Source organism: Alnus glutinosa, chromosome 3 (genome assembly GCF_958979055.1).
Source record: "Alnus glutinosa chromosome 3, dhAlnGlut1.1, whole genome shotgun sequence".
NCBI lineage: Eukaryota > Viridiplantae > Streptophyta > Magnoliopsida > Fagales > Betulaceae > Alnus > Alnus glutinosa.
In genome coordinates, this window is record NC_084888.1 from 386,156 (window position 1) to 439,972 (window position 53,817).

General features: G+C 36.2%; 6 protein-coding genes across 7 annotated transcripts; 4 read left to right on the forward strand and 2 right to left on the reverse strand.

Annotated features, from left to right (window-relative positions):
• Positions 1–298: 298 nt before the first annotated feature.
• LOC133864912 (light-inducible protein CPRF2-like) lies at positions 299–1,262 on the reverse strand. The gene has a single exon (XM_062301353.1). The coding sequence runs from the start codon at positions 1,205–1,207 to the stop codon at positions 560–562; it is 648 nt and encodes a 215-aa protein (XP_062157337.1). The 5' UTR covers positions 1,208–1,262; the 3' UTR covers positions 299–559.
• A 12,901-nt stretch (positions 1,263–14,163) lies between these two features.
• LOC133864601 (phytosulfokines 3-like) lies at positions 14,164–15,129 on the forward strand. The gene is made up of 2 exons (XM_062300985.1): positions 14,164–14,555; positions 14,675–15,129. Exons 1-2 carry the CDS (start codon positions 14,439–14,441, stop codon positions 14,816–14,818), a joined length of 261 nt encoding a protein of 86 aa, XP_062156969.1. The 5' UTR covers positions 14,164–14,438; the 3' UTR covers positions 14,819–15,129.
• Positions 15,130–24,912: 9,783 nt separating this feature from the next.
• On the forward strand, positions 24,913–25,821 carry LOC133862526 (uncharacterized). The gene has a single exon (XM_062298358.1). The coding sequence runs from the start codon at positions 24,913–24,915 to the stop codon at positions 25,819–25,821; it is 909 nt and encodes a 302-aa protein (XP_062154342.1).
• Positions 25,822–28,676: 2,855 nt separating this feature from the next.
• Positions 28,677–35,563, forward strand: LOC133865045 (oleoyl-acyl carrier protein thioesterase 1, chloroplastic). Its single transcript, XM_062301514.1, has 7 exons — positions 28,677–29,135; positions 30,012–30,145; positions 30,230–30,343; positions 32,419–32,514; positions 34,229–34,316; positions 34,390–34,458; positions 34,907–35,563. Exons 1-7 carry the CDS (start codon positions 28,800–28,802, stop codon positions 35,183–35,185), a joined length of 1,116 nt encoding a protein of 371 aa, XP_062157498.1. The 5' UTR covers positions 28,677–28,799; the 3' UTR covers positions 35,186–35,563.
• A 2,133-nt stretch (positions 35,564–37,696) lies between these two features.
• LOC133862527 (FAM10 family protein At4g22670-like) lies at positions 37,697–38,059 on the forward strand. Its single transcript, XM_062298359.1, has one exon. The coding sequence runs from the start codon at positions 37,697–37,699 to the stop codon at positions 38,057–38,059; it is 363 nt and encodes a 120-aa protein (XP_062154343.1).
• A 6,231-nt stretch (positions 38,060–44,290) lies between these two features.
• On the reverse strand, positions 44,291–49,917 carry LOC133864456 (uncharacterized). Of its 2 annotated transcripts, none has more exons than XM_062300798.1 (6): positions 49,755–49,917; positions 48,015–48,273; positions 47,857–47,911; positions 46,725–46,840; positions 45,288–45,533; positions 44,291–44,733 (listed from the first exon to the last, which is right to left on the reverse strand). In XM_062300798.1, the coding sequence occupies exons 2-5, from the start codon at positions 48,252–48,254 to the stop codon at positions 45,312–45,314; spliced, it is 633 nt and encodes a 210-aa protein (XP_062156782.1). In that variant the 5' UTR covers positions 48,255–48,273; positions 49,755–49,917; the 3' UTR covers positions 44,291–44,733; positions 45,288–45,311. The 2 variants fall into 2 exon arrangements, with proteins under 2 accessions (XP_062156782.1, XP_062156781.1); XM_062300797.1 differs by having other exon boundaries at positions 44,291–44,736; positions 49,755–49,915.
• Between the last annotated feature and the right edge of the window lie 3,900 nt (positions 49,918–53,817).

The window sequence follows — 53,817 nt, forward strand, 5'->3', positions numbered from 1 at the left end:
GACCATTGGTTTTGGAATGTTCAACTTATATATATATATATATATATATATATATATATATATATATATATATAGAGGATTTTATTGCTTTCGTGATTACCTTATTATAAATAAACTTCTCAAATCACATATCATGGCACCGAACTTAATTTTGGCAGCGTTTTTTTTATTATTATTATTTTATATATATATATATATGTGGTTTGATGGGTGAGTGTGCACTATATGTGGCCCAGATCGCAATTGGCATTAATGAGATTGAAGCTTTTAGTATACGATATTTTAACACTAGAGAACAGAAAAACAATAAAATATATGCTTTAATTAATACACCAAACACTAACTAAAGTTTTTACATAATAACCCTAGTTTCGTAGAAGACTGACATTTTCTCCAAACCATTCTTTCCCAAAAATCACTGACTACCCCACCATTTTCTTTAGCAGCTATTTCTTGATATACAGAGAGAGAGAGAGAGAGAGAGAGAGAGAGAGAGAGAGAGAGGACTATTTGTTCTCGTTTTAGCTAGGTTCAAGTGAAGCCGTTATTATAGTTAAGATCATGCAATTAATGGTGGGATTGGTTCGGACATAGCAGTGTTGCATGGCCATGCAGTTGTGGGTTGTTGCAGTCGCCGGAAGACCATAATTCGTTTTATCTCCAACAGTCTGTGTCGGAGCATGTCGGATTCGGACCGGAGCTGATTGTTCTCTGTTTGTACGCGGTGACAGTGATACAAAAAGAAGCGCAAGCGGTTCGAAAGATCTCGGTTTTCGATCCTAAACCGGTTCGCCTGGTTCCTTAGGTTTTCTAAGTGCTTCTGTTTACGCATGCGTGACCTTCTGGCCGATTCCCGGTTCGATATCATCCGCCTCCGTTTCCGCTCGTCCACCGGAGACACCTCTCCCCTAGGTTTCGGTTCGTCCGAACCGGAATTGGAATTCAAATGATTCGGGTTTCGGCCTTGGTCCGGATCATCCGAACCGGAACTCGAAATGACCGGTTTGGGAGAATGAAAAGCATCCGGTTCCCATGCCGGGGACGGGATCAAAGCCTCAGAACCGGAGTTAGAAAAGACGGGTTCAGGGGATTGGATGGATGGGAAGAATTCGGGGCAGTCCCACGGCGTAAAGCCGGCATCGAAAGCCGAAAATGGGTTTCCGAACATGGTATCGACCGGCAAGGGAACCCGATATGCGGACAACATGGGCTCAGAATGTTGCTAAAACAGAAAGGGGGAGGGAGGAAGGAGGGAGAAAGGGAAGAAATGAGGCATAGGGGGCTCCTATTTATGGGCAAAATAAAAGAGAGGGGGTATTTTGGTCCAATAACGCATGTTTAGGAGTAAGCGAGTAAACAGTGTGCTGTGTGCGTGCGGGAATAGCTTTTGAGTCAGGTGGCACTATGACTCTCACTTTTTTTAAAATTGGGTGGGTGACATATAAGCCCCCGTGGGTCCCTGAAAAAGATTGGGGTTTAAGCTTACTCACGAAGAAACAAACTTGCGGGGGACCCACTTCCGCCACAGGTACGAGGAGTAGGACCTTAATAGTTTCTAAAAGGGTATAAGGGGATTTGATTCATACACAGCACCATCACAATAATCACACAACAACCCTTCACATGAGGGTGGGTTCCAGTATGTGAGGTCCACCATCATGTGAGAGGTTGTTGTGTGATTATTTTGTTGGTGTTGTAAATTTAACATTTTTCTTCTAAAAGTTGCTGACGTTGGACCCACTCCGCTCCGGCTAGCCGAGCCCCATTAGCCTTAGGTTTTGAGTGTCAAGTGTCAACAATGGATGATTGGATGGGCATGGCTGATGGCTATCAGTGAGCGCCAAGCCGGTTTCTGTTGAGCTATGGACTCGCTCGTGACTCGTGAATAATTTCTCCGTGTCCCAATTGCAGTTTTTTTTTTTTTTTTTTTATAAGGATAACTGTTTTACGAATGAATTTTTTTTTGACATCTTTGAATTATGGAAGATTTGTTGCAGGTCACTGATCACGCCACATGTCATGGGGTAATTAATTTAGTGTTAAGGATATATAGTGACATCCTCGGTTAATTATTACCACTTACGTATGCAGTTTTTTTTTTTTTTTTAAATAATAATAATAATAATAATTTTTTGTTTGAAAATTTGTCATCTGACGACACGATTAATGCTGCCAAAAATCGCAATGGAAGATCTAGAACCATATAGATAATAGTAACATATTTGTCCTCGATCGAAGACCAGGTTAATTATTTTCGATCGAAGACCTGGTTAATTATTTTCGAACTCCTCCTCTTCCTTCTCTTCTTCTTCTTCTTCTTCTTCTTCTTTCTCTCTCTCTCTCTCTCTCTCTTAAAAAAAAAATTTAAAATTTATTTTTTATTTCGATCGGCTAGCTTTTGGATGGCGGGAAGGTATATATACGTGGGTTACGAGACAGAATGGTTATAATTATAAAAGTGAGGTAGGCAAAAGGATTTGAAGCTGGGATCGAGTTGATAGGAAATAATATCGATCATCATTGATCATTCATGCATGTGGAGGAGATTCAGCGTGAAAATAAACATCTGTGTAGGGCTCAAAGTTTCCGGAGTAGGCCAGGAATCTATAGCTTCCTAGAACCATATTTGTGGTTGGAAATTAAAGGAAGTTATGAAACAAAAGAAACAAAGCGAATTAAGCGCATGGGGTTGTTGCATGACCAATGGTTAGCACGAGGCCGACACCTAAAAGTTCTGCTCTAATCACAAATCATGGGCGGGCAAAAGGATGCTTTCCTGTTTTGCTTTGTTTTTTTTTTTTTTAAACAAAAAAAAAATCCTCTTAATTTGTTTTTTAATAATTAATCCACATTAATTATTCTTTACATCAACAAGCTAGCCAGGGATTACACTATATAAATATATATTACTAGTTTGATTCTCAAGGACGACAGACACGTCACACTAATTAGCTCGACTTTGTGAATTTTGTTATGCAGTACACTACTCCATTAATTCATATATGCATGTTACAACGTACGACCCTTAATTAGTAGGAGTAATGAAATGGGGGAATATTCTGGTGGTATATTTTTTAATGGGAAAGCTGAGAGTGCCTTATATTATAGAGAGAAGGATCCAAAATTAATAAAGAGACCATGTGGCCGTTTGGTATTGTCCAAACAGTTTGAAGTTTTGAGAGTATCATAATGGCGATCGATATTCGGTAAGAGTTGATGAACATGCATCCCAATCGTGTAGATCGAGGAAGAGGATAAAGGAAAAGCACCGACACATATATATTTCAGAGAACATTAGCAAAAAGGACATCATTTCAAGGTGGTTGCTTTTCCTTTTGCATGCATAGTACTCTTTGTAAACTATATATATATATATATATCCATCACATGGTAAATATTCAAAGAAATTAGGCATATATATATATATGGGTCGGCTTTACGAATTCACTTACCCCTCAAAAGTGCTGGGTCGGCTTTACGAATTCACTTACCCCTCAAAAGTGCTATATATGCCCCCCATGCCGCCTGCCGATCGAGCTAGCTAGGTATATATATGGACCATCAGCTACAGTCTTCACGTACGTTCCCAATTTTGCTGTTCAATTAAAGCTGGCAGTGGACCGTACGTGAAATCACATGGAAAAAATTTTTTTTTTTTTTTTTTTTTTTTTTTTTTTTTTTTTTTAATTTCCCAGTATATACGGATCATCTCATATTTTCCTAATTAACATCCTTCTTCCAACTTTGAAGTATATATATCACACGTACATGATTAATTGTTGCATGCCCGTGGGATCGATCAGAGTGTGTTTAATTAGACCCCCTTTTTTTTTTTAATAGATAATATGAGTCACCATATATTACTGAAGAATGGCCGAAGGTAATTATAGAGAATTGAGGTACAAGACCCCATAAACCCTAAGCCAGAAAAATATGGCTTAAAACAACTATCTAAACAACACACAAACATTATATGAACAATAATTGAGCTGCTCTTTACGTTTAAGCACAATCTAAGCAAAGAAAAATATGGATAATCTAGCTACTAAGCCAACAAATAGTCCAGTAACAATTGAGCATTATAAAGGCAGACTTTGAACAAAAAACTCAAACAGAAACTAAACAAAACCAGCGTTGGGAAAAAGCTGTCATCGGCACCAGCGCGTGTAAACACATGCCTTCACTAGGGACCTCCCTCTGCAGAAGACGACCGCCGAAACCATCGATCTCCAACGATCTCCACCATAGAGAGGCGCATGTTATGAAGGACCCAGCCGAAGAACACAGATCTGACTCTAAAGAAGACATAAAAAAAACACAGCCAGAAAAACTCGCCGGAGACACACCAGAAAAGCCGCTTCCTAACACAGACGTCCTATGTAGCCTTCTGCCAAGAAAATCAACAGAAAAAAGCACAAAGAAAAACTAAAAAACAACCTCCATAGCCCTGGAATGACTAGGAGAACATCAACCACCACCAGATCTAGATCGGGGGAACTCCGATCCCTAGAAGCGATAGAAGGTAAACCAAAGCAAAGAAAAAAAAAAAAAAAAAAGGCGCATAAAGGAAAGGAGAGAGGAGAGGAGGGAAGAAAAGATACCCTTCTCTCCTCCCCCACCGACCGCACGAAGAAGGAAGATACCAGGAGACAGGAGAGGTTTTGAGAGGGGCGGCCGCTAGGGATCGTCAAAACTGTTTTATTAATTAGACCCCTTTTTGCATCAACTTGAATGTTCATAAACTTAATTATTCTTGTATCATGGAGTAGCTAGTCCAGCAATTTCGTTCCTTAATTTAGTCGGGCTAAAGTTAGGAATATTTTAGTGGTACTCTTCCGTACGTACGTGCATCAGGTTCGGAGTTTCTTAGTTATCCTCATCACCTAGGTTGAAGAAATTTTCCTCCTGATCTGTTTCAGACGCCACGTAGAATCAAGCATATATTCCCATGGAAGCATAGAAATGAGTCCTGTACTGGCCGGACAAGAAAATTAGGAATTGTGCATGATGAAAAGAAAATGGATGCATGTTGAATCATACACTAGCTATAGTCTATAGATAAATTGAATGGATCGGAGTGACTTTAATTAACTCGTAGTGCATTCCAGATCGACGTGCGTATCTTTTCAGACAACGACTCCAATAAAAATGAAATCTAGAGAGTACTGTGTTTTATACCCATCTAGCAACAACATTTTCTTTTCTAAGGTGGAAAACGATTTACTGAAAATAGCTCGATCTTCACTGTTTTTTAGACTGTAATTCCAACGTCCGCAACATATATAATTGCCTAGCTTGTTCTTTACTGTGATCGATCGTCGTCTGTATATCAAATTGATCGATCGATCGATCTGCTTAATTGCTAGCTTGCGGAACCAAAAGCTAAATTCAACTCCATGCTTTGACAACTCTGGCCATATATATATAGCAATATATATATATAAAGCTTAATTCTTCTAGCTAATTGGATCCATCCATCATTGTGGCTTGAAACTATATAATATATATATATATATATAGCATCAATTTTGATGATGGGTGTAATATTGGGTGCCAGAATTCTTCCATGCATGGGAATATATATATATATGCTTAATTCTTACACGATCGAGGATGTATATATGGCAAGTCTCCGAACAAAATGATGTCTCAATTGTCCCCTCGGAAATTGGACTTTAATTTTGAAGAATAGTATTTACTATGTCAATAAAAAATTTGATGAAAAAAATTATTAATTAGAAATGTTGCCAAAGTACGCAGCACGCACTTTCGAAGAGATTACTCTCGAAACACTTGTTTCCACCTCAGCCATTGTAATTCTGGAAATCTGCAACTATTTCAAAGCGATGTGACTAGAAATATCTTATCCATCTTAATTCATATGAAAACTCAAGTCAGCTATATATATATATATATATATATATATAGGCGGCAACACAATTTTTCTCTCCCAATTATTTCACACAAGAAACCTAGGGATTGTCTTTTTAAAAAAAAAAATTGAAAGATATATTTCCATTGACTCTACATATTAGACAAATTTATTCTCGGAAGAACCAACCAAAAGGGTAGCACCCCAAATCATATATAGTGGACTTACCAATTTTTTTTACTTACCCCCCAAAAAGAAAGATCATATCATTAGTGGCTTTAAACTAGCGTATCTGATCCCAGAGCCATCAATTTCGTACGTTTGCCCACTTACAGACATTCACCTTATTTTTGGGCAAATATATATACACATCTCCTGTACATGGAAGGAAGGAAGTCGATCATAAAAATAAATAAATAAATGAAAAAGGTTATTTCCATAATAACAAATATCCTTTACAATAGATTATACTAGCCAACCAGTCAATTCACTTTATTTTTACTTAATTACCTAAGGCAATAATAATAATCATATGTGTAAGATTGTAAGTGATGAAATTTACAATGCATGGTAAGCATTTTACCAAATGAAGCATTCACGTAATTAATTAATATTTACTTGATCACTTCCATCTTGTTCTTAATATATATTTGCCCGGCCCGGATTTCCAACCCACTGTCCTCGATCCTCGAGCGGGGCCGTCATTTTTCGCAAATCAGTGAAGAGTAATCAGAATCATCAGGCCCGTCTTTAGTGCCAATATGAAAGCATGAGCACCACTGGAGAGAGGTGAAAAAGGCCGTCGCAATACTTTGAAAGAGCAATGCAGGCACACCATCAATCTTTCTGCATTGACGGCTCGAAAATGTGTTGGCCCTCGGCTGATCAATCAGGCTTGCTTTACAATAGCACAAGTTGGTGCAGCTCATGCAGGTGGAAATATCAGCCATTGGATTGGACAGAAGAAGATAGATGTCTCTAGCCACACCTAGAGTGGTGGGATAGGATTTTGGGGGTCTTTATTAACAATTCCCAGTAGCAGTATTTTAATGCTTTTGGCTTGCTTGGGTTGGAGGAGTATCCATGCATAGGAGAAAACGATGGCGGCTGGGAAAGGGACTATATATATATATATATATATTTCTCTCTATGAATGCATGTATTAATTAGTACGTGTGCGGGCAAGCTAGGATCACCTATCTCTCTGTTTATAGGATTTCCCAACGTAAGTGTGCTATGGCACGACGTGAAAGGGAAACATTTTGTTTCTATTGGATTGATTGGCATCGTTGTATTTTACATGACAATATTGCAGCATACATTTCAATCGATCGTTAGTACATGATCTATTTCTATTAAAAAATTATACAATCATCATGATGATAACTGCTACTAGATCCTCTAGAATTTTAATTGGTTTTCTTTAATTCTTTTATATATATATATATATATATATAATGAGGAAATTTCCAACTCTTTAATTTAATTAAAGGGTCATGATCGATGCACTACCCCACCAGCAAATGAAAGCCCTGCGTATAGAGGATGAATCGATCGATGGTAATTAGGGAATCATGTCAAATCATTTTCTATGGAGAATTGGATTTCATGCGTGCGCGAGTGATCAAGTGTAAAGAATCAAGAAAAGGATTTACGCTATCTAGAATCTAGCTAGCTAGCTAGCTAACACCATAAATTTGGCAAAGGAAATTAAGATTGGTATATATGAAGTAATTATACCTTGCCCACAAAGTGATTTAAGAATCCAAGAGCGCAGCACAGACGTGTTAGCTAGTACTGCAACTATTGAAGTGATTACAAAAGCTAGCTAGGATCGACCTCCTTTTTGTAAGGTGTCAAAGGGTCATTAAAGGAGATTATATTATCGTGGTGATTTTTGGAATCCTTTCATAAATCATAATCTTAATTAAAGATAATGGAGGCCAGGGACCAGGTGCGCGCATAATTGATCGATGTGGAACAAAGGAATTGGACCACGTGGATCAGTTAATTCGAGCACAGAAATGTTTAGAGAGGATCTCATTTTAATGGTGCATAAAAGCATGCATGCTCTTTAGTGATCTTTACCATTCAAACAGATGCGGCCGGAGGATATAAAGGTAATTAGGACTTTCCTTATTAATTTTGTGAGGATTATATATATATAGCTGCATGTTTTTCCCTGGGTAGTTTCATCTTAAATCTTAATATGTCCATTAGAAATGGGGAGTAGTACTACTTGATCTTTATTCATAATAATTAAGAATATATCACTGTCCATCAAGAATATATAATAGGTGATCAATTTTATTTTATTTTTTTTTTATCTTGTCAATTAATTAGAATTTAATTCCTTTAAGATTTCCTAGTAAATCTTAGGGGATTAAGAATTAATTGATCTAGGATAGATATACAAAAAGGATGTTTCGATAGGACTTCTTAATTAGTACTATCAATCAATCATTACTCATGCATGTTTCAATAATTTGTTTTTGGGTGGATTATATATATAGATTTCTTTGAAGTAATTATGATTACTAAATACTTGTTCATACTCCTTCTGTTGCATCAATAATTATGCGTTTAGTTTGATGCTCTGTAATTTGTATTGTATAATGTATAGGTAGGTTATATTTTAAAATTAATCTTCAGTGAATTGCATTATTGCAATGTCACTTTCAGGACTCAGTCGATTTATTCCCAGTTAACTGGTTAATTGAAGAAAACTCCCAAGAATCGACAAATTAAAGAATGAACAGGCAATTGGTTGGACTTGGGGGCCATATTGAACAGTAGATGGAGTTGGGAGAGAATGAAAAAAGTCAGGAATCTCTAGATTTCTAGTATCTTCTTCTATTATTTCTTTTAGTTTACAAAGCACAATGCAACAAAATAACTAACCTCAGCACCCGCGTGACATGGTAGCTTCGGCCCTACTTGTTTGGACTGCCCTCGATCTCCTTCTTCCTTTGGTTAGAGCCTAGAGGGCAGTCCAAACAAGTAGCTAGGCATGGCTGCCCAGTTGGGCTCGAAATGCATGTTCGGAACCAACCTCTATCTTCCGGCTACCCCGAGAATTGTCAAATATAAGCCCAAGGTTGTGATGGACTAATCTTCGTCCAGCACAATGCTAAGTATTTTAAGACACCCACTGGACCAATAAACCACTCAATGATCGTTGGTTATGAAGGCACAACACCCAATTAAGCTCCTACGAACCTCTCTTTCCCTTAAGAAAAAAAAAAGTCTCCGGTGACCATTTGATTAAGTTTGATAATTTTTTTACACGAATTACAAATTTGACATAAACTCAATATGAAATTAGCGAGTTAGAGTTAAAAATTTTAACTTATTTAATTAAATAAGTCAAATTAAAATTAACCTATATAATTTTATATGCATCATTTAATAGGACCTCAACATAATATGTAAACAAGAAGTACTACCACTTACAAAAGAGAGGAAAAACATTAAAAGAAACAAAATCAAGTGTCCAGTCTTTGTAATAGGTAGTCACCCTGTGTGAAGGGATTCTTTTTACTTTTTCCGTAGGGCAACAGAAGAAAGTGATCATGAGATGTGCGCATACGTGTCATCTCACCAGGCATGGTGTTGATTAATATTTGATCAGTAATTGGACCAGCAAGGAGCAAGGACGAAGGTGGTGATTCCTTGGACACGAATAAAAATATGCCATATATATATAGTCTAAGGCTAATAGGCAAACCCTCCTTCATCATTTTCCCACTTCCCTTCAAACTCAGATGCTCGGTTGCCAGGGCGCCTTTACTCTCTGACTGTGCGTATAAGCCATGCTCCTCTTTTTCAGATTATGCTTGGCGGTGTCTGGGTTCTACGGCGTCGGATCTACTGCTGGATGCGTCCAGATGCGGCTTGTGTCCTACACGCGCCGTCACTCCGGTGAAGCTGCTTCCTTGTCAACTGCCAACGACTTTTTAAGGTTTTCTACCTTTGTGTTGTGTATTCTCATGTTTTTATGTACAGTTTACCTATGTGTGGCTCAAATTTTATTGAAATTTTTATTGTAAGGAGGTTTATTTGTAATTCTAGTGAGATTTGAGATTTTGTTTAGGTAGCTATTTTTAAGTCAGATCATTCTGGCTTAGAGTGTGAGGAGGTTGTTTCTCATTTCTCATCTTGTATGCCTTCGAGTTTTTTAGTATCAATGTTTAGCGCAGGCTTAGCCATTAAAAAAAAAAAAAAAAAAAAAAAATACTCGGTTGATTAATATGGCTGGTGGGACACGAGCGACCAAGTTCATGTCAATTTTTTCGCCTTTATTAATTGCCGTCTGCAACTTTACATCAAATACCGTAGCTTAATCTGACAAGTGACAATGTGACATTGTGACAAGCTAACTTTCTTTTTATTTTTTTTTTAAAAAAAATAACAATTTGTTAATTGTATTCACACCAGAGACCACAAACTCATTTATGATCTCTTTGACTTTCTTTTGCCAAGTTTTACATCAATCCCACTTTCGAAACCTCAATCATTCAATACTCCCCAAATTATTGCACATGCAGCTTCCTAGCTAGCTGTTCGTTCGGTAATTGGCCTTTCTTTTTTTGGTTTCTTCTAAACTGTGGTTCTAATTGTTTGATTGCAACTCTACATCCATTGCAAATTCGACAAGAAAAATCGACCGTCTTTCCACCGACAATTGCAGGCCGGGAGGACATGTGCATGGTGATGGAACACCATTATTCTGTATAGATCCACGCTGTTCAGCAAAGAGTCGTAGCTCTCGGAAGTGACAATAATTGGAAGTAGAACATAAACTTTATTCTCAAACATATTAGATAAGCATATTTAACATGTTTTGAATTCGTGAGCGATGATTAATTTACATACACTGTAAAGATGGAGGCCTAGCTTGCATGCCTTCGTTTATATATATATATATATATATATATATATATATATGGCTAATGTCTCATGTATAATAATAATTGTGCAATTATTATGTAAGAGATAAGAAATATAGAGTGAGTTTTATGTGAAATTCATGTGGTAAGACCTATCAAATAAAACCTATTTATGTCACTTTATTCTTATACAATAATTACATAACTATTATGCAAAGAATCATGCCTCCCTACATCAAATCATCTTTTTCGTTTGATGAATATGGAATTCTGTGGGAAAAAGCAGGTTGTACCATATATGCATGAATTATTTGTCCATGAATTTTCTTTTATGGACCCCACGTACTCCCGTACAGTCTGAAAGAATGTGAAAACTTTGTCGTTTTAGTTTTATATATATATATATATATATATATATATATATATATATATATATATATATATATATATATATATATATATATATATATATATATATATATCTGTGTGTGTGTTTTTTTTTACTTACTGGCAGCCATTGCCAGGTAACATCATAAAGAAGAAGACGCTAGGTATCCGTGAAACTTTTTCAAAATTTCATACAATAAAGCAGTCCAATAAAGTCTGAACAATAGATCATGGATTCTCACCATGAAGGCCCGTATTGTCAATCATCTCTGCATGGCTAAAGGATAAAGATTGATCATGATATATAGTTTGTGTCATCGATTTTATTAATTTTTTAAGTAATATATATATATGGAGCCCAAACGACAATAGTAATTCTAGCTATATATCTGATCGATCAGAATGTTATTTGAATTAAAAGCAACGTACTCCAATTTTGAGTCTAATCTAATAATTGAGGACAGAGAATATCTATAATATAAGATTACTTTCATGTCATTCTTAATTTGTGAACATGAATCGAGTTAATTAAAGGCTAGCTTCAAGCCTCAAGACGTTTACATCCATCTATTTTCAACATATAGGATATGAAAATTGTCATTGGTAGATCGAGATGATTTTATTGCTTAATTAGCGGCCTCATGGCTGACCATGCATAATTTGATATTTTTAATGAATAATTGCGCCAATAGGTGGACATTAATGATGACATAGTTTCTAATGTTAGAAATTCGAGTATTTAAACTAGTATATATTCTTCTACTAGTCTATGCCACTTGATTAGCCTAAGTTTTATAAGCTTTTTATAAAGTAAGCCTATGTTGGAGACACTTTAATTTTCAAATTAAAATTCTTTATCACCTTAATTCCATCCTTCCATCAAACAATATATATAGTTTTAATCGACAACCGCTACATACATATATATATATATATATATATATATATATATATTAATTAGGACGTACTCTAATAAATTAAAATCGGTATTATTTGTATCTACGTTGTATATATTAAGTAGCTATTTTTATTATCACTCCAAATAGTTATTAAATTAAAATAAAACTCGTATTGCATGCATGCTGACCAATTATGGATATATATACTTGCACGCAAAGGATCGATGGAGCCTGGAGGGATCGAAAGAGATTGACACAATCATATATATATATATATATATATATATCTGAACGTATAATATAGACCAATTAGTAATCTCACTTTACCTACCGAAAGAATTTGATCAGCTGGCCGGCAAATCTTTTTGACTCGTTCAAGCTTCGGCTTTCGGTTTCACATAAATTCCTTTACAAGAACATGCCTCATTCTTTCTTTTTATGCCTTAATTCCCAGCCCGCTGCGTTTTTCTAGCATGCTCTTTTTCCTTTTTGAAAGAGGCGCCATTGTTTTTAGTCAACCTCCGATCCGGCCGTGATCGAACAATATCTTTTGCCTCCAATAATTTCTTCGATCTGTACCAGCGTGGCTCCAATGTATATATATTATATATAATCTAATTTTTTTCCTTCTTTTTCTTTTTTGGTCGGATGAGTATGATATATATAATCTTTGTTTAAAATATACAACCAACCAACTTGTACTTGCTGTGAACTAAGCCCTGGCCTTGTGTTAATTAAAGCAGTGCGGCTTGTAGTAAGTCATCGGCAAAAACGATTAATTTATATATACACATATTGATTTTAGGGTCTGTTTAAATTTGCGATTTTAAAAATTACGATTTTAAAATAACGATTTGAATAAGCACTTTTCTGCGTTTTCAAATCGCAATTTTTTAAAAACGCAGTTTCTAAACGGTTCATTTTCTGCGATTTGGTTTAAAATCACACTTTTTCGCTACGAAATCACAATCACAAACGCACCCTTAGTATCCTTAATTTGCGTGATACGCGCGGTTCTTTTTGTTATATTGAATGCACCAAAGGAACATATTAACATTCTCCCCTCACGTGGAGATCGATTTTGACACGTACGTACATTAAAAAAGTCTTATTATAATCAAAAGAAAGCTCAACGCTGCTTCTTTGGTCAAATTAATGTTTCATTTAAAATTGTCTTCTTCTCTCCGGCCTCTCTCTCTCTCTTTGCCACCGCCAGCCTATCGCCCAAATTTCACAGCTTATCACAGCATGCAATTGCGGAGGAACCCTCGATATGAGTATGTACACCTTCTAGTGCGCGTGCTGGCTAATTTTACTGCTAATTAACATTTAAGAAAATATATAAAAGTAGTAAATTTTCTTTAATTTGTGAGCCGAGGAAGAAAATGAAGTCGGTCAATAGCCATGCCGGCCAATATAGTTAGTAAAATAATTTTGAGATATTGATCCATGTGTCATCATATTAGTACATTAAGTGTCCATAAAAAAATGAGGTGACTTTTAAAATTATCATTGAGCGTATGATTGATCAAATGGTAATTTTAAAAGCTACCTCATTTTTTAATGGACACTTGATGAACACTTAATATACTAATAGAATTACTCGTCATAATATATAACATTACTCTTTTAACGACTAGTGTCTTTTATTTTACGGTGTACAAAATGTTTGATAAAGTGCGTACCTTGGGTGTCTAATACTTAAGGACTATATATGTAAGGTTATGTCCGAATTTCTTTGACATCATAATTGTCTAAATGCTTAGGCTATGGCCTTTTGCGCATTTATTATTGACCAACGACCCTCTCTCTGTCTCTCACTTCTACATGATCTCTCATCTAAAGCAAAGTCGATCGGTATTTTTGGAGTAGTCAAAAAAGCTATTATATATATATTATTTTAGCTATTCATATTTTTTATACACACTTTAAGAAATAGTAAATAAGCAGAAGCTGTTTATTCTAGAAGAAAAATATTAATTAAAATAGCTAACAGAAAAATAGTTCATAATAGTCACGTTTGTTGTTCTATTGGAAATGATCATTCGATTCATTCTATAAATAGCACGCAGAGAATCCCACAGCAACATCAACCTGCAGGATTTCAAGCCCTTTTCCTTAATTTGTCTATCCGGCCGTTAAATTCCTGCGGTCACCCTTAATTTCCAGCTTTTCTCCCTTCAAATATATATATATAATTTAATCTCGTTTTTGGCACACTAATCAGATCGATTCCGATATAGTAAAAGGCCTCCTTAATTCCTCCTCGAGTTCACACACCCATTTGTCTTATCCTTATCATATCTCTTCTATAAATTCATTATACTCTGCCCTCTCTCTGCCTCACAATCTTATCCTAGCTATATACCGTTGTATTAAAAAAAATCAAAGATGGCCAAGATCGCCACCCTGTTGATGGTCGCCCTCATCCTCTGCTCCACGCTGACCTACGCTGCCCGTCCAAACTCAGCTTTTTCTGGGGCAATTCTAGCGGAAACCCAGCATGGGGTTGGTTGAAATTAAACATTACATGTTTTTCAAATTGTTAAGACTTACGTATAGAAATTCGGTCATTGGTTTTTCTGAGTTTGATTTATCGTTGGTTTGCTGTTTGCTTTTTCTAATAGGGCGGTAAGGGAGCAGATCATGGTGATGATCATGAGCTGGAAAATATTGAGAGCTGTAAAGGAATTGGGGCGGAGGAATGCTTGGCGAGGAGGACGTTGGCTGCTCACATCGACTATATCTACACCCAGAACAAGGGACATTAACCATGAAATTATCTACTTATAAAAAATAATAAAAAGTAATAATATTAATGCTTGTTGCTGGTAATTAATATGATATTTCATGTTTCCTATATATTTGTTTTATTTTTCTTTTCCTATGACACCCCTGCTCATCGGCTCATGAGCAAAAGTTTCTTTTTTGTATGAAATGGGATGTCATTTGATTGCAACATTTGACCCATTCATGAAGATAATCTCTGTCTGCGTTCATGATAAATGAATTGCCGGTTTGCAGTTTTGGTGTCTGTATAGACTGTATATATATATATCTAAATATATTTTGTTTTTCATCAGTTCCTTTAATTTGCTAGCTTTTTCAGTTAATTTCTCGGGTAAAAGAAAGTATAAGCCATAATTTGAAATTATCTTTTGTTTAGAGCAAGCGCGGGAGATCGAAGTCCTTATAATCTTAATTAGTATATAAATGTTTCAGGGGATCGGAGTTTAATTAATTAGTTTTAGAGTGTATCGGTTTAAACAATGACGAACTGACAATCGTAATTATGATCCCCTGGCCATACATGCAGGCCGTGTAGTTAATTACTTAAATATTCCCACTTCTTGACTCTAGCTAGCTACCACGCGTACCAGCTCCAATTCCGTTAATCAGAAACGTACGTATTCAGATGGCATGGTATTTTTAAGTCCTTTTCTTACAAATTAATCATTCAATTTGGGTGGTTGCGAGTGTCACAAATCTAATGAAAAATTTGTAAGAGGAAGATGGGGGCCGGGAAGGCCAATGAGAATGAAAATAATCTGTTCTTTTCTCTATTTTTAACTGTTTATTTTAAATGAACGGTCTACATCGTGCAAGCAACGCATTAAAAAAAAAAAAGCATATTTGATGAATGGTTTGGTCGTCCTAAGAAACTAATTCCATAGTCCAAACACATTTGATAATTTTACGCTCCAAAGTTCAAAAAAGAACGTGCTTGAAATAACTACATTAAAGAAAAGCTCTACGGCCCTGGGCAGCTCCAAATATTTTTTGAATATGCTTGTTGGTAGTTAAATTAAACCAGAAAATAAAGGAAGAAAAGGAAATAATTATAAATGGATGTGGCTAGATATGATGAAATTTCGACCTTGTATCGATGATGTGCATGAATATTGTGATAAGGCACCACACACATGCACATCCATTCAAGCCGAAGATCATATTTCAACTACTAGGATGCTTTATTTATATATATATGCAAATATAAATGACAAAAGAAGTAAATGAAGGAAGAAGTAGTAGTGAGTTTGGTGGAACTGTTTGAGTGTTTAATGGTGACCCATATATGGCTGATCACCCGGCCCTATTATAGATCTACAGGCCTCCTCCTAGCTTCTCCACTTCTTCTATTCAGAATTCAATGTAAACAATATAATTGTGAGTTCGGTTGGGAAGCTTAGAAATAACTCAAATGTACGTACATGTCGTTGAAATTAGTTGACAGTTGAGAATTACATAAATTTGATTGCAACCTTCCAAGATTGTCGATCTGTGAGGCACGAAAATAAAAGGGTAATTAAGGCCTTGGAAAAACCTGCTCCTATATTATAATATAAGCGATTAATTAAGCGTGAGTTCGATCTACTTATATTATATGTATGCATGCATGTTTCGCTTTCCGGCCTGCATTTCTCTGCTTATTTATTTATTGATTATATATATATATATATATGGTCATGCATGAATATATGGTTCTCGATCTCCATCCTTCCTATATATCCTTTCTAGTTTCTAGAAAAGTAGAGCAGGATGGAGGCTTTGGACCTCATTCTAGATTCAAACCGGCCGGCCCCCTTAGCTTTTGACTATCTTCAATTAGCGCACTCAATTTTTTGCTGTCCTTGATTTCATCCGTTGAGCTTTAACACTAGTACTCAAGTGCATGGCCGGGAATTATAACATTCTAGCGAAACCAAAATGATTTATTTCATGCTGCATATTATATATTATTATTATTATTTGCATCGATCAAATCATTTAATTATACGGTGTTATATAATTTACAATCTTTTAAATAATGTGACAGCATATAAATTAAAGAATTATGGTGAGACGGTCATGCCAATTTGAATGAAGTAAAGATCTAACAGTAACACAAATAAATTTATTTAACCCTATAAAATTTAATTTAATTTGAATCATAAAACGGGTCCTCTCCAATAATCATATTCTTCATATCGGGGGCAATAAACCTTTTTTTTTTATGGTGCAACTTTGAATGTAACGTTGTGTTATTATTAATGCAACATGAAGAGGCCAGCCAGCATATACCGACCATGCATGTTTGTAAAATCCTGTGTGCATGCACCCGCCACATCCCCATCCCCATACCTACCTTTTGTGCAAATTGAAATTACAATCGTCAATATATAATAGAGTTCTAGCCTTTAGCTGAGGAATTGTTAATGCATATCTTTCCTTTATTAATACGTACGCGTTATTCGGAAGTACGTTGCTGAATTCAGTGAAAGTGACCAATTAATTAGAATATGGGTATCATGTGCTTCTCACTTTTTGTTGGACTTTCTAACATTAATTGCATCAAAGCTTCATGTTTCACTGCATGCTTCTTCTTAATTAAGCACCCTACCCTGCCCCAATAGAATAATTTTTATTTTTTTTTACATGTTCACACAATATAGGGAGAGAGAGATTTGAACTAGTAATATTTGTTTCATAAGACGTAGTTCCTAGCCGATTGAGTTACCCCTTGAAAACTCTCAATAGAATAACTTCATCTTGTGCCATTTTTATATCACTCTAAAAATAAAGTGGTTTTTAAAATCATAATTTGTCTTAAACAATTACGAGTAATTTTAGACGTCATGCATATGTCTTTTCTGTGTCATTCCAAAATTGAAGATATAGCTTTTAAAATTATTATTTAATCAAAATTTAATAATAATTTATTTTATTCAAATGGTAATTTTATAAGACACAACACTTTTTCTTTTTTCTTTTTTAAAAAAAACAATGAATTACTACAACGTATTCTCATTTGATGGTAATACACGTGCTCATGAAGAATCAAGAACTTCAGCCTAAAAGACTGGTCTTGATCAGGACCCAATGGGCCGTGCTAACTCTCTTTAACTTCCAGCTCTGGCGGCTAATGTACTTAATAGGCTTTTAGCCCCATACTTCCATGTTTCCTGGGTCCAAAATTGGTAATCGATCCAACACCCTACGCTTGACAACCCACATAACAAAAGCACACAAAATCAAAGAGAAGAAAACGAAAAGCACCCAAATGGGCCAAATCGCAAAGAAAATTGCATTCCAATTTCCATCGTTGGTGCTTCCATGGCGGCACAGCACTAAAATATAATTGGGTCAAACTGGCTGACTTGATTAGAAACTATTAATAACATTCGGCACTTTAGGTTAACTCACTTAACTGCTGAGTGATCCACATAACTCCTATAAATTAAAAAAAAAAAAAAAAAATTCCTTGTTTTAACCATTAATAACTTAGAACTCTAAATTTTAAGACAAAAAATTATTCAGGAGAAAAAAGGGCATTAACTTTAGGAGAGAGAGAGACTCCCAGCTCTTCTAGAGAGAGAAAGCCTTCGTTTTCAGTTTTGCTTGTCGGGGGAGGGAGGCTCCATGCCTTCCTCCTCCCGGTCCTTGGTCCTCCTAATCTCTAGGAGGTTTTTATTCCTCCATGGCTAGTTCCATTGGAGGCTAGGTTTCTCCCTGCCGTTAGGGCAAGAAGTTTGTTCCTCCCGGACATGTTCCGGTGGAGGTTTTGTTCTCTTAACCTTTATGGGTTGAGGAGTTTGTGTTGTTGTTTCTTTTTTCTTTTTTTCTGACTGAAAAGTCTTCATGCAATGTTGGTTTGGTGGATTGGCCGTTCTCCATTGTGTCTCTGGTAGATCTCTAGCTGTGCTTCAACAGATCGTTCATCTGTGTGCTAGATCTGTAATTCTCTACTGGGTTTCTCAGGACACATGCTTCCCAGCCGTGTTCACCGTTGTCAACTACTACGGCCGTCTCAAGCTGGTGCTCTTGCCGCTCGTTCTTGTCGGTGCGTGGTCTACACGTGAAGGGAATCTCTCTCCTTGGACAAGCACGTGTGGGTCACACCATATTTTTCAGGCCATAGCTGGTGGTGGTTGGTAGTTGGCGGTGGATGTTTGCTGTTTGGGGAGCCTCACGGGACAGCGTGTGTTCTGCACGTGCCACCTCAGTTGGCGATGGTCTTCTCCTTTGATGCTGGCAATGTTGGTTTTTTTGGTTGTTTGTTTATTCTCTTGTATCTTTGTGTTTCACAGTGTGTCTTTGTAATGCACAAATTTTACTAGACTATTTGTTGGCTGTGGTAGCTAGATCAACCCTCTTTCTTTTTGAGAGTGTGCTTAATTGTAAAGAGATGCTCAAAATGGTGTCCTTGTAATTTTTGTGTATTATTTAGGCAGCCGCTTAAAGTCAGACTTTGTTATGGCTTATGATGTAGGGGTCTCTTTGTACCTCTTGTCTATCTCTGTAATGCCTTATGGCTTTGTTTAGCTAAATAGATGTATCACATGCAACATGTTCAAAAAAAAAAAAGACAGAAGAGAGAAAATTACTCATAGTGTCATCCCTAGTTGTAAAAATATAACTTCAATATTGTTATTCACTCTCATGTACGTTCAATAATTGGAAACAATGTGCCAATATCTTTGTATAAAATGACATTTTCATGCTCAATAATTGAAACTTTTGTTAAGTAGGGTGGGGTCAACACGTCATGTTTGTTAAATGGGTTGTTTGGGTCATGTCGAGTTGGTCCACCTACATATTTAAATGGGTCGTAACAACATAGTTGAGAGGACTAACCCATTTAATTAAAGGAGTTTGGTTCGAACGGACCCATAAAGAGTACTCGCAAGTGCACGAATCGTTTTGCAATATAGTGTTATGCAAGTGCGAGGTCGATCCCACAGGGAAATGGTCAACTATTAGTGTCTTGCTTGATCAACCCCATTTTAACCTAGTTCCAAAGGTTTGAGAAGTGTTTCAAGAACAAAAGACTAAAGGAAAGAGATAGAATGAAATATGTAAATTAAAAGGAACTAAGGTCAAGGAATCCACCAAACCAAATCCTACAACTCACACTCTTGGTTTCCACTTGAACACCCAAAGAACATTAAGCTTAGGGTGTTATTCAAGTTTCTTAACCATAAACCCAAGAACCATTAAATGAATCCAACTCATTGACAAATCACAAAGAGTACCGATTGAAATCAAAACATCCAATGTATCATTCAATCACAATGGATATCATCATTCAAACCGATAAAACAATGTATTAGTTGGTTGAAACACATAAAATGTCCTCTATCCACCACTAACCACATTCATTGCAAAAGATAAAGCTTTAAATGAATGGAACTTGAACAACTAAAATGATATATCATTAAATGTGCAAGTGGTATAACAAGATTGTGAGTGTCATCAATGGAAAGGTTTCATCCTCAACCCTAGTTGAGGTTACTAGCCTTCTATGACTAAGAATACCACAAGAAAATGATGAACAACCATGGAAATGAAAGAAAGGCTCTACAAAGAGAAAGTATCTGAAAATAAACTACTGAATTACACTACAAGAAGCACGAAATTAAACCTATCTACAGAGTTTCTGCTCTATTCTTTCCTCTCCTACTCTCTCTACTACTCTTCCAACAAGGGGCATGGCTTGGCTTTTATAGAAGAGAGCTAGGGCAAGAAATGACTCTTCTACCCTCCTCTAGGGTTCCTCTGCAGCTAGAGACAACCACAAACACGAAACCAGCGTGTTCTGCAGCGAAAATCAGAGGGAGGACTGCTTTTTGGCTTCTGATTGGGCGTTCTGGCGCGCTCTGCAAAAGCAGTTTCTGGGAAATTTTGATCGATCGACTTCGGGCAAATTTTCGATTGATCGAATTTTAAGTTCGATGGATCGACTTGTCAGGGTCTCCGAATTTCCAGTTATCTCCTTATGAAATTTGTCATTCCTCTCTTATTGTCCTACAGAAACAGAAAACACAAAAACTAACCAAAACATTAGAAAATAACAAGGCCAAAGATCTAACTAGTGCAAATCAAGGGGTCCAAATACACAATATTTGGCACTCATCAGTGGGGTCAACACGTCATGTTTGTTAAATGGGTTGTTTGGGTCATGTCGAGTTGGTCCACCTACATATTTAAATGGGTCGTAACAACATAGTTGAGAGGACTAACCCATTTAATTAAAAGAGTTTGGTTCGAACGGACCCATATAGTCTTCTTTTGATCTCATCTCAAATCAACCTGAACCCAACAAGCGAATCCAAATTTTCACCACACTAATTGTACTCAACTATTATAAAATTAAATTAAATTGCGACGATGATGTCTCACCAAAGTCTAGAGAAGTCTCACCTCTAACTCTAGGAAAATTGAATATAATATAATACAAACTCTTCATGTTATTCCTGATTCAAGTTACCACGACTAATAAAAGATGACTTGGTTATTTGATGAGCTAGAAACAAACATGCAAACATTAAAGTAAATAGCTAAGGTCATCTCCAACAGACTTGCTATTTTAACCAAAATGGTTAAATTTAACTATTATTAGCTTTTTCTCTCTTCCAGCAGAATAGCCACTCTAGCTGGTTTTCTTAACATATAAACAGTAAATAGCAAACACTGGCTATTAACTGTTCATTAGCTACATAATAAAATAATAATTTCTCTCCCATCATCAGAATAAACTAATCAAACGTAGAGATAGAATCTAGACGATACATTCCCGAATGAAAATGCTTGAGCTTCACAGGGAGAGAGCGGAGCGAGAGAGCTTGGAGACGGGGCTGAGCGACGGGCTAAGCGAGAGAGAGCGACGCCGCTTTGAGAGCGACGGAGCTGAGCGGTAGGCTGAGCGAGAGGGGCGGCGGGCTAAGCGTGAGAGAGCGACGGAGCAGACGAGACAGATTGAACGACGAGGCGACGAAGCTGAGCGGCGGGTAAACGCATTGTTCCATGTTTTGTTTAGTTTGCCATTTTTGGGTTGTTTTGTACGCAATCCACCCGTGTTAATAGCAGATTGTGTATTGCGATTGTAGTTTGTTTTTTCCTGTTTGCTGTTGTGGTATTTTGCAGATTGTGTAATCTACTCTTTTGGGTATTCTTTTCGGGGGGGTTTTGTCCCTGTCTAGAATGTGGAATCCAGTCTTTTCTGGATGTATTGACTCTTTGTTTGTGTTATAAAGGCTTTAATTCATCCAAAAAAATAAAAAATAATAGCTTCGGGATGCATGTGTACGTGTTGCATTGTGATATTGGGTTGGATTTCGATTAAGTTGAGTGTTTTGAGTGATAATTATATGTTCAATCAACCTTCGATTAAGTTCCCTGATTTGTTTAGTTTGGTATTATTTTGGTTGTCTTGAAAGCAATCCACCAAAGCCCAACTTTTGATTATGCACAGCATTGTTCCTTGTTTAGGGACCTTTACATCCAATTTTAAATTGGAGAGAGTTGTAAAATGTTGTATTTGTTCTATAAAGATTTGATTCATCTTTAAAAAAAAAAAAAAAAAAAAAAAAAAAAAAAAAAAAAAAAAAAAATCGATTAGAATGCAAATGAGAAATTTCATTTTTGGGAATTGGCATTCTTCGAGTATAATATATGCTAGATTGTATGCTGGAATGGATTAACTCCCCTTCTAATGTATTAACTATAAAACCTTGTTGATTGGGAAGGTTTTGTTGAATGGATTCTCAAGGGCAAAGAAACACATCTTTCATCAACCTCTTAAATCAAGATTATGATGAATCCATGGGATCTCCATATCTAAGTGTTGAAATTGATAAACCAGAATCTGAGATTGCAACCAATCTTAAGAAACCCAAAAGTGGCAACTTTAGCATTGAAGAAGATGTTCTACTTGTAGAATCATGGATAAATACTAGTGTTGATCCGGTGAATGGGAATGACCAATCAAAGAAGAAATATTGGTGGAGAATTTGGGAGAAGTACCATGAACATAAGACCTTCAATACTAGTCGGAATGAGACATCTCTACTTAATAGATGGGGAGTAATTCATAAGAACGTAAATAAGTTTTGTGGATGCTTAGCTCAGGTTGAGTCAGCACATCAAAGTGGGATCACTCAGCAAGACAAGGTATAATTTATATTGATTATTGTGTCAACGCATCAATCCACCAATTTTTATTAAGGGTATAATTATATTCCTATTTCTTAATTTTGCAGATTACTGGGGCAAAGGAGTTATACCGGAGTTTGGTTGGCGTTCCATTTGCTTATGAACATTGCTAGAATTTATTGAAGAATTGTCCAAAATGGAGTACTAACAATGATAAAACAAGAAAAAGATTATTCGGAAATGCATCTTCGCCTTTTACTGAAAGTCCGATAAATCTAGGGGAAGATAATGTCTCTACTAGTAACTTTGTAGATTTGGAGAGACCTGAAGGCAGGAAGGCCGCAAAAGAGCGATTGAATAAAAAAATAGCAATGATAACAATGATGATATTGTTGTGGGGTTACTAACTCAGATGAACGAAAGAGCAATGATAGCAACTAAGAGGAAACTACAACTTATGAAAAAAAAACGAGTGTTCAGGAGGATACTAGGATTCAATTTGAGGGAGAGAAAATTCGAGTTGAGCAAGCTAAGTTACGAGTAGATGAGGACAAAATCATGCTCACAGATACAAGTGGCTTGTTTGAATCCCAAAGAGAATATATTCGTATTCGACAAATGGAAATCCTTGAAAGTCGAAGGATGAAGTAAAGCATGCTTGAGTTATGACTGGAAATCAGGAGCTTTTTCACTTACTGTTTGCTAGAACTTCTGGTTAATAGTTTTTGTTGGTGTAAAAGTTTTTATGTTGATGGTGATTGTGGATTGTTTATGTTTTAAATGATGGTTTCTTTTTGTTCTCTTTTGTTCCTGGATCTCGTGTACTGAATTTCTTGTACTGAATCTCATTAAATTGCTGGAAATTCTGCTATATATTGAAGAATACTGCTATAAATTGCTATATTAAATTGCTAGAAATTCTGCTGAAATTGCTTGAAATTCTGCTGAACATTGCTTGCTAGAAAATCTGCACTTGTAAACAGGAAATTCAGAATGTAAGATACGAAACCATACTGGAAAATCTACACTAGCTATAGAGTTAGGCCAACAAGCTTGATTTCTGGAAAATCTGCACTTGGTAACATTGATTGCTAAATTTATTAAAATCTGCACTTGAGTGGTTGTGAATTCATTAAATTGCTGGAAATTCTGCTGAACATTGCTTGCTGGAAAATCTACACTTGTAAACAGGAGTGGTAAAATCTGCACTTGAGTGGTTGTGAATTCATTAAATTGCTGGAAATTCAGAATGTAAGATACGAAACTAGACTGGAAAATCTGCACTAGCTATAGAGTTAGGCCAGCAAGCTTGCTTGCTAGAAAATCTGCACTTGTAAACATTGATTGCTGAATTTATTAAAATCTGTACTTGAGTGGATTATTAACATTCAGTATCTTGCTGCACTTAAATACATTTTAAATAGAAAAAAAAAAATACACTTCAATAAATTCACTCGCGGCACTTGCTGCACTTAAATACACCATAGACATGCGGATTATTAACATTCAGTAGCTTTTTTAGTTTTATGCTACCATTTCAATATACAAATACACTTCATCTACAACACAATGTCTATCAATTCTATGAGAAAAATGCTCCTGGAAGACTCTGACTCTGAGAATGAGTTGGAACTACTTTCTGCAATTGTTCTGGCACGTAGATATTTCAAAAGAAAGGGAGGATCTAGTTTACGTCGTGGTGGTTCTGTTCCAAGACGTATGTTCATCGATCGTAATTCTTTGCAAGGCCACCAAAGGCTTTTTTTTGGATTATTTTGCTGATTCACCAGTATATCCTCCAAAAATATTTCGCAGGAGGTTTCGGATGCATCGTCATCTTTTTTGTCGTATTTTGTCTAAGGTAGAAGAGTACGATCCGTACTTTGTCCAAAGAAAAAATTGTGCTGGAACAATCGGTTTGTCTTCCCTTCAAAAAGTAACTACCGCATTTAATATGCTCGCTTATGGAGTACCAGCTGAATATGTTGATGAGTATGTGCGAATTGGAGAAACTACTGCAGTAGAATCTCTTCAAAGGTTTGTTAGTGCGGTGGTTAATATTTTTTCTAATGAATATTTAAGGTCTCCAAACAACAATGATGTTGCTAGATTGTTAGAAGTTAGCGAAACTCGTGGTTTTCCAGGGATGTTGGATAGCATTGATTGCATGCACTGGACATGGAGGAATTGCCCAGTTGCGTGGAAATGTGTGTTTATTGGCCATTGTCATGAACCAACAATGATTTTAGAAGCAGTGGCTTCACAAGATCTATGGTTATGGCATGCATTTTTTGGGTTACCGGGTTCTCACAATGACATCAATGTTCTAGAACGGTCTTCTGTGTTTTCTCATATCACAGAAGGGTGTGCTCCTCCAGCCAATTACACAATCAATGGTCGTAACTACACAATGGGATACTATATTGGTGATGGTATATATCCACAGTGGTCAACTATTGTAAAGACAATTTCATGCCCACAAGGAAATAAGGCAAAACTATTTGCTGCAGCCCAAGAGTCAGCAAGAAAGGACGTGGAACATGCGTTTGGAGTGCTTCAAGCACGATTTGCAATCGTTCGTGGACCTGCACATGGTTGGAGTCGTGAAACGCTCACTTACATTATGAAAGCGTGCATAATAATACGTAACATGATCGTTGAAGACGAACGAAATACTGACGATGCTAGTGACATTGATTATGAACAAATCGATGAAACTCCTTATATACAAATTTCTCACGAGCATACCCCTGGATTTTTGGAGTTCATTAAAAGGCATGTGAACATTAGAGATCGTCAAACTCATTCTCAGCTACAATCCGACCTTATCGAGTACCTATGGCAATTGCATGGTCAATTTTAAGAATTATTAGTCTTATTGTATGTTTGTAGTTGCTTTGTTTTCCATTTTGCATTGTTGTTTTTTTTTTTTTTTGGTTCTTAAAAAAAAAAAGTGAAAGGAAATTGTTTTATGTATTGGGTGCAATGTAGCTCAAAGAATGTGTGAAAATTCAATATCTCTTATTTCATTGAATGTTGGCAACAAAATAATAATAAAAGAATGAAAAATAATATTTAAATGCAAGTAGAGAGTTGAATAGTGAATCTGTTGGAGAGAATATAGGATAAACAGTAGTTAAAGTAGAGAGTTGGACTTTTTCAATAGCTATTATAACTTTCATTGCTGGAGATGGCCTAAGAATGCAAACCTGTATAGATATATAATGGCAACCGCGCTTGCATTATTTTGTTTCTTACCAACAAGCCAAGCAAGTGACGACTCTGCAGACAAGTAAGCCCGACCAATTCAATTGTGCATAAAGTAATTTTGGTCGATCCCATAAACAATTTACAAATTCTAGATTATGAGATATGATTAATTAACTTTCACACTTTCTTTTTCACTTTCTAGATTATGAGATATGATTAATTAAGCCTGGGTATTTCTTCCACATTTTCTTTTTCACTTTCTTTTTTTCTTTTTCACAAATTTTATCAAGAACCAAACAATAGATAAGTACGAATAAAAATAAGTGGATCAGAAAAAGAAAAGAAGAGACCGAGAGAAAGTACCTTTCACGTGGGCGTGGGCGTGGGCGTGGCCATGGAGCAGACGCAGCACGCAGGATTCGGCAGGAAATCTTGAAGAAGAAAAAGATGCGAAAGGGGGTGCGGCGCTAGAGTTTGGGAAGAAAATAAAGGAAAAAAATGTGAAGAAGGGGGGCACGGCACTGTTAGTTTGCTAGGTTTTCTTTTTCTTTTTCTTTTTAATTGTGCGGGGCGGGGCGGGTCTCCGGGGTTTTTAAAAACTCAAACCCACCCCGCTCCGCGCGGGTATATCATTTCTAGACCAGTACCCTCAAAAAATTAACTAGAACCCAAGATTTTAGGGGGGGGGGGGGGAGAGGCGGGGCATGCGGGTTTGTAGGTATTTGATCAGCCCTACGCTCACTCACTCGATCATGGTCTTCTTCCTCTTCCTCCCTTCATTCTCACTCTACACCCATGGAATTAAAGATTTTGAAATGTTATGCTGAATTATGAGATATGATTAATTAACAGGCCGGGATCTATTTTCAAATACGCTCTTCCCATGGAGAGATTTTTGCAAGTGAACTAATTAATTGCATCCAATCTTGTCCCGTAATTAACTTAAGGGTTGTTAGAGCACTAGATACAGGCTCTTTAAATCTCATTTCTAAAAAAGCCCACAGCAACAAACTTGATCTATTGTATTTTATGAAGGAAAAAAAAAATCTTTCCTTTATTTCCTCTCCTTTTTCTCAGCATTTATTTGAAATAATAGTTAAATAGTTTTTTCTTTTTTCTCTCTTATCCTAACATTTATTTGAAAAAAAAATATTTAAATGGTATAGAGAAATGATAAAAAAAATTATTGTGAAATAAAAAAAAAAAGTTTGATTCCTTAAATTTTGTTAAAATACAAATATAAAGAAAAACTTATGCTAGTCCTCATAGGGCGGCTGAAAGCTACATCGATCCCTCATAAGAGGGCAAAAGTCAATGTTACATGTGTACGTACGGGAGATGAAAAATTAATAAGAAAATAGATACAGTAGGATTTTCAAAGAATTCTAAACTTTTTATGAGCAATTAATTAAATGTGCTGTCAACTCTTACAAACACGAAGCTTAATAATATAATTGATTATTAACATATTCATATATTTTCCGTATATTCTAATAAATTCATTTTATTGACTAATGTTGCAGTATTTAAAGACACATTACAACAAGGAAAAGAGTATTCCGCAATCCGCATGAAGTGGACCTCTGACTCCGACTCTGCTAATACTAACATAATATAATTAGGGAAGTGATTCTTGCACTCACAGTGCACAACAGGTGCACAACACCAAGACACAATAGAGTGGGGCCCAATGTGTAGGTCACACTTCATTATGTCTTAATGTTGTGCACTTGTTGTGCACTTTGAGTATTTCTATCATTTTCCATATAATTAAGTCTATCTTTACTCACAAAAAAAGAAAAAAGAAAAAGAAGTCTATCTTCATATATTCAAGAAAGATAGATAGATAGATACATATATAGATAGATATTCCTACCGGTTGCTACCAATAAAACTCTAAACTAATAAGTATAACACAACCTAAGAGAAACACAAACACAACAATACTATAACAGACCTAATAAAATAACATTAATTACTGCAACCGCACCAAACTCTACCAACATCTAATATTCGTACGTAACAGAATGACCAGTTATGGAGGCTTTTAGATGGATGGTCCGTTTGGGTTTGCGATTTCAAAAAGTACGATTTAAAATAACGATTTTAAAATGTGCGATTTGAAAAAAGTGATTTTTAAAAACGCAGTTAAGCGTTTAGCAAAATCGCAGTTTAGCCTTTAAAATCGCAAATTTACATTTAAAATTCAGCGTTTTCAAAAAAGCATCATCTTGTCTGCGATTCTACTTTTTCAAATCACAATTTTTAAAAACGCAGTTCCCAAACGATTTATGTTTTATAATTTAGTTTAAAATCACATTTATTATCTACAAAATCACAATCTCAAACGCACCCAATATCATCCTACTTCACTCAATGCGGGACCAAAACCTTTAAACCACCACGTGCTCAACCCGCCTCCCCCGAATCCAACAAAAGGCTAATTTGCGCATTGCAGTGGCATCCTCGTTATTTCTCCCCAATCCGCGTCGCATTTTTACGTGTCCTCGGCCCTCGGTCCCATCGACTAAGCCAGAGTTCCCCGTACCTTCTGAAAACACAGAAATCTAAGCAAAACACACCCCCGCAGTCACAATACACGACCTGGTTTTGGAAGAGAAAGAGAGAGAGATGTTGAAGGTCTCGTGCAATGTGACCATGGACCAAATAGCCCTAGCCCAATGCGGCTTCCTGGGCCGGCCCATGCCCTTGCCCGCTTTCACTCCCCGGAGAAAAGCCGCCGTTTCGGGCCGTCCGCTGAGTAAAGCTCCGGTCCTAGCCGTCGTTTCGGACCGGGGCGGGTTGGGGCGGGCGATCGTGTCCGGGTCGGGGAGCCTGGCGGACCGCTTGAGGCTGGGGAGCTTGACGGAGGACGGGTTGTCGTATAAGGAGATGTTCGTAGTGAGGTGCTACGAGGTCGGGATCAACAAGACCGCTACAGTCGAAACCATTGCTAATCTCTTGCAGGTTCAAAACAGAACGAGAAAGTTCATATTTTGATTGAACTGGGTTTGGTTTAATTTCGACTATTTTGTGGTTTTATGGCGCATTTTTGGGTCTTTGGCATCTGGGTTTGTTGGTGATCTTCTCTTTCACATGCATTTGCAAGTGTTTGTTTTGAATTTTGGAGGTCATAGTTGAACTTTTGTTCGGATTGTTTCAACTGGGTATTATTGTTTGTTGGTTTTGCTCTTTTCTCTCATTTGTACAAATTTTTCTTTTAAATGTAAGAGATAGCAAATCTTGGATTCTCAGCAATTGGGATATGTTCTAAATGTCCACGTCTGTCTCTGTCCATTTCTTTTTTCATGGGAAAGTTATGTGGGTGTCAAGTCTATTGATTGTTGGCAAATTTTTTGCTTGCTTAGACCGGTCGCTCTGCTATAAAACTATCGATGTATGAACATTTTCATCTGCTTTCTATTACTCTGTCAAGTCGCTTGTTGGGCTGTAGACTCTGCCTTCATTGCATTTGCTACCATACTGGAATTGAATTATTTTTATTTGCTCTTTTTTGGATTCTATATAAACTGTGGAATGCTACAATGAGCGTGTAAATTCTCAACTACTATCAGTTAGGGAACTGCTGATAAATTTAACTTCCCAAGCTTAGTATTTGAAGTTTAGGTTCTATTCTCTTTGAAGCTTCCCATTTAGTAGAACTTAGGTTTCCCTTTCAGATTCTTTAAAAAAAAAAAAAAAAAAAATCATTTTGCAATTTTTCATTCATCTTATTGCACGGGAGGAGATTCCTTTTACCTTAAATTACACTTATCGAATTGAATGATTGGCTTTTCTCAAAGAATATCAATATAATTATTTCCTTGCAAATTTGTGATGTAGGAGGTTGGATGTAACCATGCTCAGAGTGTTGGATTTTCAACAGATGGTTTTGCAACGACCCCCACTATGAGGAAATTGCATCTCATATGGGTGACTGCTCGCATGCACATTGAAATCTACAAATACCCAGCTTGGTATTTTTGTTCTTCATATTACAATTTTGGTTTCGAATTCTTACATGATGATCTTTATTTTGATAAACATTGGTGGTGGGACAGGGGTGATGTAGTTGAAATTGAAACGTGGTGCCAAGGTGATGGAAGAATTGGAACTAGACGTGATTGGATAATCAAGGACTGTGCTACTGGTCAAGTAATTGGAAGAGCGACGAGGTGAATGTTAAGCTACTCTTTCTTTTTTACTTTCTTTGCTTTGCAAGCAAGAATTGTAAGTTTAAATATACAGAGTGACGATATATAATGAAAGCACTTTCTTAGACTTCTAAATGGGGCAAATGTATACATGCATCATTAGCTTGACCAGATTTCACCCAAACTTCCATTATCTGACATTCAAGTTCTGAGTCACTTCGTGGAGGATTATTGGGTGTACTTCTGGATGGTTTTGGGGAAACGCTATCTTTTTCCATTGCAGTGTTAACTACTCTTGAAAGCATCTTGGATATAAATCTCGTATTTTCTGTAGCTGAAAGTTTTAGTCAAACTATTACTAAGCATAGCCTTGTTTTCTTTGGGGGAGAATGTGTGCATATAGAAAGTTGTGGAACTTCTCTGCTTGTCCATGTGATTTGTATTGCAACAAAAAAAAAAAGGGTTAGATATATTTATCTTTATCACGTATGGTAAGAATCATGCATCATAGCTTATGTCAGATTGCTGCAAGATGTAGTTGTTTATGCTTTAATACGTGCAGAGACCAGTTAAGAGTACCCACTGCATTACCATGTACATTGACACAAATGTAGCACCTGTGAAGTAGAGCTTAATAGTTAAAATGGTATTATGTTGGTGCCTTGCAGATGCCTCGATAAGAATGGAAAAGAAAATTCAAACCAACCCTACAATGGCAAACATTTGATAAAGTATTGAAAGGAATTTTGGTAAAATTGAAAATTGAAAAGTGAAAATTGAGAATTATTTTGGTGGGGGTCCACAAGAAAATTTATTTGGTTAAGAAGTGTTTTTGGAAAGCAAAAAACTTACAGTTTTTTTTTTTAAAAAAATTGCGTCTGTTGGAGCTAGCCCGCACAGGTAGCTGCTGGCACCCATGTGAAGACTGCCAGACAAATTTGGCGGCCACCATGGAGCCACCAAACGTGGTGTCCGCAACCATCACAGTGGCTGCCAAACATAAATAGGCCCCCATGTAGATTGGTGGCTACCGATCTGCAGGACATAAATAGGCCACCATGTAGATCGGTGGCTGCCAAACAGATCAGCAGCCACCATGGTGGCCACTGCAATGGCTGCCAGACATAACCAGCAACCCATGGTAGTCGCCATGCAGGTCTAGTAGCCACCGTGAGGCTGTCACGCAGATCTGTCGATGGCTGCCAGATAGATTCGGTGGCCCGACATTGGCCGTCATGCACATCTGACAGTGGCCACCACGGGGCTGCTACACAAATCGGTGGCCACCTGGCAGCCTCCATCTGTAGAAGCCAGCCTCCACTTTTTTTAATTTCTTTTTCTTTTCTTTTCTTTTTTTAAAATAACAAGATCAGCCTTCAGCCTTGAAAAATGTGTGTATTTGAAAAAAAAAAAAAACAAAAAAAAAAACCTATATTAAAAGGTGTGGGAACCTTGTTAAAAAGTGTGTAATTTTTTTTTTAAAGAGTATTTTGTGTATTATGTTCTGTTTTTTGAGAAGTATTTTGCTATTTGTTTTGAAAAGTGTGTTAATGGTGAGACCACATTTGAAAAGCCATTTTAGTAACTTTTGTCTGAAAAGTCTTTTATAAATTTTGAAAATTGATAAGTGTTTTTGAAAACTTTGCCGCATATTCTACCTTGACGTTAAAATTCTACTACAACTTTCAATTCCTTACTGTAGTAGCATCTACGCAAAAAAGAAAATAAATGAAGCCACTTAGATAGGTCAAGAGTTATCCTGTTGGAACAAAATTAGTCGTTAAACCTGATGGTTCTCTTGACCATTGACATATGTTAGTCTGGCTGTGCGCTAGAATGTGCTTGCTTCAATTATCCATCTTGATCTTTTCCTTCTATGTGGGTTTTTTTTTTTTTTTTTTCCAAAAAAAAAAAACTTTTTGGTAAATAATCAATCTCGTAAAAATTTGAAGATCATCTTTGTGGAAGCTATCAAACATCTGTTGTCAGATGAAGTCAACAACATGACTCTTAGCAATGCTTGACATTATGTCTAACTTTGTCTATCTGATTTGAGACGTATTCTCTAAGTTTAACGTGTGAACCTTATGTTTCAGCAAGTGGCTCATGATGAACCAAGACACCAGACGACTTCAGAAAGTTAGCGATGACGTCCGAGAAGAGTATTTAATTTATTGTCCACGCGAACCCAGGTAGATATATTTGTTTGCTCTAGGCCTAAGATATCAGATTTTCTCATTAATAGTTGTATATAGTTTATAAAATGTAATGCATATGGAGTATTGGCTGTCATAATTGACGTTTGCAAGATGACATGGTTTTTCTTGGCATAATTTATTGTCTGATTGTTGAAACCCTTTTGCTCACTGCTTTGTCATATTGAATTGGAAGGAACTAATTTATTTACTGAGCTGTGGAGGAATAGATAGTTTCACAATACACAGGTTTGAGGTGATTCCTTTTCTGTATTTGTCTGAGATACCAAATTTCACTGCACTGTGATTTCTGTACAAAGAAATGAGAGACTGAGAGAGCATTTTGAAAATATAGATGAAGTAGTTGGAAATGCATTAGATTATAAGATGCATAACACAAGATTATGAGATTTTTTTTTTTTTTGGCCAAGTAATTGTAAGGAGATGAGGGTGAATGAGCTCCATTAGTGAACTCACAGCTCCGCCCCAAAAGGTACCTTAAAGTATGAGAAATAGTTAGTTGTCATGATAGGCTGACTAAATCATTAATGAAGTTAATGAAGAGTTGTAGATTCAAACATATCAGAAGACACTAGTGTACAGTTGGAGAAACTGTGTTTTTGTAAATTCTGTAGAGCTGGAGAAACTATATGATGGTGGGCCGGCAGAGACCAGCAAAGACACCGTAATTATTTAATGAATTTTAGTATTATTTCGTTCTTTGTTTTGATTTAGATAATTAAGGTTATTTTGGTATTTCAATAATGGGATTGTTACCCAAAAAAGCAAGTAGGGAATTGAATAAGAATATTTTCAGCAGCCGTTCTTTTTTTGAGATGAGACTTCTCAACTCAATGGTGTGACTCCGTTGTATGATTCGTTGTGTGTGAGTTCTTCTTGCTTGATATTGTTCTTTCTCACTTATCAATTCTGTTAATTGTTCGTGCGCACTAAGCCAAAGTTCTATTGTTGTTATCTGTGTCAAACCTACGCTGTGTCACTATATGGTTTTGTAAATTCAAACTTGTCTCTACAATGACAAACATTTAATCATGGAAAAGGACATTGCTTCAGAAAAGGCTCAAGAGTTACGCATTACACCTCCTACCTCAAGGAAAAAACACTATTCTCTCTCAACACTCTTCAAATCAGTGTCATTAATCATGTTTGATTGAAATAAATATTTACTGTTATTTTACTGTTATTTTACATTTTGAATTTATTCTTTTTTTTTTCTCTCTCTCTCTAAAAAAGCTCTACTGGTGATAAAAGATTTTACTAACATGAAGCAGTGCCTATTTCTGTTACTTTATCTACAACATAGGTCCTAGCACTGATTAAATTTTATGTTACTGGAAATTGTCTACATGCAATATGGACTTATGACTTCTCTTTAGGGGGGGCTTTAGATCTTTTCTGTTTTCTTTTTGTGGGGAGGTGGAGAGGTTGGGGTTTGGGAGAAGGGACCTATTTTCATGTCTCACGAACAATTTTGAAACTTCTGAAGATTGTGCTAGATATTGATACATTACAAGATATGATTGGGAAAATTCCAATGGATATAACTTCGGGGTACACAGCGTTTATAGTTCAAGTCAGTAAATTCTGCTTAACTTTAAAGCTCTAAATGTCATACTATTCTTATTCACATTATGGACTTTGAGTGGCATTTTTTTCATTTTAGTTAATTGGTCTTGTTTGGCTTTTGTAGATTGGCAATTCCAGAGGAGGACAGTAGTAGCTTGAGAAAAATACCAAAACTGGAAGATCCTGCTCATTCTTCGAAACTGGGACTTGTGGTAAGATCATTTGGTTCATCTAAATTCTTTGCACAGTTTTCCAAGTTCTCAGTATGCTTTTGGTTTTATGCAGCCCAGAAGAGCCGATTTCGATATGAACCAGCATGTTAATAATGTCAGCTACATCGGATGGGTTCTGGAGGTTGGTAGTAGTCACCTTTTATATATATTTGGGAACTCTTGTTATACAGATGCCGATGCTTCTTTTATTTTTCTTTTTCTAATCCATTTTTTAATCAAAAGTAATCCTCATATAATGGAGCAACTGATATGTTTGGGTCTCGGCATTCAAGGTTTGAATTTGCTTATGTGGAGCGTTCCCATCAAGGAGGCACTTCACTTTATGGCAATTATTCTTGCCTAATGGAGCATTTCTTTGCTTTCTTTGGATTCTTACTTCTTTGCTGATTTGTTAAATTAAAATAAGAAGCAGAAAAACAAGCATAAAAAGAAAAGCTGATAGATTAATAATCTTTTCTTCCCCACTAAACTATAAGCTTCATTCTTATAATGACTCTTGTTTGTCTTGTTGCTGATACTTCCTGTCGATCTTATAAAGCTGATAGATTAATATATTCTTTCTACGGCAGAGCATTCCTCAAGAAATCATTGACAGCCATGAACTGCAAACTATTACCTTGGATTACAGGCGGGAGTGCCAACATAATGACGTAGTCGATTCACTTACAAGTGTGGAACCAGTTGGGGATGCTGAAGCAGTTTCTAAGCTTCAAGGAACTAATGGGTCTGCCGCTGGTATGGAAAACAAAGAAGATTTACGTCGGTTTTTACATTTATTGAGATTGTCTGGTGATGGTCTAGAAATAAATCGAGGACGCACCGAGTGGAGAAAGAAACCAGCCAGATGATATAATTTAGTCGGCTCTACGTACCTTTTCTTGCTTTAACCAGTTTTCTTAGTGTTATTTCATCTAATGTCTTTTTCCTTTTTTTGCTCCAAAGTTGTTGTCATTTTTAAGAGCTTTGTATAAACTCTCATTGCATCATTGCAGACAGAGATTGCCATGGGAGACTCCAAATTTTCGGTTAGATTGAGAGAGAGAGAGGAAGATGTACTTATGATTTTTCGTTCGTACACCTTCCTCAAACTTCACGAGTCAATTTTTGTATTTTTATTTTATTTTTTTTCATGTGGTACTTGTATTTAAAAATCTTGGTAACCTACACTCCATTGATGAATTATATTAGCCTAGTTTTTCGTGAGTAAAATATGTTTGGAGTGTACAGTTTTTACTGCGATCTATCTTTCTACAAGTTAATGTGATAATTCATAATTGATAAAATGATTAAGAATAAATAGTTGACAAATGAATCACTAATTAATTAATTCGATGTCATATTTTTTGTTTAATTATGTCATCAATTATAGGTTGTGGGGTTAGTTTATAAGGCAATTTGTAATAAAAGTCATCTCTAACAGCTCCTCCTTGGCTTCTTAATACTGGTCCCAAAGGTCAAGCCGCCTGTTCGTTGTTTTCTTTTTTCTTGGGTTTAATTTTTTTTTATTACGTTTTATTCTATTCTTTGGGCCTTAGTATGCATTCTGACTCCTGGCCCGAAGAGATTTTGTGACATCAATGCCTTCATTTCCTTGACCTTTGTCCGTTGGACTGAATGAGGACAACAATGTTTTGTTTTGCTTCAAATTTTTGATAGAAAGAATTAATTATTGAATTGACATGCGATTTTAGAGCATATGATTTTAAAAATACATGTAATTTGAAGGACACATGTTAGTTTAATAGATTAATTTGTAAGAATTTCTTTCTACTCAATTTGAAGAAAAACTTAATTTATCCTTATTTCAAACTAGTGACTTGGGTTACATGAATCATTAGAGCATCCCCAATGAGCTCTCTAAAATTTCTCCAAGTTTCAGCTAAAAGAATTTACTTTTACTTTTTTAGTTAGCCATTTTTCAAACATCACACAACAAACTCTCTAAAACTATTTCTCTATTTTAACTAAATATATATATATATATATATGATTTTAGAACAACCACTTCATATGTGGGGGAGAAAGAGAGAGTGTGCAAAGGTAAATATAAAAACACAAAAAATTGGAGTAGGGAATGGATTTTGTTCTCCATATTTGGCTTGTTACGTGTCTGACAAGCTCTAAAATGGATATATATATATATAGGAAAATAAAGAGCAACCTCTTATCTTCAACTGCTCATCTTTTCATCTAGTGGTAAAAAATTTTCGCTTACAAGCAATCGGAAAATTTTTCGCATATATATAAATGTCATCATTTTCATCCATTTAATCCAAGGGGTCATGAAACCACGTACCAAAAAATTTACAAATTTCTTCTGTTGCCATCAGACAACATTATCACAAGAACAAAATTAATAAAAGATTTCATGGCCCATGCAAAATTAAACAACATAATTTCAATGGATCACCAATATCATATTGATCAAGTTGTTGATGAGGTTTATTGAACACGCCTAGCTAGTTGTTTTTAATAATAATAATAATATAAAAAATATATATATTATAAGCTTAACATGGACTACTCTGCACTAACTCAAGATCGGTCTAGCTAGAGATAACATGTTTCGTAAGCTTGAATATGGCTGGGTTAGTTGAGCCCTGATGAAGCCTGAGTTGAACTTGACCTAGCTAGCTAGGCAATAACAACCATGCTAAAAAAAAAAAAAAATGAAAAGAAAATAAAGATGAAAAGAGTAAATGAAATTAGCTATCACAATATTATATCTTCTTGTCTTCGCGCTCAATTTAGGGTTCACTTTGCATATACAAACCATATATGAATTTATGATCTGACAAACATTTCTTTGTGAACCAGACTTCTTACTGGAGAAACTTGGCAAAATAGGTTATTTGCGTGTACCCCAAGAGTCCAAGACCTATCCGCAGTCTACATTAATTGTTTAGGTTTTTCAAGCCACCACACCATAGCTGAAAGTTCCACCAGCTCAACCTCTCTACTTATGGTCTAACCCATGATCAGATCATTCCACGTAAAAAGATAATGCCTCAAATTTAATGAATCGTACAACTCGATCCGTTTTATTCATTGGGTCATGATGACAGCAGAAGAGAAGTCGCCAAATTGTTCCCATTTGTGAAAATCAGAAGATTCAGAAAAACCTAATATCAAAACAATCAAAGAAATTATGGGCCATGCAAAATTAAATACTAGATGATCAACATGGGCCACCTTATCGTTCTATTCTCTAAAAACGATTTAATTTCATTCCTAGACCACGTAACAAAGGGTCCACTCAGTTTCTCAAGTTGCACTATAAATTAGGGTGGCCTTGAAGCAATTCTCTCCATGCAAATTAAACGCAGCTAATTATTCTTAAGACACAGAGATATAGAGAGATGAGTATGGAGAAGAGTACTAAGGCTTCGCTCTTTTTGGTCCTCTTACTTGCGGCATTCCTGATTGGTACGGAAGGAGGAAGGGATGTTCCAAAGAAAGATAATGTGTACCATCCTCAGAATTTCTTGGGCTTAGGCCTGGGTTGGCCATTTCTTGGCGGATGGCCTTGCTGGAACCATTTTTTCGGATTCCCTGGTGGTATTGGTGGTGCTGGCAAAGGCCTTCCTGGTTCTGGTCCTGGTCTCGGGGGTCTTATTCCTGGTCTCGGAGGCCTTATTCCTGGTATCGGAGGCCCGGGCCCTAAAGGTGATGGGGGCATCCCTAAAGCTGATATTAATGGAGCTAAAGGCACATCTCCATGACCAAATGCAGCTACTATATACGCTTGTTTCTATGGTGCCTAATATAATGGTGTCTTTACAAATTAAAGTAAAATAAATAATGAGCCTTCAACGGGAAGTGGCCGGTTTGGGGTTGTACGTTCTGCAGCCATCTGTACATGTGGCTAGCTAGTGCTAAGTAATGGAATATATATGAGTAATTAATTAAATAAATATGCTATAGCTATGTTCTCTCAGATCTCTCTCTCTCTCTCTCTCTCTCTCTCTCTCTCTCTCTCTCTCTCTCTCTCTCTCTCTCTCTATGATTGATGACGTACGATACGTGCTTAATTGCAAAATATATATATACACGAAACACGATTAACTCCTGAAGAATGCGAAGAAGGTATGGTTTTTGCTGCACTAGAAAGGATCTGAAAATTAGAAAGCTACATACTTGTTAAAACTATAAGTCAGAATATTACATGTGTGTAAGAGTGACTGCCCAATTAATCCTGATTACCTTTAGGGAAAATAAACTATAGTAACATAAAATTAAAGACTTGAGCAATCTTCAAGCTTGGTTGGCATTTTTATTTATTTTATTCCCAGTTTAATGAGCATATATAGTTTAGCTTGAGCTTGTACAAGAACATTTAAGCTGCTTGAAGATTCATACTTTGCTACAAAGTCGCGAATGCATGCTTCAGCTAATTTTATTTCTGGAAAACAAATGATGGAGTTAGCTATCAGAATAAAAATTAACCTTTGAAAAATTTACGCATAAACCACGAGTTTGGATGGCCTTTCCACTCACCTTTTCAGATATATATATATTACAAGCCATGCATCATTAATGTCTATGAAATTTAATTATGCCGCAACCTCCTGAGGTTAATAGGCCTTTCCAAGTGATAGGAGATTTGATAACGATAAAAATCTTTTGTGATAAATTGTGATTTGTTTCCTTAAATTAAGGTACGTATTGGTTTACCTTAATTTTAGAGATTTGTTTGTATTTGAAAATATTCAAATCACTTGTAAAACTTTATAAATAGAGTATTGTATACCATCAAACCATCAATGAAAGATATAATAAAAAAACTTTTAACATGTAGACCTATAGATCATAAGCCAAACTACGTACTTAAAATCTTTGTGTCTTCCTCGATCTCTTTCCTTTCATCATCTTTTTATTTCATTATGAAACTCTATAAGATTTACGTGATTTTTGCACATGCTCAAATTTTAACTTGTGAGCTTCTATTGCTGAGATTTTAACTTCCATGTTGAGATTTAACTGATCCTTACATATGCTGCAATGATCAGCCCTTCATTGATTGTGTTCCTCATAAATGTAAAATAGCAAGGGCTAATGTATATGCACAACGTACCTGTTTGTGTACGTACATGTTTAATTAGAAGAAAAAAAAAGGGACCTGTTTTTGTGCCATTTAATGAGTTGTGAATTCAAAGCAATGACTTCGGATACAAACCCGTAACCACAGTTGAGAAAATAATGCAGGCTAGTTTTTTAGTAGATTAGAATGAGTAATATCTTGTGGTTCTAATATCAAATGAAGGTAATCTTAATTGGTAGCGTTAGAAAGCTTATTCATAAGGTTACAAATTCATATAATTTCATGAATATTTTTTAATTCCAATGTTTATCGAGTCAAAACGAGCCGTCAAAAAAAAAATACAAAAACTGTTCCTAAGAACCTCGATTGGAGTCTCGATCGATTGGTTCTTGTTTGGAACAAGTACCAAGTCCGAGACATTCGTTCGGCAAAAAATATTCATAGCATTTTTTATCACTATTCTCATCCAAACGAGTTAATTAGTAGTTTTGTCCAAACAAAATCGCGACCGAATGTTTTAATTACGTGTTTTTAGCAAGGTTGCGACTATGTTTTAATTTCTATATAAACCTCGTAATTAGGACGGCATTAATGGCCGGAGTTTATGTTTGTTTTCTCTTAGCTTTCATTAAGAAATACTCAAAAGGTTTTGTTTTCTTCTACATTCTTGCATCAATTCCATGATTGAAATATTCTTGGTTTTGGAAGAAAGAGTTGTGAAATATTGTGCATTGCTTGGTTTTTGCGATCCACTACACCCCTTGCTCTAGCTGCATGAGTTAGTATCAGAGCCAATATTATATGCTAGCTGCAATATTAGAAAAGCAGGCAGTTGTGTGCCGTTATAAGCACCCTACATCGATCCCTAGCTACCTCCCAAATTAAATATTAATGTACTTACAAATACGTACGTAGTTGGGTTTCTTGGCCGAGATCGTGACCAACCTCCTACCTCCATCTGCGCAATTAAAGTTCCCTAACTAATGGTCAAGTTTTTGAATTACAAGCAATGTTCGATATTGTTCTACTTAAATGATCGATAATGCTTCAAGAGCATTTCCCTTTCTTGACCCAAATCCATTGATTACTCTTTCCTTTTTTTTTTTCTTTTTTAAGATGGGAGAACAAACTTACAAGAAAGAAAAAATACAATTAGGACTGGCCGGGCAACCCAAAATTTAAACTAAGAACGAAAATACGTAGGGGCAATGCTTCTGAAGATGCGGGCTCAATTTGAGGCACGGATACCACAAAACCGAAATCACTAGTAAAGGTGATATTTGAAGTGTATTGAGTCATAAGGACCCAAACACCATTACAATGGAGAATAGGAGAAAAAAAAAAAAAAGAAGAAAAAAGGGAGGAACAAGAAAAACAATAGCATAAACAACACAAACACAGAACATCAGCAACTGGTGTTCACGAAGCCATTAATGAAGTTACCATATAATCCTATCAATCAATCAGAGTATAACTCAATATATACGACAATAATAGAAAGAGATCATATAGCCCAAGCAAACTTAATTAAATACCATTCCAGTACGTTAATTCGTTGTTAATTCATTCATCAAAGAAGTTCTCTCTCTCTCTCTCTCTCTCTCTATTTCTTGAGCTAGGATTGATTTCATGAGGCCAGATGAAATTAACTTGCATATACATATGCTTCTGTTCATGATGTACTGCGAAGACAAGTGCTGGCTCATAGAATAGGTTCCAGAGTCCAAAAATTTTGCACAGAGAAAACCAGATAAACTATTTATTTAGCACCTTCAAATCAATTTTATTATTAGTCAGAGGTTTACCATAAAAAATAAAAAAAATAAAAAAAACACTATATTGAACATATATGTAGCTATAATGATATAGGATTAAGTTAGCCTATATATATATATATATATTTATTGATCATTAGTTTTTGTTTAATGTATATATGCATTATTTTAAGGCGTGGGAGGATGTCTAACGACTCTAACCTTCTATTTTCACCTGCTAATCCTTTCAGATCCAGCTTTTCTATTCCTTCACACCATGATCGATATATATATATATATATATATATATATATTCCATCACCTAGGAGGAAATGCTTTAAACCACACCATGATTAATTTGTCCATGCATGGGCCACCTATAATTAATTGTATCAACAACGACAATCGAAACGATCGATCTAGGAAGCGCCCCATGCAGAGACCATTTAATTTGGTTGCCAAACCAAAGTAACAAAAGGTGCCGTCATTTTCACCACCTGCACTATAAATTGAAAGAATTCACCACCATGCAAAACACACAGATTTCCATGGAGAGCACTACTACTAAAGCGTGGCTGATTTTCCTTCTCTTTCTCATTGCATTTCTTGTTACAACTGAAGGTGGAAAAGAAGAGCCAATCAAAGATGGGACCGACAACTCTGATCACCATCATAATTTCTTTGGTTCGCCATTTGTCCCATCCCCTTTCTTTTTGACTTGTTGTGTTTTCTTTCCTGGTTGTGGTCCTGATCATGATGGAGGCCCTCCTGGTTCCGGATCTGGTTGGCCCAAACCCGATGGACCTAAACCTCAGGGGCCTAAGGATAACTGCACTGGCGGCCACGGAGACACTCCTAAAGGTGATGATGGTGAACCAGGTGAATAATACCCATTACCAAATGGAGCATAATGTCTTTCTGCTCTCTAATATATATATATATATATATATATATGCATGCGTCTCGTCATATATATATATATACGAGTAAATAAAATCAAGACCAATAATATATATGTATGTATCTAAAAGTAAAATAAGCAGCCTTAGATAGATAATAAGGCTTGACCGTTGTGGGGAATCGCGATGTATCATCTATATATGTTGTGGCCTGTCCTATGTTTCAGTACTAAAATAAAGGTGCTTTTCCAATATTTTAACGCTCTCTCTCTCTCTCTCTCTCTCTCTCTCTCTCTCTCTCTCTCATCCACTAAAAGCTCCAACGATGCTATGCTAATGTTTTGTATCATAATGGAAGATTGAAGAAGATTAGACAAAATATATATATATATATACCAGCTTCAGCATCTGGAAAATGAAAAAAAATAAATTAAAAAAAAAAAAAAAAAATCCTGTTGTTATCGGATGATGAGCATTGAGCAAGATCCCCAAGCTTCGGCTCCTTGTGTTGCATAAAGTACCAAAAGCCTCGAAATGTGCATGGCGTTCATGGGCGACATAGGAAAGACGGAAATTTAGGCCAAGTACCAAGTCATCCACCTTCATCAACGACCCCTAGCCTAGCCTCCATTCCAATCTCCAAACTACAAAGCCCACATCAACAACCCCCTGTTCACCGAAGCATGGGCGTCTTTATCATTTACCTTTTCCCACAGTGGAAAAGGTTAATTAATTCCTTTTCCTTTCGCCTTTTGGATGCACTCCAGCTGAACGCTTCAGATTTGACTTTGTGAGATATAATTTAAAATTTTTTTAAAAAGTTGGATAAAATATAATTTATTTTTGAAAAAATAAAATATTATTCCGAATATTATTCGAAATAAACACACCATTCGGCCTTCACTCATGTACATCAAGCTGCTAACGATTTCATGAAAAGGGTAGTGATCGGTGGGGGACTCCCAACCAGCTCCCATCCCCCACTTTTCAATAAATAAACCACTTTTATTCAAAAAGTGATTTTTTTTTTTTATTGTTTTATTCTTTGTTTTTGAATAAAAGTGATTTATTTATTGAAAAGTGGGGGATGGGAGTCTGAAGAAGAGTGTTTCGTTCGAACGATTAATTGTCTCGTTCAAACGACGCCTCCTAGAAGCAACCTTGGGCCCTCATCCCTAATAATTCTTCTACATGGCTACTAGAAAAAGCTCAAAATTTCAGAAGACCCACTGGTCCTAGTCAAACCAAATCCAAAGACGAGGAATGCCGGAAATTACTTTTTTTATCTCATAATTATTTAGGCCCAATCAACACGATTTTATTTTATTTTATTTTTTTTTAACCGAGGCTGATCCAAATATTTTTTTAAAAAAAATTTATATCCATCTACTATGTAACTCAAAAGGACTATACATCGAAAATGGGTCCAAATGCTACAGATCAGATCAGATCCAACCCACCTCAAGTTGATGCCCTCTCTTCTAGGACTTTCCCCCCTGGGCCCTGACTCATGATCTAGATCTCTTTAAAAGCCTCAGCAAAACCCGACCTACCCCTCCCATCCAAAAACTCTCCCCCCTCTCCTTCAACCATTGGAAATTGTGCACTTGGAATCTTGTCCGCCATCAAATCCTAGAAGAAGGCAGCCTTTCGGAGCCCGTAGGGCCAAGGGTCCTCCGACTGACTGCTCTCACTAAATCCCCATGTAAAGGATGATTCACTTTCCCACTGTGACGAGCCTAATCACGCATCCCTGATCATCATGATGCCTTTGGCGAGTCCATTGCGGGACTGCTAATCCTGATGTGTTACCCGTCTTTTGGTTCTTACGACCTTTGTTTGGCTACAAGGCTCATCATCCAAAGTGTTCAGCCTACCCCACTGTAATTTGCCATGTTTCACCCTTGTCCCCTTGGAAACAAGTTACCACAATCCAATACCGCAGCCCAACTTCTCGCTGGGTCAAGATATTCTTTTGACCTAACCTCAGGCCCACTCCCAATTCCTTGCTTCCCACTTTTGGTTTGATGATGAGACCCTACATTTCCGAACATTTATTCGGTTTATTCTTATCTTGCCTTCCAAAAAACTAAAAAAAAAAAAAAAAAGAGGCTTTGAATTGAAACAACAATGAAAATGAAAACCAAAGTCGTAGCGTTGAGAAGAGCCCGGGGGTGGTTTTCATACACAGCTTTATGCCCTCCCAGATTCTCTTCTCCTGTGTCAGCTTCGGTGGAATAAAAATAATTTTTGAAGTGATAAAACAGAAATAACAGGTTAAAAAGAAAACAAGATAGCCTCTATCGTACATGAACTGTTATTTTGTGACTGGGAACTAAATCAGGGAAAGGCCACTAAAACTGCTCTAACCCCAGGAGCATTTATATAATTAGGCCTAACTATATATCCCACTCCACTGCCCAGTCCGAACGCTAACTCCCATTAATACCTAAGCCAGACAGCGTATACATTACAGACACTTGAGCATCTAACGACAGCAATAGAGATAAATAAAGATGCTTTAGGGGTTCAATCTGACACCCATATAACTTTGTTCTTGACCAAAACCCAACACGGTCATTAGATATATATATTAGCTTGAACTGCAAAACATTTTCACCACTAGTATGAAAAGCTATCTACTGCCACGCCGAAACAATAGTTCCATTTCCCTTTCACTTGAAAGCAGTTCGTGCAAAACCCTGCTGCAGCCAAAAGAGAAAGTGTTATTGATAGAAAAAGGCAAACCCCAGTACACCAAAAGTATACCTAGGAGGAGGAAAACACTCTACAAGTGTCTAAAATCCAAAGAGGAAACAAGTAAACCTTTTGTTTTATCATCATTCTCATCACTCAATAAAGTTACCAAAAAAATAAACAAATAAATAAACCTTTGAAAAGGTTTGATTCTCATCGCCTATCATACATGACACTGAAATAATCTTTTGGAATGATGATACTCCACTAAATCTTTAGGTGTTGGGTCAATCATACAAATAAAAATTAGATTTCCAAGTAAGTTAATACCCTGAACAACTTCTAATAATTACACACCTTGTCTTGTAAACGGTGAATATTAGTCAATGCACTAATAGACCCTACCAAGTGGGTTTTAAACCGCAACCTCTCGTTCAAAAGATTCATTTCCTTTCAAGCATGTACTTGTTCTCCAAACTTGCACAGTACTATAGCCATGCATTGTCCTAATCTACTACTACTATAAATTCAAAAAGATATAGAGCCTGAAAACACTTACATAATCAGTTATCAAGCCTGAGCCTCAACTGGTTGAAGGAAGGAAGATTCTAATGAGTTCTCTCACTGTGACGTTTTTCCTACAGGTGGGGCACTTATTCTGTGTACTTATTGCAGTCTTAATACATGTCTTACAGAATATGTGACCACACCTCGTCGACATTTCCTCCACTAAAGGACCCATGCAAATTGGACAGCTAAAGGTGGGCTCCTTTGGCGGTGAAGGTAGCTTTGTCACATTCTCTCTCTGCCAAAAAGACATTAAAATTAGTTTTGAACGACACAGAGATGCATACAGTATATCCAATCACATCATTCAGTTTCAACAACGTTTATAGACTTCTAGTCCAAAAGGTGGCATGAGAGTTCATTAAATAACATAGGGCATGGCTCATGACCAATGCAAGAGTATTGCAAAATAGACACCACTATCAACAGAGTGATCATAACATGTATCAAACATTCCATGAAGAAAATGAATGCATCATGTCACTTCAAACCTGCATGCTACTAAAATCAATGTGACAACAAAGGAAATCTAATCAACAAGTGCAGATCACCAAGACTCCAAGAGCAGCTGTGCCAGTGCCATACTAATTGTTATAAGAACCACTTCCAAATAAGTGAAGTAACCATGTCATACATGGCACAATATGGCTGGTAATTTAGGGATAATGCCGGGCACAATTCCAGATGTGTGATAAAAAGAAGAGATACATATTCAAACTTTCATAGTCTTCGTTTGTTATTTATGAAGCATATTCCAAATAATATGGTTTTAATGTAGGAAGATTTTTTCAGCCAAATGGCATCAGTAGCCCCTACAGAACAGGTTCAAATCTCATTGGTGAGTAAACTAATTGCCAGGCCAAACAAAAAAGGCATAATTTGTTAGCATATACTTCAATTCACTAGCGCAGAATGCAGTATCTATATAACAAAAAAAAAAAGCTCCATCTACCATATTCCTTTTTCTAGAAATCTCACAAGTAATCCAATCTACAAGACAAGATGCACTACAGTAAGTTAATTTCAAAAGGCCAAGCAATTGTACCCTGCAGTTACAATGTGTCACGAAACAAAAGCTTGGGGTTGGGTCAAAATCCAAATAATTAAACATATGTCTTCTAAGAAAAAAAAGCTTTCAACTTTTTGTTACAAATATCAATTTTGCAATGCTAAGGACTTTTCCTCCTTGAATTCAACAACAGTCAAATGGATCTAAAAGCCATACCTGAATGTATTTAATTCAGCCATCTTTTATTTTTTCCTTCGAAAAAGGAAATGATTATGTGGACGTCTTTATCAAGCATAAAAGTTTCAGCAAATAGAGGAAAGAACTAATAACATATAAAACAGAAACATCAATTTTTACCATCAGTTAGCCATCCAATGACCTAAACACAAAATAAACAATGTATTGAAGGATTGCTTTTACCGTAGAATTGCTACTGCTTTCCAAATTTATGTATAAATCACAATTAATAATTGTTTGGTTGGGTGGAGCTCTTCTACGCTTGTTGCGGTTATTCTGGGTAACCCTAGTCCTTTCATCTGCAATGATCACAGGTGAGAGAGAGAAAGAAAGATGTGAGCAACACTTGAAATACCAAATAAATGCATGGATTCAGCTAAGAACAAAGGATATGAACACATTTTCTCCAAGATTATACAGGGTAGTCTAATATGACTGTGATAGTTTATGTAATTCAAACCATAGATATTTTCTCCCACCAAAAAAGAAGGAAACCCCATGATTCCACCCTTGTTTCCACAAGTTATACAATTTACAATAAGTTCCATCAATGGTACAACAAAAAGTGTTAGTGACACAAAACAAATGCACACACACACAAACAAAAAAGATGTGAGGTTTCCACAATTCCTCTAATATGCTTTTGAACGAGATCTATCTTTCTAGAATGTTGACCAAGTCCATCTACTGAATTCCTACAACAGAAAATTCCATAGAAGACTCTCTTTGATGCCTTCTTGGTTCCCTTGAATTTTGGGATTAGATTATACTCAACTTATTTTCATAAAATAACCGTTTTCTTTTTCTCAGTTAAGATACTCTTCGTATTTTCAGCTCCCCTTCTAGCTAAATCCTTCTTCACAACTACAATTTAGAAAAATGGAAAAACCGAAAGCATGATTCTGCATTCTCTTTGTTCTAAAGATTGAGCTCCAGTATCCACTCACCATGCCACTTCATAAAATCATCCGCTAGTCACCAATGCTAAATAAGCTTTGAACAATTATTTTTGTAGATATGGAACCTAAAGCAGATATCTTCTAAAGATTGAGCTCCTTCATCCACTCATCATTAAGAACTCAACATAAATTAACAGGCAACATAGTGCCATAAAGAAAACTCAATTTTCTAAGAGAAATCACCAGACCCCACAGACAAATACAATGATGAATCCATAAAGTCAACCCTCGAGAAAAGAACGTCATTGAAAAATAGAGAGGATATTTTGCAGGGGGGAATAGCCAAGAAAATAAACCCAAATATCCAGATGCTCCCAGTTATGAAAGAGAACAGATAACAGAATTAATGAGGTTACCTATATCCACATCCACTATAGCCCTTCCACCATTCCTTCTAGAATTGTTTTTGGCCTAACATTACATAAAACAAAGTTAATAAGATTAATTACAACAGCAGCAAACCACATAGTGAAATAAAAATGAAACAAAATTATACAACATAAAAGAGACGTACTTCAGCAAAAGCCCTGGGGGAGGATTCAATGACATCATCATCAATGGCTTCGACATCAATCATAGCAGGTACAGACCGCCCTGATTGGCCAGTTTCAATTTCATTAGGCACCGCTTGAGTCGAAGTCCCCTCCTGATCCCGACTATCACTTGGTGGTGCAGTGTTGAGGTCTAAGTCCAGTATCGCCTTCCTACGACGATACCCTCTTACAGGAGCCCCCCTGGCCGCCCGAGTGCTCATGCTAAAAACAATGAGATTCCTATCCAAGTTCCAAAGCATGTTTTAAAGCAGAAGAATAAAATCAATTTTCCTTTTCCAGAATATCAAGAATTTTTTTTTGATAAAAATTGTATATTCAGTCAAAGGGCAAAGGGGTGCAACCAGGGTACACAGGGAGTATACAAGAGAAACCCTAAAATATAGAAAAAGAAGCGCATAACTCCAAAAACTCAGACATATTAGAGACATGCACACTATTCCATGTAAACAGGGATTGTAGCATCATCTTCTTTATCTCTAGCAAAAGGTCACATGCATAACTGCGTCCACGTGTCTACAATTTAGAGTTGTGCGTGCATTTCACCGTTGGCAAATGACATCAATATCCCCATAATTCATAGATTTAAACATAAACCTTTTTACCCAACATTTTGGCATTATGCCATATGCTACTACCGTGACACCAATGTACCCATACTTCTTTTATTTTTTAAATTTCCAAGTAAATGTACAAGTAATTCATGAATGTCTAAGTAAATGTACAAGAAATTTATGAATATGCAGCGTCGATCCCACATTCCCATTTTTTTAAAAAAAAGAAAAAATGAATCCAGAACTTTTTCTAAAGTTCCAGACCTAATCTAAACATTTATATGTCCAGAACACAACCATATAATGTAACTAAAAGAATAGTAGTTGACCAAGTGATCCTCATGTTTCCAATAGCACAGTTCCAAAAAACTGAACTTGAATCTTCACACAAAGTCGTTTGGATGTGCAATTTTTTTGTATTGTTTTTAAAATTGTGAATACCGAGGAAAAAAAAATATTTAAAATTATGTTTGGATGGTTCAGAGAATAGAGAACAAAATTGAGAATATATTTTGGGTTGAAAAAAATTGAGTTGGGTTGAAAAAAATTGAATTGGGTTGAAAACTGGACCCTAACATCAATTTTTAAAAAATAAAATAAATAGTTGAAAATAATCAACCCTATTATGTCAAGCCAAACAAGGCCCAAATTCTGCGGGCACAAGATAACATTATAATTGAAAAACAGAAAACGAAACCATATACCAACCGAAGAAGGCTTAAGAAAACCATATCACAATATTTATCTAAAATAAATAAATAAATTTAACAAAATTTTCTGCCATACTCTGAGCAAAACACTAAAATTACGATTTTTTAACGAAAAGATCAACCTTTCCTTGAGATTTTTAAGCGCCAAACACAAACACTCAAATTGCCACAACTTCAGCAAGCATCGGACTCTGCCATCGAACAAGAATCCATTTTATCCCCCCCCACCCCCCCCCCCCAAAAAGAAAAAAATCCTAAATCCCTAAAATCACAAAAGATCCGATATCAAAAATCGGAATAAGAACATAAGAAATCAAACCCCCTGGCCCGATCGATTCACACAATGCTATCCAAACAAAAACCCTAACCAATTACTTGAAACAGAAAAGGGGAAAATAAAAAGGAAAAATAGAGATTTCGATTCAAGCAAAAAACGTACCTTTTTACTCGGCGAGTTTAAGAAGCAACACAAAGGGATCAAATTCTGAAACTTTATTCGTATATGTATTCCAAGAGTTTTTAGAGAGACACAGAGAGTCTTCTTAACACAAGAGAAGAAAGTAGGACATTAACCATCAAGGAGAGTGCAACAAAAGAGGTAGGGGCCGGGGAGAGAAACAGGCTGTGACAAAGTTTCATTGTGACAGACGTGGGGGGTGAGGATGGCGTCCACGTTGGCCCAGCGGCGTTAGGTGGACACGTGTAGGCGTAAGAGTGGTACGCAGCGCGTCTAACATGACACGCGCGGGCGTGGGATCGTGTTGCAGTGTAATTTGAATTTTATAATAGGGGGAAATTCGAGAATATCAACGTATGCCGTGACGGTGAATGGCGAATGAAGTCGTGGACCTCTGGGTGTGAACGGAAACGGAGTCGTTTGAATGGCGAACGAAGTACTTGAGTCTTGAACAAAGCGGCTTCCAGCATTACGCATTAAGCCTCTGGACACCTCTAATAAGACAAATTCAAGGCACTCGTGTTTCATTTGTGTTGACGGCAAAACATAGTCAACTTGAATTCGGGACAGCTATTCTAAATCTTTGTGAAAGACTGAATTTGTTATCTCATGTTTGCTTTTCGTGAAAAATTATCAATTGAAGTTGAGGGTTTCTTCAAACAACAAGTAATTGGGTCAACTATTCAATTAAATGATAGTGGACATGTTTCCCATCTCTTCTCAAGAAACAAGTGGGCTATTTCTTTGCAAAATCGTGCTCAATTTCATATGCGACAATTCTGCCAAAATCTCTTCTTTAGTTGGGGGAAGAATCCGCACGAATCAAATTTTTTGAGGAACATATCGAGAGAGAATTGAATTTGGTTAGACAATGTGTGGTTGGTAAACAATAATCAATTTTTTAGCAAGGTACGGAATGTATCGTCAAATATTCAATACGATTCCACAAGATCTAGTTTCGTGCAAGTCTTTGTGAAATAACTCCGATGAAAAGAAGAAAAAAAAAGGCTTTAAGCGACCCTCCTGGCCCAACTCTATACACTCTAGGATTCATTTTCAAACCTGCTCCCATTTCGAGTCAAGAGATAAATAAATAGACACATTCCATTGCACTGATCGGTGGGCGTGAAAATTCTTCTGTTGCAGTTGATGTTGAAGTTTCATAGCTAGTGAGACTAAAAGCAAAGAGCACAGTGGTAGAGCCAACGGGCATTAAGGAGAAGAGTGGGTCAAGAGCCCAAATGCTAAAGTAAAGCACAATGCAAAGGAATTCATTTTTGTTAAAAGAAGGGCAGGGGGGTGGGCAAGGTAGGCTTCCTCTCTCTGCAAAACAGAATAAGGTATTCCGATTTTTTTTTTTTATCAGGCTACACCCAGATTTGAACGTTGTTTAGTATAAGAGCATTGCCAATTCCTTTTTCTATTCTAATTAATGGATTCTTTATATTGATGGCTACTGTCGATGTTTTGTTTTAGGGACTTCAATTGAGCAGGGGATTGAATTACAGGGTGATAAGAAAAAAGAGTAAACCTTAAAATTAATAATAATAATAATAATAATTAAAAATAAAGTTAAACAAAATAGACATTAGAACACCATATCCATCACAGACATGGACAAGTCGTCACTCAAACTAGTTTTCTTGGTTGCGCTCTTGGTCATTGCCTCTAGTAAGAAATTCTCAATTCTTTCAATTGTTTTATTGTTCACTATTAATATATTCCACAGCATAAATATGTTAGAAGACAACTATCTGTTTCTTAATCCTCAAATGTGGTGGTTGAAGGTTTTCAGTTCAGAGCAGATGCAAAGAACGTTGTAGTAATTCCATGCTCACGTAAGATAGGATGCCATGACTGATGACCCAGAAAGATGCCAGTGCAAACTTGCCCACTGTTTGTGTCACCCTCCATAGGAAGATTCCGTTGCAAAAGCCTTCATCAATCACCTACAGATGCAAGAACAAATTTCACATTGAATTACAGGGCAAATCACATAGCATTGTACTTCTTGGGGAGTCATGGCACTTGCCCTAAGTGGAATAAAATGAATAACATATATCCTAAAGTTTCGATTTAACTCTTCATATTATTACAATTATTCCTACTTGATCGATTAATGGAAACAAGTGAAATGGCCTACGCTTCTATTTGACAAGCAACCATCTTTAACGGATCAAAGATGATAAAATTTTGGGTTAAACATCATTTTAGTCTATGAGTTTTCACAACTTTATTTTAGAAAAAGACCGAATTGGTACATCGATTAAATTTTTCGTCCAAAAACTAATACGTACAAATGGCACTATATAAAAAAAATTAAAACTTTTAAAATTTTAAAAATAAAAATAAAAATTGATTTACCCCATTGTTTTTTTTATTTTTTCAATTTTTTTCAATTTTTCATATATATATATATATATATATATATATATATATATATATATATATATATATATATATATATATATATATATATATATATATATATTAATTTTTAAAGATTTTTAATTTTTTTTTTATATAGTGTCACGTGTCAACCTCAGAGGTTGACAAGTAGCGACCCGTAAGTTTTTGGACGGAAAACTTAACTGAGGTACCAATTCGGTCTTTTCTTAAAATTGAGGTACCATCTGTAATGCAAATTAAAATTCGGAAACTAAAAAATAAAGTTGTGAAAACTCACGGCCCCTTGGACTATTTAACCCTAAAATTTTTTGTGATTTTAAGGTTTGGTCCTACCCCAATTCCTTTAATGAGACAGATTTTAAACAAACAACAAGGACTTGGTCACAGGAGCTTGATGTTCTGCTCTTGATCGGACAAGTTATAGCTTAAAACGCAAGTTTGGTACTGCCTTCCACCACCTTACAAAACTGTAAGCATGGCTTGAAAATACCATTTCGAGAAGACATGCAATTTGAATGAACATATGGCATCTGGGCATCTGGCTCTGCCCATGACCAAAATAGCTAGTTATATCCACCTGATACCAAATTCCAATAAATCCCAGCTGATGAGACTCTTCTATTTTGATATTTATAGTTGCATGGGACGGGAACTTAAAAACCCCTTTGCCTCTGTCTTTAAATGTTTTTTGGAAGGTTCTTTTATGTTTTTGTTTGAAAAAAATGTTCGAAGGTGACATAAAAGTAAAAACAATTTCAAATATTTTGTATCTTAAATTGTGTGTTAATATTTTTGTTCTAAAAAGAAAAAGCTTTAACAAAGCTAATGTGCCGTTTCTCTCGTATGGACCTAATGAATAATAGTACACTAGTTACACCATACTCCAAAGGCTTAGAAAAGAAAAAGAAAAAGTGAAGGTGAAACCAAAGTGTCAACAGGATTTTTCCTGAAAATTCAATAATTGATATTTCAACTACACAAAGCATGTGTACACTGTACTTCTACCCTAAAATTGCTTAACAGTTCACACAATAAAATTAAGATTGGCAAAACAGGTTATCGCATCGAGTTCAGGTCAACCCGCCAAATCATCTTTGCCAACCCGAACCCGGTACGATTAGCTAAACAAGTTGACGAGTCAACCCATTTAGCTAATCGTGTCATAAACGGATTGTCGGATCATAAACTGTTTGACGGGTCGACCCACTAACCCGTTTATAAACATGTCACTAAACAGGTCAACCTATCAACTCGTTTAGCCTAAACCCTAATCCTATAATTTCGTGTCATGATTGTGTCAAAAATTGTCAACGTACCATAAATAAGACTAGGGAGAAATATGCATAAATTACTAAGTAAAACTTATTTTTTGTTTTCAAAGTTAGAAAGAAAACTAATCACCATGACTCAAAACAAGCCCAATGATAGTACCACTACAAAATACAGATTGCCACTGTTTCCCATTCACATAATTCACAACTAGTAATCAAGTCATGCACATAATGCGTTGAAAACATTTGTTGGTTTCGCTCTGGACTACGATACATTGTAGCATCTTCACAACATTTCTAAAAGTTAATAATGACAAGTGACGCTTTAAGGGGAACATGAAGAAAAAAAAAATCTTTCTACTAAC

What these genes read in the sequence shown, in the direction of transcription:
- LOC133865045 (XM_062301514.1), top strand. Translation starts at nt 28,800, where the DNA reads ATGTTGAAGGTCTCGTGCAATGTGACCATGGACCAAATAGCCCTAGCC. An exon ending in CCATTGCTAATCTCTTGCAG is followed by an intron (nt 29,136 to 30,011) that starts GTTCAAAACAGA and finishes TTTGTGATGTAG; the next exon opens with GAGGTTGGATGTAACCATGC. An exon ending in CTTCGAAACTGGGACTTGTG is followed by an intron (nt 34,317 to 34,389) that starts GTAAGATCATTT and finishes GGTTTTATGCAG; the next exon opens with CCCAGAAGAGCCGATTTCGA.
- LOC133864456 (XM_062300798.1), bottom strand. Translation starts at nt 48,254, where the DNA reads ATGAGCACTCGGGCGGCCAGGGGGGCTCCTGTAAGAGGGTATCGTCGT. An exon ending in CCCCCAGGGCTTTTGCTGAA is followed by an intron (nt 47,912 to 48,014) that starts GTACGTCTCTTT and finishes ATGTAATGTTAG; the next exon opens with GCCAAAAACAATTCTAGAAG. An exon ending in TATAGTGGATGTGGATATAG is followed by an intron (nt 46,841 to 47,856) that starts GTAACCTCATTA and finishes TGATCATTGCAG; the next exon opens with ATGAAAGGACTAGGGTTACC.
- LOC133864601 (XM_062300985.1), top strand. Translation starts at nt 14,439, where the DNA reads ATGGCCAAGATCGCCACCCTGTTGATGGTCGCCCTCATCCTCTGCTCC. An exon ending in TAGCGGAAACCCAGCATGGG is followed by an intron (nt 14,556 to 14,674) that starts GTTGGTTGAAAT and finishes TTTTTCTAATAG; the next exon opens with GGCGGTAAGGGAGCAGATCA.
- LOC133862526 (XM_062298358.1), top strand. Translation starts at nt 24,913, where the DNA reads ATGCTCGCTTATGGAGTACCAGCTGAATATGTTGATGAGTATGTGCGA.
- LOC133864912 (XM_062301353.1), bottom strand. Translation starts at nt 1,207, where the DNA reads ATGTTGTCCGCATATCGGGTTCCCTTGCCGGTCGATACCATGTTCGGA.
- LOC133862527 (XM_062298359.1), top strand. Translation starts at nt 37,697, where the DNA reads ATGAGTATGGAGAAGAGTACTAAGGCTTCGCTCTTTTTGGTCCTCTTA.